This window comes from Lycium barbarum, chromosome 3 (genome assembly GCF_019175385.1).
Source record: "Lycium barbarum isolate Lr01 chromosome 3, ASM1917538v2, whole genome shotgun sequence".
Classification (NCBI taxonomy): Eukaryota; Viridiplantae; Streptophyta; class Magnoliopsida; order Solanales; family Solanaceae; genus Lycium; species Lycium barbarum.
The window spans coordinates 140,584,259-140,656,347 of record NC_083339.1 but is presented as its reverse complement, the minus strand read 5'-3'; the positions used below and the strand labels follow the sequence as shown (position 1 = coordinate 140,656,347).

The 72,089-nt window shown below is 36.2% G+C and overlaps 3 protein-coding genes and 1 long non-coding RNA gene across 16 annotated transcripts; 2 read left to right on the top strand and 2 right to left on the bottom strand.

The window, feature by feature from the left end:
- Positions 1-54,517: 54,517 nt before the first annotated feature.
- On the top strand, positions 54,518-55,078 carry LOC132631482 (secreted RxLR effector protein 161-like). Its single transcript, XM_060347059.1, has one exon. It carries the CDS (start codon positions 54,518-54,520, stop codon positions 55,076-55,078), a length of 561 nt encoding a protein of 186 aa, XP_060203042.1.
- Positions 55,079-56,261: 1,183 nt separating this feature from the next.
- On the bottom strand, positions 56,262-58,178 carry LOC132634305 (uncharacterized). The gene has a single exon (XM_060350575.1). The coding sequence runs from the start codon at positions 58,073-58,075 to the stop codon at positions 56,396-56,398; it is 1,680 nt and encodes a 559-aa protein (XP_060206558.1). The 5' UTR covers positions 58,076-58,178; the 3' UTR covers positions 56,262-56,395.
- A 3,588-nt stretch (positions 58,179-61,766) lies between these two features.
- On the top strand, positions 61,767-66,478 carry LOC132633049 (uncharacterized). 13 transcript variants are annotated; one of them, XR_009579541.1, is made up of 6 exons: positions 61,767-61,911; positions 62,192-62,273; positions 62,977-63,035; positions 63,299-63,434; positions 63,536-63,604; positions 63,722-66,478. It is a non-coding gene; the product is annotated as an uncharacterized LOC132633049 (long non-coding RNA). The 13 variants fall into 13 exon arrangements; XR_009579542.1 differs by having other exon boundaries at positions 63,299-63,604; positions 63,722-63,781; positions 63,986-66,478; XR_009579533.1 differs by having other exon boundaries at positions 63,536-66,478.
- Positions 66,479-70,068: 3,590 nt separating this feature from the next.
- LOC132631481 (uncharacterized) lies at positions 70,069-71,820 on the bottom strand. The gene has a single exon (XM_060347058.1). The coding sequence runs from the start codon at positions 71,818-71,820 to the stop codon at positions 70,069-70,071; it is 1,752 nt and encodes a 583-aa protein (XP_060203041.1).
- Between the last annotated feature and the right edge of the window lie 269 nt (positions 71,821-72,089).

Sequence of the window (72,089 nt, the reverse complement as noted above, 5' to 3'; positions counted from 1 at the left end):
CACATAAATATACATCACCAACTGAAATATACTTGCAACAGTGCACAAGGTCGAATAACACCCAAACCGATGGCGAAATTCATCCGAGACTCACTGATACATATTTGCTAATAAACAGTATCTATTTGCACATTTAGACTACTTACTTATAAGAAATCAGCGAGACAGGGATATTCTTTAACGAGCCTATATTTATCAATATCCAACGACATTTCCAGCAATTTTTGTTCTTGACTAAATGGAGACAAGTTAAACAGATGGGATAGAGTGTTAAAATAGTTGATCAGTTTCATTTTTGCCCACAGCGATCCTATCTAACTGATTCCGAAATTCATTTCAACATCATATCAAGTCTAAAATTCCTAATAACTCTTAAAGGATAAAAATGGCTAAAACATTTAGGTGAAAAACAGAGAAACAAATAGGATGTGAACTGTAAACATGCCCAGAGATGAAAGAAAATGCTTATGCCAGGCAGGATAGCAGGAAATGAAGATATATCAATATCAACATATAGGAAGTTGATCAGAACAGTGTAGGTATAATGCAAATGGTGATATACATAGAGATCATGGTGATATACACACTTTGAGTTTTGATTTTTTTCAAAAAAAACTGAACCTCCATTCAACCAACAAAAATGCAAATGGTGATATACACACTTTGAGTTTGATTTCTTCAAACTGAAGCTCCATTCAACCAACCAAAATGCAACCAAACATATCATATAGGCATCCTCTGACAACTTTCATCACAAAAAAAGTCTATGGACACAACTGGTGTAGCTAAATCAAGTTCATCATCATTTGAACAAAACAAACAATCATGCAATATGTGTAAGGCATTTGTCCTTTTCTAAAAAAAATCACAGATAATGCAAAACTGTGCTAACAGAGAGTGATCATTTAGACTAGATCATCTCACGTAATCGACCATTTGATAAAGCTGCTGGTTGATTAGAAGACTATGACCAAGAGATTATATAAATATCCGAGAGTCATCACAATTAGCACACATTTTACTATTGTTTTAGCTCACAAAAAATGCAAAATCAACTATGTTTAACACATCACAAAGAAGCTATCATGGTACTCCTGTCGATATTAAGCTGAGCAAACATATGCTAGCACGTATTCATTATAATCAGACGACTTCTAAAGCCTACCTAAAACACATACTCGCGATTACATAAGGCTAAGCAGACATAAACATATGATAATATTTATTAACTAGGATCACACTAATCTAACTAATATCAAATTAAACACATGATGACATGTACTTGCTAACGGATATTAAACCCAAAACACACAAATACACACCGACGCAGAAAATTACTCCTACAAACAGAGAATTAAATAAAATTGCTGAAAGAGATAAACAAGAAAAGGAGGAACTACAAACCTTTTTGGGGTGCAGCGAAATGGGATTCGGGCTTCCGATATACCTCGAAACACTTCGAAATTCGAACTCGCGTGTACTCAGATTCAAACGAAAATTCGACAAGGACAGAACAAGATTTTATATTTTCGTGACGATATCGAGAAAATTGAAAACCGATGTTTAAAAAAAAAGAACTGGAAACCATCAAAGATTTGTATTTTAAAGGTGAATCTGGCGAACCAAAGACTTTGATTCTTGGGAGCGTTTTTTACTGATCCGAAAAATCCCCCCTTTTATCGATGAATCAACCCCATTTTATAGGGTTTTGGGTTCAAGACAAAAATGGCGAAAGGAACAGAGGGAGAAGTAACGTGGTGATGTCAGAGCACGTGGGGGTATGGGTGTGGTGGAGATGATGGTCACGTGGTGTCAGAGGTATGGGTGCGGGATGGGGGTCACGTGGTGAGGATGGAGTGGAACAGAGGGATGGCAGAGGAGCGACACGATGAAGTGGAATGGCAGTGAGGAGTGGAGATGTCGGGCGTGAGTGGAGATGATGGATATGGGTGTGATGATGTCGGAAAAGTAGTGGGGGTAACGTGGGAACAAAAGAGGATGGGGTGGCAGCTAGGGTTTAGGGGTAAAGGGGAGGAAGAGGAGTGGGGCGATGGAGTGTTTGGCTGGATGAGGAGGCGGCGATGGGGAGGTGGAGAGGCGGAGAAGGAGAGAAGGAAAGGAGAGGAGGTGAGAAGGGAGCGGCGGAAGAAAGTGGGGAAAATGAAGGGGAACCCTAAAAGGGTTCCCTTATTCGAATGACAAAATGGATCGGACCCGGTCCACGAGTGGACCGGGTCAATTTTAGACTGGGTATTAAAACAATAGGCTAATAAATTAAAACACGAATTATTCTAAAAATTGAGATAAGAGATATGGACTAGTCCAAAAAAATATTAGGAGTCAATCGGGATTTGATTTGGAGCCCGGTAAGTCAAAATACGGACCGAGTGCAAGAAATAATTTGGTTTCTAAATTTGAATAAGAGACCTATTTAAATAACTTGTGTTAAAATATTGATCGACATAAAGTATGCAAACATTAATGTTCAGATAAAAAATGGCGTAATAGCCGTGCAATAATATTCCGAAAATCCACAGTAAGATAAATACTATTATTTAATTATGCAAAGATAAAATGCGATGTGTGTGCGTAAGCTGGTAAAATACTGAAATGATAAAAAATTATGAATAATAATAATAATAATAATAATAAAATACGATAAATAATAATAATTGATAGAATGATACAATGGCGGTATTGATAAGAGGCTAATAATTATAGTAAACATAATATATATTTTTTATTTTTTCAAAATATTAGAAGCTTAAAATAGGTATTTTGGCAGAGAGACGGGACAAAATTGGGTGTCAACAACTTGTCCCTCTTTGCCCGATAATGATGAAAGAGTTGTCGGGCAAAGACGTTGACTCAGTAGCCTATTTTGTCCCGACTAAAGGAAACTTGAGAGGATTATGACCGGACTCCGGTCTCTGAGTTGCCTACATATCTCGGGCTATACGAGAATCAGGTCGAGTGTAGTTCTGGGACAATTACGACACTTGAACCCCAATTGGCGCAAAACTTGCAAAATATTGTCCCAGTGCTGAATTATGATAACACTGGGTATTGTGATAGAAACTTTAGAATTCTGAAAATTGAATTGCTGGAACGCAAGAGAATACTTGCAATTAGAGATGAGTGTTCGAGGTAGATCTTTGACCCGTGTCGGGAAGTTTGACTATCCTTCCCGACAAATTGCCCCAGTTCGCTGCCGAAGAAATAGTTCCACGATTTGATGTGTGATGCCAACTTTGATATTGCCAAAAGCCATCAGCTAAAAACAAATGTTAGCAATAAAGAAATATATGTAAATAAGGCAGGGTTGGAGAAGTTACACTTGCAACCCCTGCTTCGAAAGTTGAATCCACATTCGGAGGTGGATGCCGGAACTGAAATATAAGATTCCCGCATTCGGAGGTGGGTGCCTGAACTTGAATATAAAATACCCGCATTCGGAGGTGGGTGCCTGAACTGAAATATAAGATACCCGCATTCGGAGGTGGGCGCCTGAACTGAAATATAAAATTCCCGCATTCGGAGGTGGGTGCCTGAACTTGAAATATAAGATACCCGCATTCGGAGGTGGGTGCCTGAACTTGAAATATAAGATACCCGCATTCGGAGGTGGCGCCTGAACTGAAATATAAGATACCCGCATTCGGAGGTGGGTGCCTGAACTTGAAATATAAGATACCCGCATTCGGAGGTGGGTGCCTGAACTGAACATTGAAATACCCGCATTCTAAGGTGGGCGCCTAAATTGAAAATTGGCATACCCGCATTCTAAGGTGGGTGCCTAATTTGAACATTGAAATACCCGCATTCTAAGGTGGGTGCCTGAATTGAACATTGAAATACCCGCATTCTAAGGTGGGTGCCTGAATTGAACATTGAAATACCCGCATTCTAAGGTGGGTGCCTGGATTGAAATTGACATACCCGCATTCTAAGGTGGGTGCCTAAATTGAACATTGAAATACCCGCATTCTAAGGTGGGTGCCTGAATTGAACATTGAAATACCCGCATTCTAAGGTGGGTGCCTGAATTGAAAATTGACATACCCGCATTCTAAGGTGGGTGCCTAAATTAAATTTTGAAATACCCGCATTTTAAGGTGGGTGCCTGAATTGAACATTGAAATACCCGCATTCTACGGTGGGTGCCTGGATTGAAATTGACATACCCGCATTCTAAGGTGGGTGCCTAAATTGAACATTGAAATACCCGCATTCTAAGGTGGGTGCCTGAATTGAACATTGAAACACCCGCATTCTAAGGTGGGTGCCTGAATTGAAAATTGACATATCCGCATTCTAAGGTGGGTGCCTAAATTAAATTTTGAAATACCCGCATTTTAAGGTGGGTGCCTATATCATGTCCACTTCCCATGGTGCAAAAAATGTAAATCCATATCCACTTTCAGGGTGCAGAAAAATAAATCCAAGTCCACTTTCACAGTTCAAAATATAAATCTACGTCCGCATTTCACGGTACAAAATATAAATCCACGTCGACTTTGACGTCCGTATTATACGGTACAACAGTAAATTTACATCTACTTTCACGTCTGCATTATACGGCGCAAAAATAAATTCACTTTTACTTTCGAAAACATAAATCTGTATCCACTTTCTACAATTATATGTATATTTTTTTTGTAATATAATTCTATTTCCACTTCCATGCTCGCATCCACAATGTGAATGTAAATCCACGTCCACTTTAGAAATAGTATTGTAAAAAGATATCCACATCTTAATCCATGTCCCGTTGTGACGGAAGTTAAATCTATAATTAACCCCCACAATTTGATATACGATGCAATATTTCGATCTTGTTATCTTATTAACATACTTCATTCTAAAAGAATTTGATAATGATTTGAACATGTATGAAGTGATGACGAAATTGAGGAATTCTAACCAATAACAGGTGATCAAGGTCAGTGTCCATGATTATATGTATTTGATCCATCGATGAATGTCACGAGCTAAAACAACTGTTAGTGATAAGAATCAATAGCTGGGTCTAAAAGAATTATACTTACAGCCCTTGGTTGAGAAGATGAACTTGTGTCCACTGTTGCAATTGAAATTTCGTGATGAGTGGAACGACGCCCACCGTTCGGCATAAGCTACCTTTGCATCCACGCTGAAGAGTATTTGCATTTTGAAGAAAGTTAACTTTTTGATCACGCCCATAATTTAATACATGCACCGTGTTCATGTTAATTGGACCTGTCTCAACAAAGAAAAATTGTGAGTTTAAAAGAAAATTGGTTGACTTGTGCATGTCGGGGAACTTGGCCCTTAAATTGACTTTTGTCTCGGTCGCGTCCACGTTCTTCGATGTCTCACCACATATCTTGCTTTGCCGGGGAGTTTCAGTTATAAAAAAAATGTATTTTGAAAATAAAAGTAATGAGATTTAGATGACTTTGAAAGGAAATACTTAGTGGCTCTAATATGTAACATGATTAAGAAGACTCGATTTTTGAATTTACTCACATTTTAGAAATATGGATGGACTTTTGTTTAAGACCACTTTTATGCTACTTCTAAAAATTTGTCCCAGTTTCAGTCTTAGAGATGCTTGATTCTGGACAATTGAAAAATAAGAACTTATAATGAAAGTTTTCGAAAGTGATTTGACCGACTTCGAAATTTGTCCCAGTTTCAAGTCCTGGAAACGCTTGGTTCTAAACGATCGAAAAGTGAGAAAATTGTAATGAAAATTTTTTGAAAGTGATTTGACCGATTTCAAAAATTGTCCCAGTTTCAAGATACTAAGACACATGAATTTAAGCGGTGGGAAGACCAAGTCTTGTATAAAAATCCTTATGTATTTTATAGGAACCAAAATGTTTGGACAAACTGAAGATAAAAATTTTAAGATAGAAGGGCCGAACCCGCCTCGGGTTGCCTACGTATCCCAAAGGAATCAGGCCAGACGTAGTTCGTGATAAAAATAAAGACTTTTGAATTTTTGTTGTTGTTTTTTTTAATAAAGGGGGGGCCGAACCCGATATGGGTTGCCTACGTATCCAAAAGGAAATCAGGCCACACGTAGTTCCACCCACAAAACAAAGACGTTGAAATAATTTGAAAAGAGTGGCCGAACCCGATGTGGGCTGCCTACGTATCAACAGGAAGTCAGGCCAAACGTAGTTCGTTACAAACAAAATGACAGAATCTTAATTTAAAATGGCCGTAACAAAACATAGAGGCAACATGACAAAAGGAACTAAATGTTCTAGTTGATGCCTCCGGCCTACTACAAAAGGAAATTTAAACTGAAAATACTGAAACTCCCCAGCAGAGTCGCCAAGCTGTCACACCCCTTTTTAACCCGGGTGGATTTAGGAGTATGACGTATTGGTGATTCCCGTTTATTTTGTTTTGAGGAGTCGCCACCTAATTAATTTAACGGTGAATTAGGACACCTAGAGTTTAACTAAGGCAAAGTTAAGACTAAACCTCAATTAATAGTCTGCTTAACCAGTGTGATTCTAGGTAAGAGCTCTATATTATCCTAAAGGGAAGGGGTTAGGCATCCTTTAGAATCCGTTAACTTACGATTATCCGACCAACTTAGGTTAATTAATTAAGTTAAATAAAAATGCTTAAAATTTAGAAAAAATGATTTTTTGATATTGCTAGAGTTTTAAAAGAAAGTAATGTTAGTAAAAAATAAGATTTACAGAAAATATAATAATCTATATAACAGAGACTTTGAATGCCATTTTTCGAAAATACGATTTATGAATCTTGTTAAGATTTTTAGACGAAAGTATAATGGTAATGTATAAAATAATACTCGTAGAAAAACATAGTAACGTGTGTAAGAGAAGATTTTAAAAATTTAAATAGGACTTGAAAATATTGATGAAGCCTTAAATAAAAGATAATATTTAATAAGATTTATAGGAAATGTGATAATTTGCATGAAATAAAAAAAAAACTTATAAGCATTGTTAGGATAAAGAATGTCATTTAAAGAAGACTTATAAATGTGGCTAAACTTTAAAATAAAATGCTGTTTAATATAAGATTTATATAAAATATGATAATTTGCCCGTAAATAATAGCTGTTGAGAAGAGATTTAGCATTTTGAACTTTGAATAAATCATATTATCTGATCATAGCAATGTAGAAAAATCTAAGTTTATAAATAGGATTCAAAACGAAAAGAGTTTTCTTTATTTATGAAATGCGCTCGAATTTGTATTTTTGCGTATTAATGGTATTTTGAAATTAAGATAACAAGAAGCAAGATATGATTTCTTTTACTAAAAATATATAGTCATGACATTTTCCAAATCAATTATTCCAAACAAATATTAGATTTTTGTAAATAGTTTTAACATGAAAAGAAAAGAATAACTTATAGAATTAATTGTTAGTCCTCTTTAACTGACTACCCATTATACTAAACTAAGCCACTAATTTTACCGAATTCATCTAACTAAAAATAGAACAACAATAAAAAGTTAGTCACATAATACACATCAAATGATAATGAAATAAGAAAGTGCAAATTAAATGGACCCAGCCCATTTTGGGGGGGGGGGGCTGTTGGATCTCTCGGCTGTTGGGCTTCGGCCCAGCAGTCTTTTTGGTATTGCTGTGGATTGGCCTGCTGTAATTTATGGGCTACTGGGCTTCGGCCCAGAACTGCTCTTATCCTTTAGAATGGGCTACGGACAGGGCTGGAACGAAAGGAAAATGTTGTTTCGTTGGGCTTTGGCCCAACATCGAATGCGGAAGACGAATCCGAGTTCGTATGTGAGGTTCATGCATAAAAAGATATGAGAGGAAAAGAGTTAGCATGCAATCAACGAATGAAGTTGAACACGTAAAAAATAAGCTCAAAACAGATCAGAGATTATGTCTATTATTATGTATATTCAGGTATATCTTATGTACACACGTTCACAACTGTCTAAAAGAGGTATATCAATAAGACACATAAATATACATCACCAACTGAAATATACTTGCAACAGTGCACAAGGTCGAATAACACCCAAACCGATGGCGAAATTCATCCGAGACTCACTGATACATATTTGCTAATAAACAGTATCTATTTGCACATTTAGACTACTTACTTATAAGAAATCAGCGAGACAGGGATATTCTTTAACGAGCCTATATTTATCAATATCCAACGACATTTCCAGCAATTTTTGTACTTGACTAAATGGAGACAAGTTAAACAGATGGGCTAGAGTGTTAAAATAGTTGATCAGTTTCATTTTTGCCCACAGCGATCCTATCTAACTGATTCCGAAATTCATTTCAACATCATATCAAGTCTAAAATTCCTAATAACTCTTAAAGGATAAAAATGGCTAAAACATTTAGGTGAAAAACAGAGAAACAAATAGGATGTGAACTGTAAACATGCCCAGAGATGAAAGAAAATGCTTATGCCAGGCAGGATAGCAGGAAATGAAGATATATCAATATCAACATATAGGAAGTTGATCAGAACAGTGTAGGTATAATGCAAATGGTGATATACATAGAGATCATGGTGATATACACACTTTGAGTTTTGATTTTTTTCAAAAAAAACTGAACCTCCATTCAACCAACAAAAATGCAAATGGTGATATACACACTTTGAGTTTGATTTCTTCAAACTGAAGCTCCATTCAACCAACCAAAATGCAACCAAACATATCATATAGGCATCCTCTGACAACTTTCATCACAAAAAAAGTCTATGGACACAACTGGTGTAGCTAAATCAAGTTCATCATCATTTGAACAAAACAAACAATCATGCAATATGTGTAAGGCATTTGTCCTTTTCTAAAAAAAATCACAGATAATGCAAAACTGTGCTAACAGAGAGTGATCATTTAGACTAGATCATCTCACGTAATCGACCATTTGATAAAGCTGCTGGTTGATTAGAAGACTATGACCAAGAGATTATATAAATATCCGAGAGTCATCACAATTAGCACACATTTTACTATTGTTTTAGCTCACAAAAAATGCAAAATCAACTATGTTTAACACATCACAAAGAAGCTATCATGGTACTCCTGTCGATATTAAGCTGAGCAAACATATGCTAGCACGTATTCATTATAATCAGACGACTTCTAAAGCCTACCTAAAACACATACTCGCGATTACATAAGGCTAAGCAGACATAAACATATGATAATATTTATTAACTAGGATCACACTAATCTAACTAATATCAAATTAAACACATGATGACATGTACTTGCTAACGGATATTAAACCCAAAACACACAAATACACACCGACGCAGAAAATTACTCCTACAAACAGAGAATTAAATAAAATTGCTGAAAGAGATAAACAAGAAAAGGAGGAACTACAAACCTTTTTGGGGTGCAGCGAAATGGGATTCGGGCTTCCGATATACCTCGAAACACTTCGAAATTCGAACTCGCGTGTACTCAGATTCAAACGAATATTCGACAAGGACAGAACAAGATTTTATATTTTCGTGACGATATCGAGAAAATTGAAAACCGATGTTTAAAAAAAAAGAACTGGAAACCATCAAAGATTTGTATTTTAAAGGTGAATCTGGCGAACCAAAGACTTTGATTCTTGGGAGCGTTTTTTACTGATCCGAAAAATCCCCCCTTTTATCGATGAATCAACCCCATTTTATAGGGTTTTGGGTTCAAGACAAAAATGGCGAAAGGAACAGAGGGAGAAGCAACGTGGTGATGTCAGAGCACGTGGGGGTATGGGTGTGGTGGAGATGATGGTCACGTGGTGTCAGAGGTATGGGTGCGGGATGGGGGTCACGTGGTGAGGATGGAGTGGAACAGAGGGATGGCAGAGGAGCGACACGATGAAGTGGAATGGCAGTGAGGAGTGGAGATGTCGGGCGTGAGTGGAGATGATGGATATGGGTGTGATGATGTCGGAAAAGTAGTGGGGGTAACGTGGGAACAAAAGAGGATGGGGTGGCAGCTAGGGTTTAGGGGTAAAGGGGAGGAAGAGGAGTGGGGCGATGGAGTGTTTGGCTGGATGAGGAGGCGGCGATGGGGAGGTGGAGAGGCGGAGAAGGAGAGAGGGAAAGGAGAGGAGGTGAGAAGGGAGCGGCGGAAGAAAGTGGGGAAAATGAAGGGGAACCCTAAAAGGGTTCCCTTATTCGAATGACAAAATGGATCGGACCCGGTCCACTTTTAGACTGGGTATTAAAACAATAGGCTAATAAATTAAAACACGAATTATTCTAAAAATTGAGATAAGAGATATGGACTAGTCCAAAAAAATATTAGGAGTCAATCGGGATTTGATTTGGAGCCCGGTAAGTCAAAATACGGACCGAGTGCAAGAAATAATTTGGTTTCTAAATTTGAATAAGAGACCTATTTAAATAACTTGTGTTAAAATATTGATCGACATAAAGTATGCAAACATTAATGTTCAGATAAAAAATAGCGTAATAGCCGTGCAATAATATTCCGAAAATCCACAGTAAGATAAATACTATTATTTAATTATGCAAAGATAAAATGCGATGTGTGTGCGTAAGCTGGTAAAATACTGAAATGATAAAAAATTATGAATAATAATAATAATAATAATAATAAAATACGATAAATAATAATAATTGATAGAATGATACAATGGCGGTATTGATAAGAGGCTAATAATTATAGTAAACATAATATATATTTTTTATTTTTTCAAAATATTAGAAGCTTAAAATAGGTATTTTGGCAGAGAGACGGGACAAAATTGGGTGTCAACAACTTGTCCCTCTTTGCCCGATAATGATGAAAGAGTTGTCGGGCAAAGACGTTGACTCAGTAGCCTATTTTGTCCCGACTAAAGGAAACTTGAGAGGATTATGACCGGACTCCGGTCTCTGAGTTGCCTACATATCTCGGGCTATACGAGAATCAGGTCGAGTGTAGTTCTGGGACAATTACGACACTTGAACCCCAATTGGCGCAAAACTTGCAAAATATTGTCCCAGTGCTGAATTATGATAACACTGGGTATTGTGATAGAAACTTTAGAATTCTGAAAATTGAATTGCTGGAACGCAAGAGAATACTTGCAATTAGAGACGAGTGTTTGAGGTAGATCTTTGACCCGTGTCGGGAAGTTTGACTATCCTTCCCGACAAATTGCCCCAGTTCGCTGCCGAAGAAATAGTTCCACGATTTGATGTGTGATGCCAACTTTGATATTGCCAAAAGCCATCAGCTAAAAACAAATGTTAGCAATAAAGAAATATATGTAAATAAGGCAGGGTTGGAGAAGTTACACTTGCAACCCCTGCTTCGAAAGTTGAATCCACATTCGGAGGTGGATGCCGGAACTGAAATATAAGATTCCCGCATTCGGAGGTGGGTGCCTGAACTTGAATATAAAATACCCGCATTCGGAGGTGGGTGCCTGAACTGAAATATAAGATACCCGCATTCGGAGGTGGGCGCCTGAACTGAAATATAAAATTCCCGCATTCGGAGGTGGGTGCCTGAACTTGAAATATAAGATACCCGCATTCGGAGGTGGGTGCCTGAACTTGAAATATAAGATACCCGCATTCGGAGGTGGCGCCTGAACTGAAATATAAGATACCCGCATTCGGAGGTGGGTGCCTGAACTTGAAATATAAGATACCCGCATTCGGAGGTGGGTGCCTGAACTGAACATTGAAATACCCGCATTCTAAGGTGGGCGCCTAAATTGAAAATTGGCATACCCGCATTCTAAGGTGGGTGCCTAATTTGAACATTGAAATACCCGCATTCTAAGGTGGGTGCCTGAATTGAACATTGAAATACCCGCATTCTAAGGTGGGTGCCTGAATTGAACATTGAAATACCCGCATTCTAAGGTGGGTGCCTGGATTGAAATTGACATACCCGCATTCTAAGGTGGGTGCCTAAATTGAACATTGAAATACCCGCATTCTAAGGTGGGTGCCTGAATTGAACATTGAAATACCCGCATTCTAAGGTGGGTGCCTGAATTGAAAATTGACATACCCGCATTCTAAGGTGGGTGCCTAAATTAAATTTTGAAATACCCGCATTTTAAGGTGGGTGCCTGAATTGAACATTGAAATACACGCATTCTAAGGTGGGTGCCTGAATTGAACATTGAAATACCCGCATTCTAAGGTGGGTGCCTGGATTGAAATTGACATACCCGCATTCTAAGGTGGGTGCCTAAATTGAACATTGAAATACCCGCATTCTAAGGTGGGTGCCTGAATTGAACATTGAAACACCCGCATTCTAAGGTGGGTGCCTGAATTGAAAATTGACATATCCGCATTCTAAGGTGGGTGCCTAAATTAAATTTTGAAATACCCGCATTTTAAGGTGGGTGCCTATATCATGTCCACTTCCCATGGTGCAAAAAATGTAAATCCATATCCACTTTCAGGGTGCAGAAAAATAAATCCAAGTCCACTTTCACAGTTCAAAATATAAATCTACGTCCGCATTTCACGGTACAAAATATAAATCCACGTCGACTTTGACGTCCGTATTATACGGTACAACAGTAAATTTACATCTACTTTCACGTCTGCATTATACGGCGCAAAAATAAATTCACTTTTACTTTCGAAAACATAAATCTGTATCCACTTTCTACAATTATATGTATATTTTTTTTGTAATATAATTCTATTTCCACTTCCATGCTCGCATCCACAATGTGAATGTAAATCCACGTCCACTTTAGAAATAGTATTGTAAAAAGATATCCACATCTTAATCCATGTCCCGTTGTGACGGAAGTTAAATCTATAATTAACCCCCACAATTTGATATACGATGCAATATTTCGATCTTGTTATCTTATTAACATACTTCATTCTAAAAGAATTTGATAATGATTTGAACATGTATGAAGTGATGACGAAATTGAGGAATTCTAACCAATAACAGGTGATCAAGGTCAGTGTCCATGATTATATGTATTTGATCCATCGATGAATGTCACGAGCTAAAACAACTGTTAGTGATAAGAATCAATAGCTGGGTCTAAAAGAATTATACTTACAGCCCTTGGTTGAGAAGATGAACTTGTGTCCACTGTTGCAATTGAAATTTCGTGATGAGTGGAACGACGCCCACCGTTCGGCATAAGCTACCTTTGCATCCACGCTGAAGAGTATTTGCATTTTGAAGAAAGTTAACTTTTTGATCACGCCCATAATTTAATACATGCACCGTGTTCATGTTAATTGGACCTGTCTCAACAAAGAAAAATTGTGAGTTTAAAAGAAAATTGGTTGACTTGTGCATGTCGGGGAACTTGGCCCTTAAATTGACTTTTGTCTCGGTCGCGTCCACGTTCTTCGATGTCTCACCACATATCTTGCTTTGCCGGGGAGTTTCAGTTATAAAAAAAATGTATTTTGAAAATAAAAGTAATGAGATTTAGATGACTTTGAAAGGAAATACTTAGTGGCTCTAATATGTAACATGATTAAGAAGACTCGATTTTTGAATTTACTCACATTTTAGAAATATGGATGGACTTTTGTTTAAGACCACTTTTATGCTACTTCTAAAAATTTGTCCCAGTTTCAGTCTTAGAGATGCTTGATTCTGGACAATTGAAAAATAAGAACTTATAATGAAAGTTTTCGAAAGTGATTTGACCGACTTCGAAATTTGTCCCAGTTTCAAGTCCTGGAAACGCTTGGTTCTAAACGATCGAAAAGTGAGAAAATTGTAATGAAAATTTTTTGAAAGTGATTTGACCGATTTCAAAAATTGTCCCAGTTTCAAGATACTAAGACACATGAATTTAAGCGGTGGGAAGACCAAGTCTTGTATAAAAATCCTTATGTATTTTATAGGAACCAAAATGTTTGGACAAACTGAAGATAAAAATTTTAAGATAGAAGGGCCGAACCCGCCTCGGGTTGCCTACGTATCCCAAAGGAATCAGGCCAGACGTAGTTCGTGATAAAAATAAAGACTTTTGAATTTTTGTTGTTGTTTTTTTTAATAAAGGGGGGGCCGAACCCGATATGGGTTGCCTACGTATCCAAAAGGAAATCAGGCCACACGTAGTTCCACCCACAAAACAAAGACGTTGAAATAATTTGAAAAGAGTGGCCGAACCCGATGTGGGCTGCCTACGTATCCAACAGGAAGTCAGGCCAAACGTAGTTCGTTACAAACAAAATGACAGAATCTTAATTTAAAATGGCCGTAACAAAACATAGAGGCAACATGACAAAAGGAACTAAATGTTCTAGTTGATGCCTCCGGCCTACTACAAAAGGAAATTTAAACTGAAAATACTGAAACTCCCGACGAACCGGGGCTAAGATAGAAGTTCAATTTTGCAACTCAGGTCCTGGCTCAGCAGCCTATAAAGTCAATATTTCAGCAAAGTCTTTGATTATCGCAGCATGATCATCTTCATCTTCCACGAACAGGTTCTTGACTCCCTCCACGATATCATCATAGGCAACTTCAACAATCAGATCTGAAGGTTTTGAGAAAGTTTGATCAATGGTAGGAATAGGTTTTGGCAATGCAATCTCCTTCCTTTTATTCTTTCGTGCTTTCTTCACTTCTTCCTCAGTTGGCTCATATCCCAAACCGAATGTAAACTGTTGCGTAGGGAGAACGATTGGCTCAACCCGCCCACTTAGTGTTTTCCCTAGCCCAAATCCAGGTTGGTACCCATTTCTCACCATTTCTTTTGCAACCATAATTGCGGCGCATGATCTTTTGAACTCTTGAGTTTGACATACTTCACTCTCCTTAGTGACATTCACAACCTCCCAAGCGTGGTAAGCTGCTCCGTCGAAACCTCCTTCTGCCTCGATGAATGGAGTGGATTGCTCTATATAGAAAGACGTGTCTCCTTCTACATGTATACATATTTGTTGTTGATCCCACTCGAATTTGACAGTTTGGTGCAAAGTAGATGGTACAGCCCCAGCCAGATGAATCCACGGCCTACCTAACAGCATATTGTATGACGTGGAAATATCAAGTACTTGAAAGTCCATAATGAATTCAACAGGGCCAATCAACACTTTCAACTCTATTTCCCCAATAGGACGCCTTGGAGCCCCATCAAATGCTCGAATATTCATATCACTGGTCTTGAGCTCGCTAACATTATATCCGATCTTCTTCAGACTTGTTAATGGACAGATGTTGAGTCCAGAACCCCCATCAACTAATACCTTAGCCACAAACATGTTACGACACTTGACAGTTATATGGAGTGCTTTGTTATGCATGCATCCTTCCGGCGGCAGTTCTTCATTATCGAAGCTGATTCGATGGCTGTCAAGTACGCGCTCAATCATCCCAGCTAACGCCTCACTAGTTGTTTCGCTTGGAACATATGCTTCATTCAAAATCCTCAACAGTGCATTTCTGTGCATATCTGAACTCAAAAGCAAAGAGAGAATAGGAATTTGAGCATTGGTCTTTTTCAACTGATCCACAACTGAGTACTCACTAGCTTTAATTTTCCTCAGAAATTCTTCTGCTTCGAATTCAGTCACGACCCTTTTGGGAGGTACGTTGGTTTCCTTAAGTTGCCCCAATCTAACTAGTTCTTCTGGAGAATAGCACCTCCCAAACCTTGTCATTCCTGACGTCTTAACCTTGTCAGTGATCGTGTCCTTTCCTCGACACTCCATCACAGTTTGTTGATAATTCCATGGTACGGCTTTTGTATCGAGCACTGGCAACTGATTTGGTGCTCGAACTACTTCCACAGGTATTGATGAAGCTCCTAATATCTCGACAGGCACACAACCCCTTATCACTACAGCCGGAGAAGCAACGGCTACAAAATCATGATCCTCCACACGATCCACAGGCACTATAAATTCGGCTGGGTCGTCAACATTTTCATCTATTCCAATCATATTTATCGTGGCCCCATCATGGGTCGGGAGTGGATTGTTAACCACATTTGGTGTTGGTGGTTTGACCGTGATCTGTTTTGCTTCAATAAGATCCTCAACCTTATGCTTCAATGCGTAACAACGATCAGTGGAATGGCCTTTTACCCCCGAATGATATGCACATGTTTTAGTGGGATCAAAGCTTCTGGGTAATGGATCTGGAATTCTACCTTCCACAAGATATACTAAGCCTGAAGCTTGCAGCCTTTCAAAAACAACGCTTAGTGGCTCTCCTAATGGTGTGAAATTGCGAAACGGTTTATTTGGGCGAGGTGCGGATGCATTGTTTGGATGATGAGTTTGTGATGGTGGAGCTGGATATGTTGGTGGTCGTGGAGCTCGATATGCTGGTTGTGTGTTGTAAACAGGGTAGGATATTTGTGGTGATTGAGGTTGGTAAGATGACAAAGCTTGGTCGTAGGGATGTGGAGAATATTGGAAATATTGTGAGTGGTGAGCGTTAGGCTGGTATCGCGGGGGTCGTTGATGGTGGTACGAGGTGTTTCCCAAAGCCATTACTGAGGCTGCTTCCTTTTCTTTTTTCTTTCCGCTTCCGAGAGTACCTGTTTGTATAGCCCTACTAGTAGACTGCAAAGCCGCAAGACTCGTTATTCTCCCTGTCTTAATGCCATCTTCGATCATGTCCCCAGCTTTGATCACTTCTGCAAAAGTTTTTCCACTCATTGTCACCAAACGTTCATAGTATTCCGGTTCTAGTGCTTGAATGAAGAAAGTAACCATTTCTGTCTCCTCCATGGGTGGGTGTACCCTAGATGCTTCTTCTCTCCACCGTATAGCATATTCTCGAAATGATTCGATCGCCTTTTTCTGCAACTTTGTAATTGAGATTCTGTCAGGAGCGATCTCAACATGAAACTTGTAGTGATCCACAAAAGCATTTGCCAAGTCATCCCAAGTACGCCATTTGGTTGTATCTTGCTTAGAATACCACTCCAAGGCTTTTCCACTCAAACTCTGATTGAATAGTTTGACTCTTATCCCTTCATTCTTCCCCACACCAATCAACTTTTCACAATAGACCTTCAAATGGAAGAAAGGGTTCCCCGACCCATCAAACTTCTCAAATTTTGGAATCTTGTAACCTGGTGGCAATTCTACCTCAGGAAATGCACATAATTCTTCATATCCTACGCTTTGGTTACTACCAAGTCCACGCAAACTTCTCATGGCATCCTCCAAACTTTTGAGCTTTCTATTTATCATTTCATCATTAATTGACCGTGCCTCATTTTCAACTTCGACATAATGATCAACATCTGTGCGACATTGTCCCTGGATTTGTGTCATGGGTGGAGCTGTGGTATAAGTATACACTGGCGGACCTTGATGTGTATCATGTGCCGGCGGTATGAATTGAGCTTTTGAAGAGGTGGTTGTAAATAAAAAGGGAGCATTTTGAGTGAGGTGTTCGGAGCGAACTGGCTGAGAAGTGGTAAAATAATTTGCTTGGTTAAATTCGTCCAAATTTGGGAATGGAGGTGGCACAGGCAAAGTCTGACGAACTCCTTGGGACGGAGTCATATGTGGCGGTGTTTGAGAAAATGACCGGTTGTGAAGTACCATATGACTTAGTTCGGCAACTCGTCGCTCCAGACGAGCAATGGTCTCCAAATGTGTTTCTGATTCTTTGGAGGATGTGGGATCACTCGTGATCGGTAAACTAAGAGATGGCTCAGATGAAGTGGTTGCATTGATCGAACTTTGCTCCATTTTAGAACGAGTCTTTTTAGTTAACCAGGCGATTAGTGATGAGTCAGAGTCTGATTTCTTGGCTCTAGACCGTGTGAAATATGGATGCTCCGCCAGTTCCCCTTTAGCACAAGTCAACCTTTTATTTTGAAAATAAATTTTAAAAAGAAAAAAGATAAAACAAGAAAAAGAAAAAAGAAAATGAGTCAGTATACGGTAAGGACATATTATTGCATATAAACACATTATTGCACATAATACATCGCGTTTTATAATGCAAGGGACCTCTTTATGCCAGAGGTAGGCCTAACGAATATTTGAAGGACAAACATGTCTTTTATGTATTATTCCACAACTCCTCCTAAAAGTAATTTGCAAGAATAAAAATTATTACATGCCAATAATACATCTCAAAATCAACCTAAGATATCTAATACTTCAACTTCACTAATTTCCTTTGGTTGTCTTCAACCTCCGGCATTAATTAATGCTCCACGACAACCTGCAACAAAATGTCAGTTTCCTTGAAATATTTATCTATAGAGTATTAGGTCCACATATTCCACATATTTGTCCTTCAAATAATGCACATAGATAGTGAGTAGTGTCACTTAGAGTCATAGACTCATTTGGACATTTGGTAAGGTTGACTAATGAACTTAATACACCAAGGGTATTAAGCTTCCTAGGTTTAAAATGATGCATGTCCTTACAAGGTTTTGGTTTTCGCTCTACCTAGGTAGACTAAGAATGGTTTTCCTATGACACAAGGCTCCCCCAAGCGGACAACTTGGAAGTGGAAAGTCCGTGGCCGTCGACTGCACCGCCGATCGACTAAATCCACAAGACAAATCCAACTAAAGGGGTAATTTAGTAGTGCACGGGCGCAAACTGCGAAGCCGCTTTAAGTGTGTGAATATGTGTGAATTTTCCAGGAGTGGAGGAAATATGAACGGAATGCCAATTTAAGGAAAGCAGTAATATACATATTACATAGAACAAAAAAAATGCATATAAGGAATGGAACAATAATACTTGAAATCATATAAAACTACAATACAGGCAAAATAAAATAAAACAAACAAAATATCTCACAAATTATTTATTAACCTAAGTTGTTATGGTTAGAGCCTAAAGTCCCCAGCGGAGTCGCCAAGCTGTCACACCCCATTTTAACCGGGTAGATTTAGGAGTATGACGTATTGGTGATTCCTATTTATTTTATTTGAGGAGTCGCCACCTAATTAATTTAACGGTGAATTAGGACACCTAGAGGTTAACTAAGGGAAAGTTAAAAACTAAACCTCAATTAATAGTCTACTTAACCAGTGTGATTCTAGGTAAGGGCTCTATATTATCCTAAAGGGAAGGGGTTAGGCATCCTTTAAAATCCGTTAACTTACGGTTATCCGATCAAACTTAGGTTAATTAATTGAGGCTAAATATAATGCTTAAAATTTAGAAAATGATTTTGAGATATTGCTAAAGTTTTTAAAAAAATGTTGGTCAAAATAAGATTTACAGAAAATATAATAATTTGTATAAAAAGAGATTTTAAATGCCATTTTTTTGAAAATATGATTTATGAATGTTGTTAAGGTTTTTAGATGAAAATGTAATAGCGTTGTTTAAAATAATACTCGCAGAAACATAATAACGTACGTAAAGAAAATTCTAAAAAATAAGTGAGACTTGAAAATATTGATGAAGCCTCAAATGGAAAATGGTATTTAATAAGATTTGTAGGAAATGTGATAATTTCATGAAATAAAACTTACAAGCATTGTTAAGATAAAATGCTATTTAAAGAAGACTTATAAATATTGCTAAAAGTTTTAAATAAGATGATATTTAGAAATAAAACTCGTAAAAGATATTTTGCATAATAAGAATTTTAGATGCTATTTAAATAGAGCTCAAAATGTCGCTAAGATTTTATATGAAATCAATAAATGCTATTTAAAATAAGACTTGTAGAAAATATAACGTGAACATACCAATGTAAGAAAATCTAAGCTTATAGTAGGATTCAAAAGGAAGTGAGTTTTCTTATTAATTATGCCTAGTAAAAGTATGCATGATTGATTCCAAATTTGACGAGTTGTTTATAAAATATACTTGAGTTTTATTTGCGTATTAGTAACGTTTCGAAACGTTTATGATAAAACGATTTCTTTTTTTTTACTTAGAATATATAGTCATACCATTTTGTAAATTAATCATTTCCAAAAAAATAGAAAAATATTAGACATTTAATATGAAAAAGAAGGGAAATAAACTAATGGAATGATTTGCTAGTCTTTCTTAAACTAAATTAGCCCCTTACTAAACTGAGCCCATTAATACACTAAAACCTATCTAAGTTAAGAGAATAAAATAGGATGAAGGGTTAGTTACATAGATACAAGTTAAATGCACAAGAGAAAACAAAAAAAAAAAAAAATAGAATAAAAGGCCAAACAATATTAAATGGGCCAGCCCATTCGAGATTGTTGCTGCTGTTTTATTTGGGCTTTGGCCCAGAATTTACTTTTGTTTCTTTGGCTGCGGACAGAGCTGGACAGAGGGGGATTTCGTTGGGCTTTTAGCCCAACACCGAATACGAAAGGAGATAAGTCCTTCGGTCTCGTACGCGATGATCATGCAAAAAAAAATGAAAAGAAAGGAATTAGCATGCAATCAACGAATGAAGTTGAACACGTAAAAAATAAGCTCAAAACAGATCAGAGATTATGTCTATTATTATGTATATTCAGGTATATCTTATGTACACACGTTCACAACTGTCTAAAAGAGGTATATCAATAAGACACATAAATATACATCACCAACTGAAATATACTTGCAACAGTGCACAAGGTCGAATAACACCCAAACCGATGGCGAAATTCATCCGAGACTCACTGATACATATTTGCTAATAAACAGTATCTATTTGCACATTTAGACTACTTACTTATAAGAAATCAGCGAGACAGGGATATTCTTTAACGAGCCTATATTTATCAATATCCAACGACATTTCCAGCAATTTTTGTTCTTGACTAAATGGAGACAAGTTAAACAGATGGGCTAGAGTGTTAAAATAGTTGATCAGTTTCATTTTTGCCCACAGCGATCCTATCTAACTGATTCTGAAATTCATTTCAACATCATATCAAGTCTAAAATTCCTAATAACTCTTAAAGGATAAAAATGGCTAAAACATTTAGGTGAAAAACAGAGAAACAAATAGGATGTGAACTGTAAACATGCCCAGAGATGAAAGAAAATGCTTATGCCAGGCAGGATAGCAGGAAATGAAGATATATCAATATCAACATATAGGAAGTTGATCAGAACAGTGTAGGTATAATGCAAATGGTGATATACATAGAGATCATGGTGATATACACACTTTGAGTTTTGATTTTTTTCAAAAAAAACTGAACCTCCATTCAACCAACAAAAATGCAAATGGTGATATACACACTTTGAGTTTGATTTCTTCAAACTGAAGCTCCATTCAACCAACCAAAATGCAACCAAACATATCATATAGGCATCCTCTGACAACTTTCATCACAAAAAAAGTCTATGGACACAACTGGTGTAGCTAAATCAAGTTCATCATCATTTGAACAAAACAAACAATCATGCAATATGTGTAAGGCATTTGTCCTTTTCTAAAAAAAATCACAGATAATGCAAAACTGTGCTAACAGAGAGTGATCATTTAGACTAGATCATCTCACGTAATCGACCATTTGATAAAGCTGCTGGTTGATTAGAAGACTATGACCAAGAGATTATATAAATATCCGAGAGTCATCACAATTAGCACACATTTTACTATTGTTTTAGCTCACAAAAAATGCAAAATCAACTATGTTTAACACATCACAAAGAAGCTATCATGGTACTCCTGTCGATATTAAGCTGAGCAAACATATGCTAGCACGTATTCATTATAATCAGACGACTTCTAAAGCCTACCTAAAACACATACTCGCGATTACATAAGGCTAAGCAGACATAAACATATGATAATATTTATTAACTAGGATCACACTAATCTAACTAATATCAAATTAAACACATGATGACATGTACTTGCTAACGGATATTAAACCCAAAACACACAAATACACACCGACGCAGAAAATTACTCCTACAAACAGAGAATTAAATAAAATTGCTGAAAGAGATAAACAAGAAAAGGAGGAACTACAAACCTTTTGGGGTGCAGCGAAATGGGATTCGGGCTTCCGATATACCTCGAAACACTTCGAAATTCGAACTCGCGTATACTCAGATTCAAACGAAAATTCGACAAGGACAGAACAAGATTTTATATTTTCGTGACGATATCGAGAAAATTGAAAACCGATGTTTAAAAAAAAAGAACTGGAAACCATCAAAGATTTGTATTTTAAAGGTGAATCTGGCGAACCAAAGACTTTGATTCTTGGGAGCGTTTTTTACTGATCCGAAAAATCCCCCCTTTTATCGATGAATCAACCCCATTTTATAGGGTTTTGGGTTCAAGACAAAAATGGCGAAAGGAACAGAGGGAGAAGTAACGTGGTGATGTCAGAGCACGTGGGGGTATGGGTGTGGTGGAGATGATGGTCACGTGGTGTCAGAGGTATGGGTGCGGGATGGGGGTCACGTGGTGAGGATGGAGTGGAACAGAGGGATGGCAGAGGAGCGACACGATGAAGTGGAATGGCAGTGAGGAGTGGAGATGTCGGGCGTGAGTGGAGATGATGGATATGGGTGTGATGATGTCGGAAAAGTAGTGGGGGTAACGTGGGAACAAAAGAGGATGGGGTGGCAGCTAGGGTTTAGGGGTAAAGGGGAGGAAGAGGAGTGGGGCGATGGAGTGTTTGGCTGGATGAGGAGGCGGCGATGGGGAGGTGGAGAGGCGGAGAAGGAGAGAGGGAAAGGAGAGGAGGTGAGAAGGGAGCGGCGGAAGAAAGTGGGGAAAATGAAGGGGAACCCTAAAAGGGTTCCCTTATTCGAATGACAAAATGGATCGGACCCGGTCCACTTTTAGACTGGGTATTAAAACAATAGGCTAATAAATTAAAACACGAATTATTCTAAAAATTGAGATAAGAGATATGGACTAGTCCAAAAAAATATTAGGAGTCAATCGGGATTTGATTTGGAGCCCGGTAAGTCAAAATACGGACCGAGTGCAAGAAATAATTTGGTTTCTAAATTTGAATAAGAGACCTATTTAAATAACTTGTGTTAAAATATTGATCGACATAAAATATGCAAACATTAATGTTCAGATAAAAAATGGCGTAATAGCCGTGCAATAATATTCCGAAAATCCACAGTAAGATAAATACTATTATTTAATTATGCAAAGATAAAATGCGATGTGTGTGCGTAAGCTGGTAAAATACTGAAATGATAAAAAATTATGAATAATAATAATAATAATTGATAGAATGATACAATGGCGGTATTGATAAGAGGCTAATAATTATAGTAAACATAATATATATTTTTTATTTTTTTCAAAATATTAGAAGCATAAAATAGGTATTTTGGCAGAGAGACGGGACAAAATTGGGTGTCAACAAAATTGACAGCCAAATTAACAATCAATCCTAAAAAAGAGATGAAGAACAGAGCCAAGAAGCAGTAGATACAAATGAAGAAAGTGAAGAAAAACTAGAAGATGAAGAAACTAATGATGGAAATGAAGGAGATGAGTAGATCAAGGAAATCTGCTACACCCCAGAAGGTAGTTGCAGAACAAATTATTACTTAAGTTGTGGTATTTGGAGCCAAGGTGTCTATTGAACAATTTCTGTTTATGAACTTATTTATTTTGCTTACTAAATGTTGCAATAGATGCATACAGTTGTTGAAGAAGTTGCAACAAGTTACTAATTTATTTCAACAAGTTACTAATCTGTTTCAACAAGTTACTAATTTTTTTAAACAAATTGCTTAGTTGTTGTAACAAATTACTCACCTTGTTGGAAAAAATAAAAAAAATGCTTAAATTATTGCAAAAACTAAAAAATATGTCGCAACAGATGAGTTAATTGTTGTAACAGATCTTACATTTGTTGAAGAAGTTGCAACAAGTTACTAATCTGTTTCAACAGATGGATCAGATGTTTAAGCAAGTTGCGTAGTTGTTGCAACAACTTACTCACATGTTGCAGCAGGTATCTCATATGCTGCAACAATTTACTCATATGTTGCTGCAGGTATCTCATATGTTGCAACAACTCCTCCATTGTTGCAACATATTCACAATACTGATCACATTGAACTCCTTTGTTTATACTGAATAACATTGAATTCATTTTTTTATCACTAAATATGGTCGAATTAAGTACTTCACATCAAATCACTCTAATGATCACTCGATTTAGGAAGAATACACTTTGAATTTCCCATCTAATCCATGAAATTACTATCTAATCGATTAAGGATGTTAGTAGACATATATATTCATTGCTAAATACCATTTGTTTTCTTTATTTAACACTAAATATGGGTGAATCAAGTAGTTCGCATCAAATCACTCTAATGATCACTCGATTTAGTGGATAGTGACTTAGTAGATCATCTTCTTTCTTTTGCGGCTAATGGAAATTGCCTCGCTTTAGCTAACTTCCAAAAGAGGGGAAGAGGATAGAGGGGATTTAGGATTTAAATTCTAGGGTTCAACATCTTAATTTTTTTAGCACTAAACCATTATATTTCTAAAGTTATAGGTTCATATCTACTATTTATTGTAATTTCAGTAAATTCTTACATAAATTTATACCCCGCATCGAAAGTTTGGGGCTCAATTGAACCACAAGTTATAGTGCTCCATCCGCCTCTGGAAGAGGAGGAAAACATCCAATACATCGGCAACTTCAGAATTTGGTGTTTAGCATTTTGGGTATTAATTAAGTGGTGCATGCCAAGATCTTTTTTTGGAGTTTCTACTTGCTTGGCGCAGGAGAGGCATCGCTACATACATCCTGTTTTCTGCCTAGAACACCATTCTTGATGCTATACTTGAGCTCAATACAAATGTATATTCCTTAGGTTTTGGTGCAACATGGCAGTCGCAAATATGTTAGAACCCGAAGCCATGCTAGACTTAATCTGTTCATTAAAATCTGTGATGCTGTTACTGCTTTGATGTAATCTTTTCTCATCCTTTGGCTGGCAAACATTAATAAACTTACTTCGTACAGAAGAAGATGTCATAGCATTTGCGTTACTATAAAGCTTTTAAAACTTGTGATTTAAAACATGCCATAACATTTGTGTGTTTAAAGTTCCCATTAAGGGTAAAATACAAAGCGTATAGTTAATTGTAAAGCGTGCCTATAAATTAGAACGGAGAGATTATGTTATACTGGTGGCCAGCAAGTGTCTATATTGCTTCGGCAAGTAGCTTCTTTAACAACCCTTGATGGTGTCAGAATGCAGTGAATATTGCCACTTGACCCTAATTTGTTAAGCGCACCTTCTTACATAGGAAATAAAGGAAATGAACATTTTTATTCACCTTCATACTTTTCAAAGAGAACCAAGCTAAACAACCAACAATTTTGGGCATCAAATTAGAAAATCAAGAACAATAATGTACAAGTTAGGAAGACTATAACTAGTGTTAATTCGCAGTTTGCCCTATAGTATATCTGGACGAGACAAACTCTGCACTTCTCCAGTTTTTAGCCTACAACTACCAAGCTCCATTCAAACTTTCCCCATGATCTGTAACTTAATAAATTCACTCTCATAAGAATATAAACAAACAGAAGGGAATAAGGTTTCCAATGGCTCCCGAACAAGGTTTAGTTATCCAAACAAATTTCCATAAAGCTCTCTCCAATCTTGACCAACTTGCCTATCACCCTTGTTGGCTATACACTCACTCTACCAGTGCTCTTCAGTCATTCACAGCCTGATGGCATAGGGGAAGGTGCACGCTAATTGCAAGCACTCACAGGCCTGGTGAGAAATCTATATTTTACCCTGCCAAGTTGTGAAGCAACTGAAACTGTACATGATGAACCAAACCAACCGTCTCCTGTAAAGGGAATATAAGTTAAATTCCCTGCAGCAATGATGACATACAATCTTTAAATTACATTCAAAATTCATAGATTGCAGTAAATGGTAATGTGGTCATAAAAGCATAGTACTTACAATTGTACAAACGAAATTGATGCGATGTCTTCATATCAGCAAAATACAAACACGGATGAAACAGAAACACAGAGCAAAAATACATGCTTAAATTGAACTAATAAGAGACCTGATCCTGATTTAGCCATCTACAGCCTCATTATGGTCATGATTGGCTCAGAAACTATCATTACATATTCACAAGCTTGTTCATACATGTTCTCAGGTCTAAAACACCTTTTTTTTTTTTTTAAGGAAACTGGTAATGTCGTATTCCTCAGCATTAAGGAAATGCGGGCAACTATCAAAAGCAAATAAAGAGAAGAACAAGAAGGAGAATACTTACAGATAGCCTAAGAAATCTACAAGATCTATATCCTCTATATATTTCTCTTTACACCAAAAATAAATTAAAAAAGATCAAGGTCTAAAACACTTAACTGCCACTGTTTTAAGCAAAGACCAACATATTTTGCATGTATGATAAAACTAGTTTCTACGTACGGGTCTCGCACGTAATCCCCAGACATGCAATGAGAAAGACTGGAAATTAACCGTAGATGCAACTAATAGTTTACGTATATATGTGAATATTTATAACCAAAAAATCAAAGCGTTGATTCCATGCCATGTATAAAGATATAAAAGAAATTACTTTTTTAGCTAATTCACACAATATTATCATTATTATGTTTTTATTGGTTATTTTTATGAATAAAAAAGAAAGACTTCATGAGCATAATTAGAAGACTTTGCAGATTGAACCATAAAACTCGCTTCTTGTTATGATTTTGCACTTGCCTTTAGTATATTAGTCAGCTTTACAATTTATTAACACGTATTGTCATCCATTTTTCTAATTAATATCACCACCCTTCTTTTTATGTTATTCTTCCTTCCTAAAAACAACAACAACAACATACCCAATATAGTCTCACCAGGTGGGGTCTGGGGAGGGTAGAGTGTACGCAGACCTTACTCCTACCTTGTAGAGATAGGGAGGCTGTTTTTGAAGACCCTCGGCTCAAGGAAAGATGAAAAAGCAGCAATAATAAAAGGCAACAACGGTAAAAGGCAGTCACAACAACAGGGTAATAAGATAAACAAAATGAAAGAAACAAGCATGTAGCCCTAGAGAACTTATAATAAGTAGATGTTCAAAGCTGCTACTACTCATGGTGCGGGAAAGAGACCGCGTGGCCAAATAATCCTCTACCTTGATACGTGACCTCCACACCCTCCTATCAAGGGTTTTTTCCTCGGTAATATGAAGTAGCGCCATATCCTGCCTTATCACCTCTCCCCAGGACTTCTTAGGCCTACCTCTCCATCTCTTCAGGCCCATCACGACCAACCTCTCACAGCTCCTCACCGGAGCCTCTGTACATTTCCCCTGCACATGTCTGAATTATCGGAACCTGCCTTCATGCAACTTATCCTCCACAGAAGCCACACCTACCTTTTCCCGAATCACTTCATTCCTAATCTTATCTTTCCTTGTATGCCACACATCCATCTCAACATCATCATTTCTGCAACCTTCATCTTCTAGACATGAGCTTTCTTAACTGCCTAGCACTCCGCCCCATACAGTGACGTCAGTCTAACCACCACTCTGTAGAATTGTAATTGAGTCTTGCTGGCACTTTCTTATCACACAAAACCCGGAAGCGAGCCGCTACTTCATCCATCTCACTCCAATACGATGTGTGACATGCTCGTCGATCTCTCCATTACCTTGGATAACTGACCCATGTACTTGAAACTTTCTCTGTTGGGGATGACTTGAGTATCGAGCTTCACATCCTCGTCCGCCTCATGAATCGCGTCACTAAACTTGTACTCCAAGTACTCTGTCTTAGTCTTACTCAACTTGAAATCCTTAGACTCCAGAGTCTGTCTCCAAACCTCCAGCTTTGTGTTAACACCGCTTCTGCTCACGTCTATCAGTACAATGTCATCCGCGAATAACATGCACTATACCTCCCCTTGAATGTGATGAATTAGTGTGTCCATTGCCAAGGCAAAAAGAAATGGGCTAAGAGCAGATCTATGGTGCAGACCCATCACTATGGGGAAATAGTGAAAGCCTTAAATCACTAATTGAAAAGTAGTTAGGCAAATTTTACCCAACGTATAATGAAACTTTTCTAATTTTAATTTTTCTTTGTTGACGTACAAATTTTCTCCACAAGAGTGGAGTCCATTGGGCCAGTTTATTTTGGCACCGAGTTATTTCATTGAAAACAATGAATCAAAGTTTCAAATATCCAAATGGGGAAATATATTCAAGTCCAGACAAACAGCTCAAATCAAAACCCTAGGGTTAGGCTCGTCTGAATCTTCACCATTACTCCTCCACCCAAGGCAAATCAGAGCTCCAATCCTCATCCGATCAAGCTAGACATTGTCACTGCATATAGTCTTGAATTTCAAATTTTTAAAAAGTTTATAAATCTGAAATTGTGTTGCTTCACTTGTAACTGAAACTGAGAAGATATGCTAATTAACTGCAGTTATGTCCTGATAGAAACAGTATAGCACTATAAGGGAACTGAAAAGCTAACCACAACTAGTGCGTGCACCAAATTAAGAAATTTAACTTTTAGCGGTCATTTGGTTTAAAGACAAGTTATGTTTTTTTTTAAAAAAAAAAATGTTTTTATTACATAGGAGGGAAGGGAAGGGGAAATGGGAAAGGGGATTACAATGTGGAGATTGAAACCCTCACCAACAAGGTGAAAGTTCAGGTAACTAACCAACCGAGCTACTAGATCCCTACATTATATTATTTTTTATTGATTATTTGGTTTGTTGTATTAAGCATAATATGCATTGCATAATTTCTTAGCAGAAATTGTTGTTTACAAAAATATCCTCCATCTTTTTTAGTAGAAAAAGGGTTTGAGAGATGACCTCAGGGGTTATTTTTGTCATTTTAATTGTTTTATCCTGGAATAGTCCTGATACTTGTCACACCCCATTTTAACACGGAGTCAAAATTAGGTTTAGGAGTATGACGTATTGGTGATTTCCGTTTATTTTATTTTAAGGAGGAGTCGCCACCTAATTAATTTAATGGTGAATTAGGACACCTAAATATTAACTAAGGCAAAGTTAAAACTGAACCTCAATTAATAGTCTGCTTAACCAATGTGATTCTAGGTAAGGGCTCTATATTATCCTAAAGGGAAGGGGTTAGGCATCCTTTAGAATCCGTTAACTTACGGTTATCCGACCAACTTAGGTTAATTAATTAAATTAAATGCGGATATAATATTTGAGAAAATAATTTTTGTAAATTATTACTAAGGTTTAAAAAGGATAAAAATATAGTAATGCTATTTAAAATAATGCTTATAGATATTACTAAGGTTTTAAATGAGAAATATTAGCTAGAATAAGACGAATAGAAAATATGATAATTTATATAGAAAAGGAAATTTCAAATGCCGTTTAGCAAAAAGGGTTTGAAATGCTAAGTAACACTTAAAGGTATGTTGATATGATTTTAAATGCTAATACTATTTTGAAATAAAACTTGTAAAAAATAACTTGCATATGAGTAATAGTTTTAATAGAAGATTTCGCAAATTTGAACTTTGAATAAAATAGTGTGATATAAATATGACTATGTAGAAAAATCTAGACTATTCTTTAAATGGAGAGCAGAAAAAAGTGAGTTTTCTTTTAATTATCTTTTATTGACTATGTTTAATTAAATGCATGATTGATTCGAACTTGGAGGGTTATCTATAGATTATACTTATAATTGCGTACTAGTGGCGTTTTGAAACGTTTTATGATAGAATGCGATTCCTTTTATTTAAAATATATAGTCATGTCATTTTGCAAATTGATTATTTCAAATAAAATAAAGCATGGAAAGGAGAGAATAATTTATGAAATCAATTGTTAGTTTTCTTTTAAGTTAACTACCCATAACTAAGACTAATCCACTAAATTTGCTAAGGTTCACCTAAATTAAGAAAATAAAACAAAATATAAAGTTAGTCACATAATACAAATCAATGATAATGAAATAAGAAAGTGCAAATTAAATGGACCCAGCCCTAAACGGGTTGTTGGATCTCTCTGCTGTTGGGCTTCGGCCCAACAGTCTTTTTTATTGCTGTGGACTGGACTGCTGCTGCTACTGTTCCTGTGTAGTGGGCTTTGGCCCAGAATTTTGTTTTCTATTTTTTTTTTTTTTTGCGAGTTGGCTGGATGCGGAAAAGATTTCGTTGGGCTTTTAGCCCAACACCGGATATGGAGGAAGAACGAGTCCCTCGGACTCGTATGCGATGGTCATGCGTAAAAAATGAAAAGAAAAGGATTAGCATATGATCAGCGAAATGAGGATAAACATATAAACATTAATCTCAAAACAAATCAACAGATTATGCATATCATTTTGTATATTTAAATATTTCTTATGTATATACATTCACAAGGATGTATTCATGAATATACTTTGAGTATATATAGGTATAGAATTCTACTGTCTCAACAACATTAAAGTGTTTAGAACATATTAAGGCATGCAATTTGCATAGTAATGGCAATGGATATCACAAAGGAAATCAATAACACCACACAGCGAACAGATCTACATAGCAATGACAACACATTCGAAGGACTAGTTGCGTCATATACTAAGGCACAGAAAATGAACATAGAAAAGACAGTGAGAAATAATACACAACATATTACAACAAAATAGCCTCTGTCCAGCAAAGGCAGTGCACGACATTGACCACAAACATGCTTAAGCGACAACAGTTGTAGGCAGCAATACTGTACTTCATAAAATTTGTACAGCCATGGCAATAACAAGGGTCCGCATATTACGAAAGACTCAAGAACTATATAATAACGCACAGGAGCATGCGATAGCAGACCCGCAACACAGGATTCTCAATCTTTTTTTTTTTTAATAGCCAATCGCACAAAATTAAGCAAAGATGAATATGTTAAGTTCATATGTGATGGAACCAGCAAATTGACATTTCGAGCAGCCATAATCAATACAAGCAACTTCGATATATCTAAATAACTGCCAGTCGCATATAGCCTATGAAAATACCTAAATCAGTATTTCAGTTCATTGCTTCAGGGGTAAACAAATAGACCACAAGCGTTTTATACCATAAATATAGAGACAACAGTTACGGATGGCCTAGGTTCCTAATTCAGATCAGATTTAGTTAATCTATGCTTGGTAAAATAATACACAGAGCTGAGAGATAGTTATGTTTCACCCGATAGATCTAAATTAAGATAGAGGGGCAGAAGTGCTCTAAACATTGCTGGGCAAAATAAAATCAGCGAAAGAAGATCAGAATCCAAAGAACATGAGGATTACTTAGCCCGTATATGGCATCCATGAAACTAGCAATTAAATAAACTGCATCGAAATGACAGTGAGTAAAACAAGACAATCCCTGGGGCCTTTGAAGGTGTTTCCATGAATACAACAATGAATCTTTAAGACTCATGCTTATGATCACAATATCTATTTCAAGAGGTTAAGCAAACCAAACCAGATTTTACCCTTTTTAAGATAACAACAAACCAAATTTCAATCATCCTTACCACAGATTATTATTCTTATCATAATGCAAGACTGGATATACTTAACAAGTTAGAACCAAATATATGTATATCATCGAAGCTGCCATTTCAAAGTAGATGAGCATAGGAGTTACAAACACAGATTAATACAAACAAGAGAGGAGAAAGGCATAACTAGTTATTTCAAATCTATTTTTTAACACATAGAGAACCTAAAGACTAGATGAGATTAATGTCTAATTCCATTTGGATCACGCTTAACAAATGAACCAACAGAAGTCCAAACCTTTATACTTAGAATATGCTTACATAGACACAAGGTTTTTAACAGCAAGTTCCAAACTAGGCAAAGTTAGAGTTCAAATACCTATATAGCTAGTTAAAATTCCAGTTTAAATCTTCAACATGATCATGTCAAGCTATTTAATGAATGTCAGACACCAAATAAAACACAATAGGAGTGCTGCCAGCTCCAAAATAGCCTAGAACAAGGTAGTAACATGAGCAGACATTTGGAAAGAATAAACAGGTCATTTTTTTTATGGTAATATCATCTGTAAGCTAATATGGAAAAAACAGAGATGGCATATCAAAACTTGACATTACCAGTTTAAGATTTTCTCTTTCAACCTCTCAAGAGAAATGCTGAAAATGATTCAAGGTTTCTAAACTTTCTTCCAGAAAACAGCATTCGAAATTCAAAGAAAAAAAAAGGAACAAGTTGGAGTTCTTATTTTGGAAGAACAAATATAAATTAGTTTTAGATTAAAGCAGCCTCATACCAAACTTGCACATAACTTATTATCAAGGTTTAATATACAACAAATTTAAACTCCTTAAGAATTAACATCATATGGTATAATCATTCTATATTGACCTGCAACCAGACATATACATGCTTAACTATGACTTTATGCTACCAAATACCAAACAACTATTTAGGAAACAGGTAAATCATCAAAACAGGCTACATAAGTATTTTCGACAATCCTGATCAAACCAGATCTCAAGCTAACACAATATAATCAAACCAGTCATTTACACAAGTAAACAAATTCCTAATGGACAGGGTGATGAATGCAGGAGCAGAAACAGCATACACTTCTATACTTTATGTGAGTTCACACAATTCCAACAAAGCCATACACAAATTGACTCTAACTCTTAACTTAACTAACATGCAGATTCAAGTGATTCAAGACCAAACTTATACTTAATAAAATTTAAAACTGATAACATCTAACCCACGTCACATAACAATTTAACTAAAAAAAAAACTTAAACCATACTTAACCATAAAACATATTAATCTAACAAAGAAAAACCAAACTACTAATGACGAAAGAAATCGAATGATAAAAAATGTAGAATAAATGAAAGGGGTTTACTGACCTTTCGCAGGTGCAGCGAAATGGAGGTTCGAATCTCCGATATGCCTCGAAACTCGCTAAATTGGAATTTGCAAGGTTCAGATTCAAAACACGACCAATGCAAACGAAGACAAAATGACCGGATTTCGACTCGACGTTCAGAAATAAAACCAACGAACTAATATTGCTTAGGTGATTTTGCTACTAAAAAAAAACTTGTTATTTCTTAGAGAATTTCGGGGTTTTACATCTGTTCTTGTAAAGGGGGATTCTGGCGATTTTTTTAGAGCCTGTTCTTTTTGGGGATTTTGAATCTCCCAAAAATCCCTCCTTCTTGATTTGGACCGCGATTATATATAGGGCAAATTAAGGTTTTTGTTCGACGAAGAGAGAGAGAGGAGCGGGGGGGACAGAGGTGAGTGGGGAGGCGGGGAACAGGGCGTAGTGGGAGCGGAGAAGAAGGAGGAAAGAAAGGAAAGAGAGGGAGAGAGGCGAAGGCGGAGAGGGAGCGAGAAAGGGGCGAGGGGAGAAAGCGGCGGAGGAAAAGGGAGGAAACGAAGGGGAAACCCTAAAAAGGGTTTCCCTTATTTGGATGAAAAACGGATCGGACCCGGTCCATTTGTGGACCGGGTCAAATTTTAGACTGGGTATTAAAAGGATGGACTAGTGAATTAAAACATGGACTGATCTAAAAATTGAGATAAAGAATATGGTCTAGTCCAAGAAGTATTAGGAGTTAATCGGACTTTGATTTAGGGTCCGGTAAGTCAAAATACGGACCGAGTGCAAGAAATAGTTTGGCTTTTAAATTTGAATAAGAGATCCATTTTGATTAACGATGTACTGAGAGTGACAGAATAACACCTAATACCAAAATGTGTAATTATTAGAAACTCGGGTAATAAAATTATATGGTGTTACAATAGCCGTGCAATAATATTTTTTGAAAATCCACAGTAAAAATAAATACCATTATTTAATTATGCAAAGATAAATACGATGCGTTGTGCGTAAGCTGGTAAAATACCGAAATGATATGAATTATAATAATAGTAATAAATAATAATAATAATAATAATAATAATAATAATAATAATAATAATAATAATAATAATGATGATGATAGTAACTGTAATAGAATAATGAAGTGTCGGTATTGATAAGAGGCTAATGATTTAGTAAAAAATAAATATATATATTTTTTAACTTTTTCTAAAAAATATTAGAAGCGTAAAATAGGTATTTTGAAATAGAGGCGGGACAAAATTGGGTGTCAACAACTTGTCCCTCTTTGCCCGGTAATGATGAAAGAATTGTCGGGCAAAGACGTTGACTCAATAGCCTATTTTGTCCCGGCTAAAGGAAACTTGAGAGGATTATGACCGAACTCCGGTCTCTGAGTTGCCTACATATCTCGGGCTGTACGAGAATCAGGTCGAGTGTAGTTCTGGGACAATTATGACATCTGAATGACTAATGAACCCCGATTGGCGCGAAACTTACGAAATATTGTCCCAGTGTTGAATTATGATAACACCGGGTATTATGATAGAAACTTGAGAATTCTTGAAAATTGAATTGCTAGAATGCAAAAGAATACTTGTAATTAAAGACGAGTGTTCGAGGTAGATCTTTGACCCGTGTCGGGAAGTCTGATTATCCTTTCCGACAAAATGCCCCAGTTCGCTGCCGAAGAAAAAGTTCCACGATTTGATGTGTGATGCCAATTCCGATATTTGTTTAGAGCCACCAGCTAAAAACAATGGTTAGCAATAAAGAAATAATATGTGTAAATAAGACAGGGTTGGAGAAGTTACACTTGTAACCCATGTTTCGAAAGTTGAATCCACATTCGAAGGTGGGTGCATGAACTAAAATATAAAATACCCGCATTCGGAGGTGGGTGCCTGAAATGAAATATAAGATACCCGCATTCGGAGGTGGGTGCCTGAAATAAATATAAAATACCCGCATTCGAAGGTGGGTGCCTGAACTGAAATATAAAATACCCGCATTCGGAGGTGGGTGCCTGAACTTAAATATAAAATACCCGCATTAGGAGGTGGGTGCCTGAACTGAAATATAAAATACCCGCATTCGAAGGTGGGTGCCTGAACTGAAATATAAGATACCCGCATTCGGAGGTGGGTGCCTGAAATGAAATATAAGATACCCGCATTCGGAGGTGGGTGCCTGAACTGAAATATAAAATACCCGCATTCGGAGGTGGGTGCCTGAAATGAAATATAAGATACCCGCATTCGGAGGTGAGTGTCTGAACTGAAATATAAAATACCCGCATTCGAAGGTGGGTGCCTGAACTGAAATATAAGATACCCGTATTCGGAGGTGGGTGCCTGAACTTAAATATAAAATACCCGCATTCGGAGGTGGGCGCCTGAACTTGAATATAAAATATCCGCATTCAGAGGTGGGTGCCTGAACTGAAATATAAAATACCCGCATTCGAAGGTGGGTGCCTGAAATGAAATATAAGATACCCGCATTCGGAGGTGGGTGCCTGAACTGAAATATAAAATACCCGCATTCGGAGGTGGGTGCCTGAACTGAAATATAAGATACCCGCATTCGGAGGTGGGTGCCTGAACTTAAATATAAAATACCCGCATTCGGAGGTGGGTGCCTGAACTGAAATATAAAATACCCGCATTCGGAGGTGGGTGCCTGAACTGAAATATAAGATACCCGCATTCGGAGGTGGGTGCCTGAACTTAAATATAAAATACCCGCATTCGGAGGTGGGTGCCTGAACTGAAATATAAAATACCCGCATTGGGAGGTGGGTGCCTGAACTGAAATACAAGATACCCGCATTCGGAGGTGGGTGCCTGAACTCAAATATAAAATACCCGCATTCGGAGGTGGGCGCCTGAAATGAAATATAAAATACCCATCCACTTCCACAATATAAAAAATGTGAATCCACATCCACTTCCACGTCCGTATTATACGGTGTAAAGATAAATCCACTTCTACTTTCGAAAAATAAATCTGCATCCACTTTCCATAATTATATGTGTATTTTTCTTTTGTAATATAAATCTACTTCCGCATCCACGCTCACATCCACAAGGTAAATGTAAATCCACGTCCACTTAACAAAATAGTATTGTAGAAAGGTATCCACATTTATATCCACAACCTAGTCCATGTCCCGTTGTGACGGAAGTTAAGTCTATAATTATCCCCACAATTTGATATACGACGCAAGATTTCGATCTTGTTATCTTATTAAAATACCACATTCTAAAAAGAAATTTGTTAGCGATTTGAATATGTATAAAGTGATGACAAAATTAAGGAATTCTAACCAATAACCCGTGACCAAGGTCAGTATCCACTTTGGAGAAGGTTAAATCCACGATAATGTGTACTTTATCCATCGAGAAGTGCCACGAGCTAAAACAACTGTTAGTGATAAGAATATGTAAATAGCTGGGTTTGAAAGAATTATGCTTACAGTCCTTGGTTGAGAACATGAATTTGTGTCCACTGCTGTGATCGAAATTTCACGACGAGTGGAACGACGTCCACCGTTCAGCACAAGCTACCTTTGCATCCACATTGAAGAATATTTGCATTTTGAAGGAAGCTAACTCTTTGATCATGTCCATAATTTAAATTTTAAGATGAGTCAAACATGCACCACATTCATGTTAATTGAACCTGTCTCATCAAAGAAAAATTGTGAGTTTAAAAGAAAATTGATTGACTTGTGCATGTCGGGGAACTTGGCCCTTGAATTGATTTTTGTCTCGGTCGCGTCCCTCGTTCTTCGATGTCTGACCATGTATTTTGCTTTGCCGGGGAGTTTCAGTCATAAAAAGTGTATTTTGAAAAAGCAATGAGATTTGAATGACCTTGAAAGGAAATACTTAGTGGCTCTAATCTGTAAAATGATTAGGAAGACTTGATTTTGGAATTTATTTGCATTTTAGAAATATGGATGGACTCTTATTTAAAATGGTTAAACATTTAAGACCACTTTTATGCTACTTCTAAAAATTTGTCCCAGTTTCAGTCCTGGAGATGCTTGATTCTGGACAATTGAAAACTAAGAACTTATAATGAAAGTTTTTGAAAGTGATTTGACCGACCTCAAAATTTTGTCCCAGTTTCAAGATACTAAGACACATGAATTTAAACGGTGGGAAGACTAAAATCTTGTATAAAAATCCTTATGTATTTTATAGGAACCAAAATGTTTGGAAAAAATGAAGATATTAAAAAATTTAAAATAGAAGGGCCGAACCCGCCTCGGGTTGCCTACGTATCCCAAAGGAATCAGGCCAGACGTAGTTCGTGATAAAAATAAAGACTTTTGAGTTTGTTTTTTTTGATAAAAAAGGGGGCCGAGCCCTATGTGGGTTGCCTACGTATCCAAAAGGAAATCAGGCCACACGTAGTTCCACCCATACAACAAAACACTGAAATATTTTGAAAAAGTGGCCGAACCCGATGTGGGCTGCCTACGTATCCAACAGGAAGTCAGGCCAAACGTAGTTCGTTACAAACAAAATGACAGAATCTTAATTTAAAAAGGCCGTAAAAAAAACATAGAGGCAACATGACAAAAGGAACTAAATGTTCTAGTTGATGCCTCCGGCCTACTACAAAAGGAAATTTAAACTGAAAATACTGAAACTCCCGACGAACCGGGGCTAAGATAGAAGTTCAATTTTGTAACTCAGGTCCTGGCTCAGCAGCCTATAAAGTCAATATTTTAGCAAAGTCTTTGATTATCGCAGCATGATCATCTTCATCTTCCACGAACAGGTTCTTGACTCCCTCCACGATATCATCATAGGCAACTTCAACAATCAGATCTGAAGGTTTTGAGAAAGTTTGATCAATGGTAGGAATAGGTTTTGGCAATGCAATCTCCTTCCTTTTATTCTTTCGTGCTTTCTTCACTTCTTCCTCAGTTGGCTCATATCCCAAACCGAATGTAAACTGTTGCGTAGGGAGAACGACTGGCTCAATCCGCCCATTTAATGTCTTACCCAACCCGAATCCAGGTTGGTACCCATTTCTTAGCATTTCTTTTGCAACCATAATTGCGGCGCATGATCTTTTGAACTCTTGAGTTTGACACACTTCACTCTCTTTAGTGACATTCACAACCTCCCAAGCGTGGTAAGCTGCTCCGTCGAACCCTCCTTCTGCCTCGATGAATGGGGTGGATTGCTCTAGATAGAAAGACGTGTCCCCTTCTCCATGTATACATATTTGTTGCTGATCCCACTCGAATTTGACAGTTTGGTGTAAAGTAGATGGTACAGCCCCAGCCAGATGGATCCACGGTCTACCTAACAGCATGTTGTATGTCGTGGAAATATCAAGTACTTGAAAATCCATAATGAATTCAACAGGGCCAATCAACACTTTCAACTCTATTTCCCCAATAGGGCGCCTTTGAACCCCATCAAATGCTCGAATATTCACATCACTGGTCTTGAGCTCACTAACATTATATCCGATCTTCTTCAGACTTGTTAATGGACAGATGTTGAGTCCAGAACCCCCATCAATTAATACCTTAGCCACAAACATGTTACGACACTTGACAGTTATATAAAGTGCTTTGTTATGCATGCATCCTTCTGGCGGCAGTTCTTCATTATCGGAGCTGATTCGATGACTGTCAAGCACGCGCTCAATCATCCCAGCTAACGCCTCACTAGTTGTTTCGCTTGGAACATATGCTTCATTCAAAATTCTCAGTAGTGCATTTATGTGCATATCCGAACTCAAAAGCAAAGAGAGAATAGAAATTTGAGCATTGGTCTTTTTCAACTGATCCACAACTGAGTACTCACTAGCCTTGATCTTCCTAAAAAATTCTTCTGCTTCGAATTCAGTCACGACCCTTTTCGGAGGTACGTTGGTTTCCTTAACTTGCCCCAATCTAACTAGCTCTTCTGGAGAATAGCATCTTCCAGACCTTGTCATTCCTGATGTCTTAACCTTGTCAGTGATCGTGTCCTTTCTTCGACACTCCATCACAGTTTGTTGATAATTCCATGGTACGGCTTTTGTATCGAGCACTGGTAGCTGATTTGGTGCTCGAACTACTTCCACAGGTGTTGACGAAGCTCCTAATATCTCAACCGGTACACAACCTCTTATCACTACAGCCGGAGAAGCGACGGCTACAAGATCATGAATTTGGCTGGATTGTCATCATTTTCATCTATTCCAATCATATTTATCGTGGCCCTATCATGGGTCGGGAGTGGATTGTTAACCACATTTGGTGTTGGTGGTTTGACCGTGATCTGTTTTGCTTCAATAAGATCCTCAACCTTATGCTTCAATGCGTAACAACGATCAGTGGAATGGCCTTTTACCCCCGAATGATATGCACATGTTTTAGTGGGATCAAAGCTTCTGGGTAATGGATCTGGAATTCTACCTTCCACAGGATATACTAAGCCTGAAGCCTGCAGTCTTTCGAAAACAACGCTCAGTGGTTCTCCCAATGTGTGAAATTGCGAAACGGTTTATTTGGGTGAGGTGCGGATGCATTGTTTAGATGATGAGGTTGTGATGGTGGAGCTGGATATGTTGGTGGTCGTAGAAAAAATGCACATGAGGAATGGAATACAAACATTTAAAAGCATATAAAGCAACAATATAGGAAAAATAAAGCAAAACAAACAAAATGTCCCACAGATTATTTATTAACCTATGTTGTTATGGTTAGAGCCTAAAGTCCCCAGCGGAGTCGCCAAGCTGTCACACCCCATTTTAACCCGGAGTCAAAATTAGGTTTAGGAGTATGACGTATTGGTGATTCCCGTTTATTTTATTTTAAGGAGGAGTCGCCACCTAATTAATTTAATGGTGAATTAGGACACCTAAATATTAACTAAGGCAAAGTTAAAACTGAACCTCAATTAATAGTCTGCTTAACCAATGTGATTCTAGGTAAGGGCTCTATATTATCCTAAAGGGAAGGGGTTAGGCATCCTTTAGAATCCGTTAACTTACGGTTATCCGACCAACTTAGGTTAATTAATTAAATTAAATGCGGATATAATATTTGAGAAAATAATTTTTGTAAATTATTACTAAGGTTTTAAAAGGATAAAAATATAGTAATGCTATTTAAAATAATGCTTATAGATATTACTAAGGTTTTAAATGAGAAATATTAGCTAGAATAAGACGAATAGAAAATATGATAATTTATATAGAAAAGGAAATTTCAAATGCCGTTTAGCAAAAAGGGTTTGAAATGCTAAGTAACACTTAAAGGTATGTTGATATGATTTTAAATGCTAATACTATTTTGAAATAAAACTTGTAAAAAATAACTTGCATATGAGTAATAGTTTTAATAGAAGATTTCGCAAATTTGAACTTTGAATAAAATAGTGTGATATAAATATGACTATGTAGAAAAATCTAGACTATTCTTTAAATGGAGAGCAGAAAGAAGTGAGTTTTCTTTTAATTATCTTTTATTGACTATGTTTAATTAAATGCATGATCGATTCGAACTTGGAGGGTTATCTATAGATTATACTTATAATTGCGTACTAGTGGCGTTTTGAAACGTTTTATGATAGAATGCGATTCCTTTTATTTAAAATATATAGTCATGTCATTTTGCAAATTGATTATTTCAAATAAAATAAAGCATGGAAAGGAGAGAATAATTTATGAAATCAATTGTTAGTTTTCTTTTAAGTTAACTACCCATAACTAAGACTAATCCACTAAATTTGCTAAGGTTCACCTAAATTAAGAAAATAAAAAAAAATATAAAGTTAGTCACATAATACAAATCAATGATAATGAAATAAGAAAGTGCAAATTAAATGGACCCAGTCCTAAACGGGCTGTTGGATCTCTCTGCTGTTGGGCTTCGGCCCAGCAGTCTTTTTTATTGCTGTGGACTGGACTGCTGCTGCTACTGTTCCTGTGTAGTGGGCTTTGGCCCAGAATTTTGTTTTCTATTTTTTTTTTTTTTTGCGAGTTGGCTGGATGCGGAAAAGATTTCGTTGGGCTTTTAGCCCAACACCGGATATGGAGGAAGAACGAGTCCCTCGGACTCGTATGCGATGGTCATGCGTAAAAAAATGAAAAGAAAAGGATTAGCATATGATCAGCGAAATGAGGATAAACATATAAACATTAATCTCAAAACAAATCAACAGATTATGCATATCATTTTGTATATTTAAATATTTCTTATGTATATACATTCACAAGGATGTATTCATGAATATACTTTGAGTATATATAGGTATAGAATTCTACTGTCTCAACAACATTAAAGTGTTTAGAACATATTAAGGCATGCAATTTGCATAGTAATGGCAATGGATATCACAAAGGAAATCAATAACACCACACAGCGAACAGATCTACATAGCAATGACAACACATTCGAAGGACTAGTTGCGTCATATACTAAGGCACAGAAAATGAACATAGAAAAGACAGTGAGAAAGAATACACAACATATTACAACAAAATAGCCTCTGTCCAGCAAAGGCAGTGCACGACATTGACCACAAACATACTTAAGCGACAACAGTTGTAGGCAGCAATACTGTACTTCATAAAATTTGTACAGCCATTGCAATAAAAAGGGTCCGCAGATTACGAAAGACTCAAGAACTATATAATAACGCACAGGAGCATGCGATAGCAGACCCGCAACACAGGATTCTCAATCTTTTTTTTTTAAATAGCCAATCGCACAAAATTAAGCAAAGATGAATATGTTAAGTTCATATGTGATGGAACCAGTAAATTGACATTTCGAGCAGCCTTAATCAATACAAGTAACTTCGATATATCTAAATAACTGCCAGTCGCATATAGCCTATGAAAATACCTAAATCAGTATTTCAGTTCATTGCTTCAGGGGCAAACAAATAGACCACAAGCGTTTTATACCATAAATATAGAGACAACAGTTACGGATGGCCTAGGTTCCTAATTCAGATCAGATTTAGTTAATCTATGCTTGGTAAAATAATACACAGAGCTGAGAGATAGTTATGTTTCACCCGATAGATCTAAATTAAGATAGAGGGGCAGAAGTGCTCTAAACATTGCTGGGCAAAATAAAATCAGCGAAAGAAGATCAGAATCCAAAGAGCATGAGGATTACTTAGCCTGTATATGGCATCCATGAAACTAGCAATTAAACAAACTGCATCGAAATGACAGTGAGTAAAAGAAGACAATCCCTGGGGCCTTTGAAGGTGTTTCCATGAATACAACAATGAATCTTTAAGACTCATGCTTATGATCACAATATCTATTTCAAGAGGTTAAGCAAACCAAACCAGATTTTACCCTTTTTAAGATAACAACAAACCAAATTTCAATCATCCTTACCACAGATTATTATTCTTATCATAATGCAAGACTGGATATACTTAACAAGTTAGAACCAAATATATGTATATCATCGAAGCTGCCATTTCAAAGTAGATGAGCATAGGAGTTACAAACACAGATTAATACAAACAAGAGAGGAGAAAGGCATAACTAGTTATTTCAAATCTATTTTTTAACACATAGAGAACCTAAAGACTAGATGAGATTAATGTCTAATTCCATTTGGATCACGCTTAACAAATGAACCAACAGAAGTCCAAACCTTTATACTTAGAATATGCTTACATAGACACAAGGTTTTTAACAGCAAGTTCCAAACTAGGCAAAGTTAGAGTTCAAATACCTATATAGCTAGTTAAAATTCCAGTTTAAATCTTCAACATGATCATGTCAAGCTATTTAATGAATGTCAGACACCAAATAAAACACAATAGGAGTGCTGCCAGCTCCAAAATAGCCTAGAACAAGGTAGTAACATGAGCAGACATTTGGAAAGAATAAACAGGTCATTTTTTTATGGTAATATCATCTGTAAGCTAATATGGAAAAAACAGAGATGGCATATCAAAACTTGACATTACCAGTTTAAGATTTTCTCTTTCAACCTCTCAAGAGAAATGCTGAAAATGATTCAAGGTTTCTAAACTTTCTTCCAGAAAACAGCATTCGAAATTCAAAGAAAAAAAAAGGAACAAGTTGGAGTTCTTATTTTGGAAGAACAAATATAAATTAGTTTTAGATTAAAGCAGCCTCATACCAAACTTGCACATAACTTATTATCAAGGTTTAATATACAACAAATTTAAACTCCTTAAGAATTAACATCATATGGTATAATCATTCTATATTGACCTGCAACCAGACATATACATGCTTAACTATGACTTTATGCTACCAAATACCAAACAACTATTTAGGAAACAGGTAAATCATCAAAACAGGCTACATAAGTATTTTCGACAATCCTGATCAAACCAGATCTCAAGCTAACACAATATAATCAAACCAGTCATTTACACAAGTAAACAAATTCCTAATGGACAGGGTGATGAATGCAGGAGCAGAAACAGCATACACTTCTATACTTTATGTGAGTTCACACAATTCCAACAAAGCCATACACAAATTGACTCTAACTCTTAACTTAACTAACATGCAGATTCAAGTGATTCAAGACCAAACTTATACTTAATAAAATTTAAAACTGATAACATCTAACCCACGTCACATAACAATTTAACTAAAAAAAAAACTTAAACCATACTTAACCATAAAACATATTAATCTAACAAAGAAAAACCAAACTACTAATGACGAAAGAAATCGAATGATAAAAAATGTAGAATAAATGAAAGGGGTTTACTGACCTTTCGCAGGTGCAGCGAAATGGAGGTTCGAATCTCCGATATGCCTCGAAACTCGCTAAATTGGAATTTGCAAGGTTCAGATTCAAAACACGACCAATGCAAACGAAGACAAAATGACCGGATTTCGACTTGACGTTCAGAAATAAAACCAACGAACTAATATTTCTTAGGTGATTTTGCTACTAAAAAAAAACTTGTTATTTCTTAGAGAATTTCGGGGTTTTACATCTGTTCTTGTAAAGGGGGATTCTGGCGATTTTTTTAGAGCCTGTTCTTTTTGGGGATTTTGAATCTCCCAAAAATCCCTCCTTCTTGATTTGGACCGCGATTATATATAGGGAAAATTAAGGTTTTTGTTCGACGAAGAGAGAGAGAGGAGCGGGGGGGGACAGAGGTGAGTGGGGAGGCGGGGAACAGGGCGTAGTGGGAGCGGAGAAGAAGGAGGAAAGGAAGGAAAGAGAGGGAGAGAGGCGAAGGCGGAGAGGGAGCGGGAAAGGGGCGAGGGGAGAAAGCGGCGGAGGAAAAGGGAGGAAACGAAGGGGAAACCCTAAAAAGGGTTTCCCTTATTTGGATGAAAAACGGATCGGACCCGGTCCATTTGTGGACCGGGTCAAATTTTAGACTGGGTATTAAAAGGATGGACTAGTGAATTAAAACATGGACTGATCTAAAAATTGAGATAAAGAATATGGTCTAGTCCAAGAAGTATTAGGAGTTAATCGGACTTTGATTTAAGGTCCGGTAAGTCAAAATACGGACCGAGTGCAAGAAATAGTTTGGCTTTTAAATTTGAATAAGAGATCCATTTTGATTAACGATGTACTGAGAGTGACAGAATAACACCTAATACCAAAATGTGTAATTATTAGAAACTCGGGTAATAAAATTATATGGTGTTACAATAGCCGTGCAATAATATTTTTTGAAAATCCACAGTAAAAATAAATACCATTATTTAATTATGCAAAGATAAATACGATGCGTTGTGCGTAAGCTGGTAAAATACCGAAATGATATGAATTATAATAATAGTAATAAATAATAATAATAATAATAATAATAATAATAATAATAATAATAATAATAATAATAATAATAATAATAATAATAATAATAATGATGATGATGATAGTAACTGTAATAGAATAATGAAGTGTCGGTATTGATAAGAGGCTAATGATTTAGTAAAAAATAAATATATATATTTTTTAACTTTTTCTAAAAAATATTAGAAGCGTAAAATAGGTATTTTGGAAGAGAGGCGGGACAAAATTGGGTGTCAACAATACTATTATTCCACCATATGGCAGGGATAACTTATCCCGATCCAAGTCTAAATGCTGTAAATTCAACAATGATAAATTCTGCAAATACCACAAGAAAACAAACCACGTAGTTGGTGATTGTCATAAATTGAAGAATAAACTAGAGAGAGAAGAAAATACAAAATGCTGCAGAAACCGCTGAAGCAGGAGTTCTTGAAAGTGATTCTGAAGGTGATGTTTTGCTGGCTGTCTCTATTGATAAGAAAAATTCTTCTGAATGGGTTTTTTTATTTTGGATGTACATATCACGTGTGTCCTCATAAGGACTGGTTTTTAACATATGAGAAAGCTTGTGGTGTTGTCCCAATGGTGCATGATGCCCCAAGCAACGTTAGGGATTGGTACTGTAAAAATTAGGACCCATGATGGTGTTATCAGGACCTTAACCAACGTTCGTCATGTTCCTCATTTGAAATGAAACCTTATTTCTATGAGTACTCTTGAATCTCTTGGATGTAAATATTTAGTTGAAGGTGGAGTTCTCAAGGGTTCAAAAGGTGCTCTGGTCTTGATGAAAGGAACAAGACGTGGGACTCTCGATTACCTGCAGGGTTCAATTGTGACGGTGTTTGTAGCGTTTTCTACTTCATTATCTGACGATGATCTCACCCGCTTATGGCATATGCGTCTGAGCCATATGAGTGAGAAATGTATGACCATTCTGAGCAAAAGAAGTCTTCTTGGTAAAACTGATATGGGTAAACTTGACTTTTGTGATCATTGCATTTTTGGAAACAGAAGAGAGTTATTTTCTCCATAGCAAAACACCGTACACAGGGAATTCTTGATTATATTCATTCGGATTTATTGGGTTCCTCCAAAGTTCCTTCCCTTAGAGGAAAACGCTACATGTTGACTTTTATTGATGATTTTTCTCGTACGGTCTAGGTTTATTTCCTAAGACAGAAAAATGAAGCGTTACCTTATTTCAACAAATTCAAAGCCCTTGTTGAGAACCAAACTGGCTGAAAAATTAAGAAGCTCAGGACTGATAATGGTTTGGAGTTCTGCAGTAATGAGTTTGTTACACCTCGGCAATTTCATGTTGTTGCGTCGCGAATAGACTGACGAATATTTAGTAAGGTCTTTAGGACGAGTTATAACGTCCGTTAGATCATTAAGGATGCATTATACAAGTACCAAGAAGGTTCCATAAGGATTCGAGGTCAAACGAAGCGATGAGAGCGAATCCGGAAAAGTATGGATTATACGGCCATACATACGGACCGTATAATTTGTACGGCCGTATGTCTGCCCGTAGAATCCCTCCAGGAAGGGGTAAGTTTCTAAAATAAATATACGGTCCAATATACGGACCGTATAAATTATACGGTCCGTATAGTGGACCGTATATTTCGGGTCGGGTCCGAATTTTATTTTTATATATGTATGATTCCTCTTTTGTTTCCTCATTTCTCATCTATCCAACAACCTTTAAACCTCTAGAACTTTCTCCATATTACACTAACACATAGTCAAGAGAGAAATCAAGGATCAAACATCAAAAATTGGTAGAATCAAGGGTGTGAATCCTTCCTAAGGGTTGATAGAAGATGAGAACCTCTTTGGTATTGAAGTGGAGTTCTTCTCAAGTGGAGTATTCTCATCCAAAGATCATCTCTACATAACCAAAGGTGAGTTTTACGATTATTTCATGTTAATGATGTTGAGGAAGTATTATGTGAATGATGAGCACGATGTTGTATTATAGTTGTGATTGTGGAGGATCTTGGGGATGAATTTGGAAATTGAATAACATCTAGCCAAGGGAATTTATGTGTTATGATATTATGGGCGTTGCTATGATGTTTGGGAGCTGTTTTATTATTTGAGGGAAGGTTGTTGAAACAAATGAAATGCTGCCCGATTTTCGTTAGCCTTATTCGCTTTAGTTCAAGCCTAAGTATACCTTCAAAAATCTAACCTTCGTGCGAACCCTTTTGTATGTAGAATTGTAAGCCGGAAGGTAGTTGACATCGTTAAGAAGATACAAAGGTATGTAAGGCTATCCCCTTTCCTTCAAAGGCATGACTCGTGTTTCATAATTTCTTCCCTATACTTCCATGACCTTCTTACATCCCTAAAGATGAAGTTTGAAGAACTTTGAGGACTTCTTACGAGATACGTTCCATAACGATAAAGATGACTTTGTGATGCAGATATTTCTATGCTTATGGTTTCATCGATACTATTTTTCCTTGTTGCCTCACCTCAAAATACTAGTTCCTTCAAGGTGAGACGTAACAGTGAGGATGACGCCATAATGTAATCGGAGGTTCACGACCTTACGTCACTCCGATAAAGTGCACTTTTGTTTGGGCTCTCATGCATGCTACGTATATTATATGTATATATGATATGTATATGTATATAGGGGATATGGGGAAAAGGTGAGGCGCTATAGACGCATAGCCACCTAATCAGCTGGTATCTTATGATATCATCCCGGACGCGGGATACCCAGGCGCGGGATATATAGGTAATGGATCGGGCCGTTCGTTCCTCGGCAATATATTGATACATGATGATACATGGATCGGGCTGCACGTTCCGCAGCAATATATGATATGGTGATATTTTTACGAGCATGCATGCATGACTCCGCCTTAAGAGGCAAGCAGTCACCGGTTATCTTCTCATCTTTATTTTATCTTCCTGTTCCCTTGTTATTTTATGATGCATGCCTTACATACTCGGTACATTGTTCGTACTGACGTACCTTTCCTTCTTGGACGCTGTGTTCATGCCCACAGGTAGACAGGGAGACGACTCAGCTTCCTAGGAGCCAGACCAGCTTGCACAGGAGCACTTCCATACTCCGGAGGTGAAGTTTTTGATGTATCCTTTTGTGTTCATATTTGGATATGGTGGGGTCTTGTCCCGTCTTCATGACTTCAGAGTTTCAGTTAGAGGCTCGCAGATACTAATGTGTGGGTAGTGGATGTTATGTGACACTCATTGTATATTCTGTATATTATTCTTCTGCCGCCGCGAGGGCTTATGTATATATTATATATGTGCACAGGTTAAGACGATAGTAGTATGATGCGTGGTGCTCGGTAATCAGCTCCGGGTGCCCGTCATGGCCCATTAGGCGGGTCGGGACAAAAGTGGTATCAGAGCAGTTTCGTCCTAGGGTGTGTCTACAAGCCGTGTCCAATAGAGTCTTGTTTATGGGTGTGAAGCGCGCCACACTTATAAACAAGAGGCTGCGGGGCATTTAGTAATAATGACCGTCTTTCTTTTCATAGATCGTGCGATAGAGCCGTAATGTCAGGTTTCCTTTATTCTAATTGTGCGTTATGATTTCAGCGATGCCGCCAAGAAAGAAGCGTGGTACCCGTTAAGACGATAGTAGTATGATGCATGGTGCTCGGTAGTCAGCTCCGGGTGCTCGTCATGGCCCACTAGGCGGGTTGTGACAGAGTTCTGCGCTATTTATGATATTGGTAGACATAAGACTCTCGTTCATAAGCCTCATCAGAGCGGAGTTGTAGAACGTATAGACAGAACATTACTTGAGAGAGCCCGTTGTATGCTCTCAAATGCTGATTTATGTCACCGCCGTGATTTCTGGGCCGAAGCCATTTCTACGGCTTGTTACCTAATCAATTTGTCTCCATATTCATCTATTGACTTTAAAATTCCCAAAAAAGTTTGGTCTGGTAATGCTGTTGACTACTCTATTCTTAAAGCTTCTGAATGCACTGTTTTTGCTCATGTTAATGATGGGAAGCTAGCTCCCAGGGTTGTTAAGTGCATGTTTCTTGGTTATGCTTCTGAGTCTAAAGGATATCGTTTATGGTGTCCTAGCTCCAAGAAAATTATTCAGAGTCAAGATGTAACTTTTAATGAGGTCGTTATGTTATCTTCTGGGAAAGAGTCTGTTGTTTCCTTTACGGGTAATGATGATATGAAAGATGCTAGTGAGAAGGTGGAGGTAGAAGTGAGCCATGAAGCTCACGAAGTTGGCCCTATTTCTTCTACAGTTCCTCAGGTTAGCGAGGAGGCTCCTGCTAATGAGCCAAGTACTAGTAGCACACGTCCCGTCGAGCCACAGGTGGAGGATGATCATGTTATTACTCGTGGCATACCGAGACGAGTTATAAAGAAGCCCGCTCGATATGCTGACATTGATGATAATGGGCTTATTGCTTATGCTCTTGCAGTTTCACAAGAAATTCCCGAAGGAGTTGAACCTTCTACTTACTTTAAGGCAATTTATTGTCCTAATTCCTCAAATTGGTTAGTGACTATGCAAGAAGAGATGTCGAGCTTGCACAAAAATAATACATAGGAGTTATGTGACCTGCCCAAAGGCGTACATTGACTGCAAAAATGGATCTACAAACTAAATATGGTATTCTCAGGTTTGAAGAAGCGAGATGGAAAGCTCGTTTAGTGGTTCGTGGTTGCCACCAAAAGGAAGGTATTGACTTTAATGAAGTTTTCTCTCCTGTTGTTCATCATACCTCCATTAGAGTGTTACTTGTTATTATTGCTTTTTTTGACTTGGAGTTGGAGCAACTTGATGTTAAAACTGCGTTTCTTCATGGAGAGTCAAAAGAAGAAATGTATGTGAGGCAACCCGAGGGTTTTGTTGTTCCTGACAAGGAGCAATTGTTTGTCGGTTGAAAAGATCTCTTTATGGCCTTAAACAAGCTCCAAGACAGTGGTACAAAAGGTTTGATTCCTTTATGATTGGTCAAGACTACACACGTAGTAAGTGTCATACCCCTTTTTAACCGGGATTAGAAGTACGACATATTGGAGATTCCTGTTTTGTTTGTTGTTAAGGAGTCGCCACCTAATTATTTATGGTGAATTAGGACACCTAAAGTTTATTAAAGTTATGTTTAAAGTTAACTTTGTTTAAGGTCTGCGAAACTTAAGATTCTAGGTAAGGGTTCAATTAGTCTAAAGGGAAGGTATTAGGCATCCTTTAAGACCCATTAACAATGGTTAACCGACCGGACTAAAATTTAATTAGGCTAGGTGTAAATATAGTATTATAGAAAAAGAAAGTAGATTTGTAAGTATGGCTAAAGTTATAGATAAATATGTAAGAATGCTATTTAAAATAGAACTTGTAAGAATAATAATAATTTGTAAAAAAAAAAGTACTTTTAATGCTATTTTGAAATACGACCTATAAATGTTGTTGAAATTTTAAACGATAGTATAATAATAATGTTTAAAAATATACTTGTAGAAAATGTAGTGATTTAATAAGAGTTTAATTATAAATAAACCGAAAGAAATGGGATGAGTGATGTTTCATATGTATTCCGAATATGAATTACGCTAACTAACAAATTAAAATGTATTTGTAGAGTTATTGCAAGATTTATATTGATGTTTCAGCAAATGCGTATTTCAAGTGTTTGAAATGAACTAAAGTAAAAGAGTTATCCGTTAAAACTAATTTGCTTTTTATTTCTTAGAATAAGCTAACGTTAGTGTAAGATTTGTGACGCTTTAAACTTCTAAGATAATAAACATAAATTATGATTCCCTTAGCAAAAAGATGTAGTCATGCTAGTTTGAAAATCACTTACTCAAATAAATGTTATAAATACTATAAATAGTTTTAAAAAATAGAAGTGAATGTAATTTGTGGAATTAACTACCCATTACTAAACTAAAACCTTAATGTTACTAAAGTTTATCTTAATTAACAAGCACAAATATTAGTCATACAATACATGTTAAATGCACACAGAAAATAAAAAATAGAGGAATAGGTATGATGTAAATGAGCTCAGCCCATTTTGTGACTGCTGGAATTATGCTGCTGCTGGGACTGATAGAGAGTAGTTCACGTTGGGGCTTTTTAGCCCAACACCAAATGCGGGAGAAGACGAGTCCAAGGGACTCGCGCTCGATAATCATGCAAAAAAAAAAACGAAAGAAAAGGATTAGTGTGGTGAGAATTTATGACACCTATACTTCAAATATATATATAAGAAGAAAAGCAACAACCAACACTTAGATAAAAGAAAGCATCACATAAATAATGGCAGCCTAGATAATTTTAAATGACTAACGGAATAAATCCCAGCCCAATAACAGAATATAGAAAGAGGCAAGCCATATATGATGTAAAATTTAAAGCAGGCCAGTGGTTTGTGTATGCAGGGTCAGAACGCAAAAAGAAAACAAAAACCAGAAACTGAAATATGTTCTGCCCGTATCCTTTTTAAGGGGCTGTTGATTCGTAAAAGGGAGAATCATAGGCAAAGCAGCATCAGCCAAGTCGTAGCCATGATTGCCTTTAAGCCTCCATATGGCAGCAGTTGGCTCAAAACGTATAACAACCATTCAAGAACTTATATCAAATCTGAATTTCCATTCGAACCCTTAAAGATAGCAACTACACAGCTTGAACATGCAACAGTAAATATAACAAAATGCAACAGCAGTTTCAGTCCAAAATATGATAACAAAAGATTAGGAATGAGGAAAAAACTAAGGGGTCATCACCATCCTATTTCCTTCTATTGCCTTAGTTTATGTTCAGAAGTAGCACAAGAAATAGCAACACAAGTTCCATTTATAGTAGTAACAAAAAAAAACAACACAGAATCACTTCACCGGTAATTTCTTTTCACTCGCAAGATCAACCAACATCTTATTCTTTACCTAAATGAGCTACTTGGTCCCTTTAACTCTAAAGTCATATAAAACTGATCATTTCCTCAAAATCTCTATTGTTTTCCAACCGGTTTCTTATTATTATCTTCTAGACATGCATCATAATTTAAGCTAGTTTACAGCTAGCATATCATTCTGGCCCTAAATGATTTTCAAAGAAAAGTACAAGTTGTTCAAGGATTTTCTCAACATTATAACCTCTTTTAGACTTTGTTTTAGACAAATGAATATTCTGGCCTTATTAACATTTTCAAACGTTAATATGGAGTGCAAAGTGGTCATGGTTCCATTAACATGAAGTGCAAAGTGGACATAGTTCCTATGTGATGAACTAACACAGATTTCCTATCATTTTCAATTTCATAAGTCCAGTAACCATATACTCAGACTAAGACACAAGTATTTCAATTCAAAATAAACAAAATCTTAGAGCAGAGTCATTATCAAATCCTACAAGAACATGACAACACACAGACCAATCCGAATGGCTTGAACAAGTCAGTGATAGATTCAGGAATACAAGGGGACATTACGTAGCTATACAGACCAACACTAACAAACACATTGACATTTGCAAGGCTAGACAGGCCCTTATATTCATACTAAGATTAAGTGAGTTGAGATAAATAAAGAGGATGCTGATCAGGAAATTATGATAAAGGCATATTGATTCAACACAAAACTATTAAGCTATACTCAACCAAGTAGTATAAGCCATACCCCAAACGACTACACTGACATTTTTTTTTATGCCATTTTGATCTGACCTCCAGATACTAAACTCATGCTTGAACATTAATTCGACTATGTCTACTAACAGAACCAACAAATGATGAACCATATAAGCATTTAAGTGGACCAGATGTTAGATAGATTCTTAAGCATCCGAGCTACGATAGACATCTTTCAAATTCGATTAACGATTAATATCCTATCCTAACAGCCCCAAACATCAAACCAATAACGCGACGACAAAGAAACTTCATAACCACTAAGCATATAGCAGAATAAGCTAAAATCTTAAACAAGCAGAAATTAAAGATTACGAGTGACAAATATATCGAAGTTTACCTGTTTTGCGCGCAATGAACTGGGATGTCGAAGCCTCGAATCTACTCTCGAACTCGAACGAACCCAAAAACAGAATGGAATTTAAACAAAAATCCCAGATTTAGAGTAGGTAAAGTAGAAATGTTGAGGGTAGTAAAGTATCCCTTCTTTGATGAATCAAGCCAGATATTTAAAAAAAAAAAAGAGTAGGGATTCCTTTTCTTCGAAAACGTTCAGTCCTCCCAAAAAATCCCCCCAATCGATTCAACTTCGGATCCCATTTATAGGGTCTTGTTTGTATTAAAATAAAGAGAGGAGCGTGGGAGAGAGACGAAGGAGCGGGGGACAGAGGGAATATGGAGATGGCAGAGAGCGTGGGGGACAAGGGGAAGTGGAGAGGAGCGGGGTTGAAGAAAGAGAGAGGGGAGGAAGAGAGCGTGAGAGTAGAGAGAGAGAGGGGAGGCGGCGGGTGAAGGGGAGAAAGAAAGAGGGGAAAGAGGATGAGGGAGAAGGAACCAGAAAGAGAAGTGCAAAGATGTTTAATCATTTGACTTTTTTTTTCATTCCCTCTTATTCCAAGTTCACCGCACCATTCTTCTTATTTCTCTCTTTACTTTCCTTTTTTTTTTTTGGGTGGATAACATTATCAGGAATTTGCCCCTTGTAAAATAATATTTTGACAAAATAGAAATTATAACGCGTCGTTTTAAAATATGAGCTTCAAAATAAGTCCAATATTGATATACTTCTAAGCAATATAAAAATATAAAAAATTGCGTTCAAAATGAACCGTAATTCACACGTCATTTTAATTAATAATTTTTCCGAGTTAGACGTGGCAGGACACATATCTTCCTTTTTTTTCAAATCACGTTTGTAAAAGTAAATAACTCGTTGTTTCTTGTAATTGTTAATTTTTTATGAAAAAATAATAATTAAACATCATTTTTTGCAATTTTCTCATGACTTTAATTTTTAATTTGTTAGGAGCATCCCTACTCCGTCTTGGATTCGAAAAGAAAAAAAAAAATTAAAAGACGCAATTTATGAGGTGAAAATTATATGTCTAACACATATCAAATTAAGTTAAAAACTAGTGCTTTTAAAAACGAACCGCAAATAAAAAAGGGCATATAATGAAACTAGAAACTATGAGACCTTTATCTGTTTGAAATAAAGAGAATTAAATATTTCTCGAAATCTCACAGAATTTAGAATTTGGCACACATCATTATTCAAAGAGACATAGGGACCAAAAGTCCATTGAGTACTTTGACTATGGGAAAAAAAATGTAACTTTTTCTTGACGTGATTTTCATGATTAAAGCGTGTAAGAAAAGGAGGGTGTGATTAAAAAAAAAAAGAAACACGCAGACAGAAAGAGAGGAAGCAGGTATTGCTCAAAAAGACAAATAAAACGTTAACAGATCAAAATGAAGCTAGGATCGTTGAACCCATCATAAGGGTGTCTGGGCCGGGTCAGATAGTGAACTAGATTGTTTTGGGCTCAAATATTGGTCCGAAAATATGGGTTCTTCTTTGGGGCTTCTAATTTACAACTAGTACAATATATACTATGTAAAGACAATTAATTAATTAATATGTAAAAAGATAAGGTTTTAACAAAGTGTTGTCTTATAATTAATTTAACGAATCCAAACCCAAAAATGAAACGATGACGAACCATTTAAAATTTGTGATAAAGTAATACTTGTAATGTTGAAAAAAGAAGGTAGTGATATTAATAGTAGTAGCAATAAAAAATAAAATAGTAAAAATAAAGTGTTTAACTCGTCAATAAAAATTTAGACGCCCGAGTGAATAAAATTAAATAAAGGAGGGACAAAATTGGGTGTCAACAGTAAGTATGATAATTGTGTGTATTTTCGATAGTTTTCTGGTATTTCCTTCGTTTACTTGTTGTTATATGTTGATGATATGTTGATTGCTTCTAAAGACAAGTCTTTGATCACTAAGTTAAAAAATCTCGACTTAATTCTGAGTTTGAGATGAAAGACCTTGGTGCAGCTAAGAAGATTCTAGTTATGGAGATTCATACGGATCAAAAAATTGGGAAGCTTTACCTGTCTCAGAGGAAGTATTTTGAGAAAGTCCTCGATAGGTTTAAATGTTTGATTGTAAACCTGTTTCTACTCCGTTTGTTGCTCATTTTAAACTGTCTGCTGACTCTTGTCCTAAGTCCGAAGAGGACATTGAGAGGATGTCTATTATCCCGTATGCAGTGCTGGTATGTTATGGTTTGCACTAGACCTGATTTAGCTTTTGCGGTAAGCATGGTGAGCCGATACATGCATAATCCTAGAAAAGATCATTGGAATGCCGTGAAGTGGATTCTTCGTTGTGTGAAAGGGTCTATTGATATTGGTTTGGTATTTGATAGAGCCAAGGCATCGTCTTATGATGTTGTTAGGTTCCTTGATTCTAATTATGGTGGTGATCTCGATCGTAGGAGATCTATTTCTGGTTACATTTTTTCACTGTGCTCTGGTGCTATCTCTTGGAAAGCACAATTACGGTCTATTGCAGCCCTTTCTACTACTGAAGCTTAGTATATCGCTGCAACTGAAGGTGTTAAAAAAGCTACATGATTGCGAGGTCTTCTTATTGATCTTGGTGTTCAATAGGGTACTACCGTTGTATTTTCTGATAGCCAGAGTGCTATTCATCTTACCAAGGCCGATTCTCATCGCTCGAAGACCAAGTATATTAACGTTAAATACCACTTTATCAGAGATACTATTGTTGCAGGGGAGATTGTGGTAAAGAAAGTTCACACGTCAGAGAATCCCGCAGATATGTTAACCAAACCGCTTGCCATTACTAGGTTTAAGCATTGCTTAGACTTAGTTGGTGTTCTTCATGCTTAAATTGCCCTTCGGGGCTTTATGGGGTGATGAGTGTTGATGTGATGTATTTGGTCCAAGGTGGAGATTGTTAGAATATGTCCCAAAAGGGTTTATAGAAATTGTCCCATTCCAACTGGGATTCGACTGGCTTGTCCCATTCCAACTGGGATTTTGAACGTCTTCAACCCCTATTTAAAGGAGATCTTCGGCTAGGACATTAAGAAAAAAAGAACAACTATCAAGACTACACACAAGACTATATTCCACACTTAGATTAGAGAGAGTTTTCATTGAGAGATTGTAATCTTTCGTTTCCTTTGATCTCGTTGTGCTTCGACACCCTATTGAGATCGTTTTGTACTCCTCACCTTATAGTTGATTTCTCTGCGCTTCGCGCCCGATGGTTTTTCCCATATTAGGTTTCCACGTAAATCTTGCATTCGTTACGTTTATTGCTTTCTTGCATTATTGTTCTTGTGTTGGTGCATCCTAAGTGGTTCCGCTACATCGCTCGTTTAATTCTTAACATATGTCAAGAGAGGGTCTTGGATACAATATGTATAGCAGCTCCCCAATCGCAATGTCGCTCAAATTTCTGCAATTTATTATAGTATTCAAGCTAGGGAATTCATTATTTTTACTCTGTGTTCCATCTAGTAGGCTTGTAATATCCAGTCACTCCAAGTTTGGTCTGAAGCTTGGTGGAACTTGAAAAACAAAATAAAATGCTAGCGATTTTATCTCTATATTCTGTTTTCCAACAGCTAAACAGCTGCTCACATACGCACCCAAGTGGAGAGCAGGCGGGTTTTGATCGCATTATGATACTGTAAAAAATGTGTATGGACACTGGCATACTGCATATTCTATGTAATCGTATTGGCATTTCAATCTTGATCCAATGTAACAAAAATAAATCTGGAATTGTTATATTACACGACAGACAAAAAAGAAAGGAGAAGATGGAAAATGGTTGAAATCAAAGGAACAACATTCAAAGTATCTGCTGCCCCAACAAAATTAGCTTGATGAAACTAGACATCCATTGTGCAAGGAAAATCCCCTCAAGCTATCATGAGAACCATCAGAACTGGGTGGGAAAACTCTCCTCAATGATGAAGACGAAGACACTAAACTATTTAGAGAACTGGCACTGACTTGACGACACTTCTTCAAGTTTATCTCTCTCAATGATGTACAATTTTTTACTATTGCCTGTATGCCCTCTGCTGTTACTCCTTTACAGTTCTCCAAGTTTAACTTCAATAGGCGAGAGCATCTGCTCCCAATCATGGCCAGGCCTTCATCGCTTAATGCTGAACCAGCTGCATTGATTACCTCAAGATTAGGCAGTTCAGCGCCTTTTCCGATACGTTTAATAGATGGACATTTATCAAACTCCAAGTTCCTGATATGATTGCACACCTCAAGAGCAGAAGCAATACCTGCCTCTGTAAGACTTTTACACAAGCACACATCAAGACTCTCCATGTTGGGGCACAATAAAGCAACTTTTGTGAGAGAGTCATCTTTCAGGTGCGAGTTATTTGCCAAATAAACAGACCTGATTCTTGGGTTCTTCACACCATTATGAACATAATCTTTCACCCCAAAACCAGTATTCTCCATGTTAACATCTTCCAGTGAAGGGCAATTTCTAGCAAGCGTGAAGAACGTAGAAATGGTCAATTTCACACAACCCCTGAGATCAACGGTAACAAGACTTTGTAGATATTGGGATAAATCATTCATAGATTCATCAGTCAAGAAACTTACATCGACTAGGGACAAACACTTAAGTGACTGATATGCACACAGAAGTGAAGAGATACCAGATAATGTGAAATTTGTACACTTACTAAGTGAAAGCCTAGATAACGGGAGAGAAGCCCTGGCCATCAAGAAGAGGAATTCATCCGTAACAATCGAGTCAGAAACTTCAAGTGTTTGTAAAGATCGGCTGGAAGTAGCCAAACCTAAACCATTGTGAATCTTGGACACTGAAATCCAACTCAAAGAAGCACAAGCACGCTGTATAGAAAGGATCCCTTCCAAAGTTACCGAAGTTCCCTTCACCTCAATGGCTTGTAAATTCAAACAATTAATAGAAAGAGCAACAAGGGACCTATCAGTAATACCATAATTCCCAGAAATATTGATCTTACGTAAATTCCTCAAATTACCGGATGAAGCCTCAATCCCAGAATCAGTCACGGAAAAGGGACCGCCCAACCTTGGATAGCTAATATCAAGTTCTTCCAAAAACGGAAACGATTCTGCTATAGTATTCAAATAAGAGTCATTTATAATGGCAAGTTTTCCACACTTCAGGACCCTCAAACCCTTAAATTCACGCCCCAATTCCTTCAACCCCTCAATGGGTAATCTAATCTGTCCAGAGAAGTCAAGTTGTCGTAGATTGGGTATATAGGAGACACAATTGGCAAGCTCAAAGAGAACAAGATCATCATCACCAAGGAAGTCACTAAGATCAATGGAATTAAGATTCGGAAATCGGAGAATGATTTTAGATAGGGTATCATTATTGTGTATTAAAGACAAACGGAGGCGCATGCGATTGGTGAGAGCAAGAAACTGTTTGCATACTAAAGAAACTGATTCCAAGTCAGATTGGCGATGAATACGATTGAATATTTGTTCCCAACATTCTTCTGGAAAATATTTGCATTCTTTCGCCATTGTTTAGGGCGAAATTTATGTATGAATGAATATGGAATGAGTGATTCTGTAGTCTATCTGTGAAAGTAGATTCAGAGTGAGAGAAAATGAAAAAGATTGTCCATTTTCTTGATTCTTGGCAGTACGTAAAAACAGTCTTCTTAAGTATTTATTTGTTAAGTATTATCTCTAAGTTTGTCAAAATTGAACACTTTTTGTATGTCTTTTATTTAATAAACTCTAATTGTTAAATATAATTGCTATTGTGAAAAGAAAAAAAAAATTAACCAGAAACATAAGAAAATTCTGTCAAAATCCGATTAACCACAACATAAAAAGCTGCAGCAGACACGAAAGCTGCAGCGAACACAAAAAATAGACAAAAATTATAGAAATTGTACCTCAAAAATTTACATTAAACATTAAAAATAGACCAATAATAACATCAACTGTAAAAGTTATAATTCCAAATGTGAGTTCCCATTATGTTTTGTTGTCTTCATAAATTTAACAATCCGAATTTGGTAAGGTTCAAACATAGATTAAAAATGTTCAATTCGACAAACTAAAAGGACCGAAACTTCTCAAATGATACTTAAAGAGACTTATTGGTAAGGTTCAAACATAGATTAAAAATGTTCAATTCGACAAACTAAAAGGATCGGAACTTCTCAAATGATACTTAAGAGACTTATTTTAAGGGGAAATTTTAGAAATGTACAGTCAGTGACTTACATTGCAAAAAAATATAGCCTAAAAACACTTTTAAACAATGTTATACACTTATATACAAAAGACAGGTGCATTCTGTAAATAAGTGTATAAAAGTGTATAGTGTATAGGTATATACATTAAAAGATATTATACAATATCATACACGAAAATATGCACTTATACACATTTATATAATATTGTATAAGTGGGTATAAACATAGATCTGGATTGTTTTGAATAAGAATTGCACTTTTATACAAGACAGATACATTATGTATATAAGAGTATAAAAATGTATATTAGTGTAAAGAGGGGTGTATACACCCATATACACTATTATACACTCACTACCCTGCACCTACCAGTTTCTCCACCTTCGGCAACTTCCCCACCACTGATAACCAGAGGCGGAGCCAGGAGCCGAACCTTGTGGGTTCGGGGTTCTAATTCTTTAAAGTTATTGGGTTCTTAATTAATTATTTGTACATATTTGACAAAAATTATGATACAAATATATGGCTCAAACAAAAGCTATTGGGTTCGGCCGAACCCACACCCAAAGGGCTGGCTCCGCCCCTGCCAATAACTTCATCTCCACCACCGCCAATACGGAGCTTTCTTCCATCACAATAACTGAAAGTGCAGACATTTGACTTGTCTCTAAGTCGGATCTCCATGAAGGAACTCGCCGACGCGACTCGAGATTTCTCGCCAGAACTCATCATCAGCAACGAAAGTTTCAGGACGGTGTATAAAGTGAAGCTCAACTCCGGCGTCTCGTTGCCGTTTAAAGCTCTTTGCCGATGCTTTCCAAGAATTTTCGAGCCGAGATGGAAACCCTAACGCGGCAGAGAGAGAGAGAGAGCGCGAGGGAGAAAGGAGGCTAAGTCATTTTTTGTAAGACCTAAAATGGTGGGACAATTTTGATAGCATTATTACCCTAATTAAAATACAACGTAATTAAGTCTTCTTTTAATCTACTACTATCAAAGATAAGGACCATTTTTATGATCTCGGAGTTCCTTTAACAATGAAAATTGCACCAGGTAGCAACTTTTTGGATTGTTGATTCAATTTTATCTTGCAAAGAGCTTGATTTTTAGTCACAATTTAAAAACGTGAAGATATTGGTCGTTCTTATTCTCCGCTTTTTCAAATATTAGGGCAATGTGTGGTGAGTTCAGTTCTAAATTTTATGATACATTAGTTTTTTCAGTTCAAAACATCAAAGACGCTATGTCATTAGTTTAATTTTTTCACTTCAAAACTTCAGGATAATGTGTCTTATGTTCAAATTTTTAGTTCAAACTTCATAACATTGTGTCCTTAAATTTAATTTTTTTCAATTCAAATCTTAGGATTTCAACTTTATTGTTGTGAAATTATCAATTCAAATTTCGAAGACTTTGTATCTTGAAATTTTAATTTTGTAATGCCATTTTTGTAGTTTCAACTTCAAGCTATCGGGGAAGAAGAAAAAATGAGCAGCAATAGTGACTATAGCCTATAGGTGTGTTCAGTAAGGAAATGTTTTCCAAATTTGTAAAAAAAAATTGAAAATATTTTCGTTGGGAAAACAAGTTTCTTAAAAATGAGGAAAAATAACTTCCCCACAGAAAGTAGGGGAGACAAGTCCCACAGGTGGCATTTCACAACCATCCCACCACCAACTCACCCCCCAACCACCCACCTCATCAAACCCAAGGGCGGATTTAGAGGGTGCCGAGGGTGTTCACCCGAACACCCTCTACAAAAAATTACAGTGTATATATCGGTAGATTTTTATATTTATATACATATATTTTCTTTTGAATACCTTGAACAAACGCAAAATGTTAGCTCAAGCGGTCCAGGGTGTTCAAAATTGTCTCTAGCGTCCTAGATTCAATTCTCATCAATAACATTATTTTTATATTTAGCTTTTGTTATTTTTTTCTAACCTCTGAATGAAAATTCTGGATCTCCCACTAATCAAACCCCAACCACTCCCACTCCTCCACCACCCCAACTCAACCCCCCCCCCCCCCCCCCCAAAAAAAACCCCTCAAAAAAATAATTAAAAAGTATTAAATTTGTTCTTTTTTCGGTTTTCTACAGAACCCAGCCCCTGCGACCCCACCCACTAACCCTCCAGAATTTTATTTTTTTTACAGAAATTTTTTTACCCTCCCCCCCCCCCCCCCCCAGTTACACCCTGGATTTTCATACGTTAAAGTCGTATCATGAGTTAGCCGACGCAAGTTCAAAAAAAATTATCTTGAGATTAAAAGGGATTGAGCTTATTAATATATATATAGTTATAAGAGTCTATAAATAATATTAGTAAGTGGCGGAAGGTTTGGAGGGTGAATGAATCAAAGAAGGATGAGTTTCGTCAAAAGTCGGCTAGTTGGGAATACAATAGCTTGTACTTTTGGGTGAGATTAGGAGTGCTTCACATGCTAAGCAAGTAATGATATGAAGTATTTGAATCGTATAATGGTTGCTTGTTAAGGTTACTTTAACAGTGGAAATAGCACCAGGTAGCAACTTTTTGGATCGTTGTTTAAGCCCCCTGTTTGGCCATAAGAATTATTCACTTTATTCCGGAAATTTTTTTCACTTTTTTCTAGAATCAGCGTTTGGCCATGAGAATTCCACTTGAAGTTGTATTCCGGAATACCAAAAACTCAAAAAACTTATTTTTCAAAAAAATTCACTTTTTTACAACTACATTTCACCAAAAACTACAATTTCAAAAACTATGGTCAAACACAACTCCAACTCCAAAATTCCAAAAAAAAAAAAAGTAAATTTTTTTTTTGATATTTATGGACAAATGGGGCCTAAGTATTATCTTGCAAAATATTCAATGTTTAGATATTTCTATTTCTACTATTAATAAGTGAAAGTTCCTTGGACGACGAAGGGTAAAACAGTCATTTGGCTCAAAATTCATTCTGATGTCTTTATTTGGATTTTCAATGACACGTGTTTCTAACTTGGTTATTTGTGGGACGTCTCGCTTGCTTGTCATTTGTCTTTGACTTTACTGTATTTCTGAAGGAACATGTATACACTCCTGCTTTGGGATTTCACAACTTTCTCTTCGGATTTAAGTATATGCCCCATCTTTTCTTGTGGTTTCTTCATCTCTCTTTTTGGTGAGTTTTATGTTCTTCTTATTTCCCTTGCTTATGGTTTTCTGATTTATTTATTTTAATCTTTAATGTTTTGGGTCTTTCGAAGGTGGAGATTATTTCTAATTAGTTACATACATAAACAAACCAAAAAGAACAAATTAAGAAATATTCCTGAGATGTTGACTGTTGGTTCAGATAATTTGTGTCAACAACTATTATTAATTTTTATGCTCTCTTCATCGAATTCTGAACAGATTTCTATTCTCATTTCTGGTGGTCTTTCTTCATGTTCTCTTTTCAGATTCTGCACATGCATGTGAATAGAACAACTATGCAAGAGTACAGATAGTGTTGTACCCACGGTGTTTGATGATATGCCTCAAGTAAATTAACAATTATTTATTTGCTGCTCTTTTATCTTTTACATGTATTTAATGATGTATTTTCTTGTTAGAAGGATTTGTTTTTGAATTGGTACCTTTAGTTGTAAAATTACATTGTTTAATCATCTAATATAATCTTCCTTGAATCTTCCTCTGTTTTCACATCTTAAGCTTTTGGGTAGTTTTTTGTTGAATTTCTGCATGCATATAGAAAATTTTGTCTGATCTACTCAGGCATGTTTTATGTTCCTACAATCAACCAATTTTATTTAAATCGAGACAGTATTCTTGATATACATTTTTTTGTAACTATTTTGAGCTGAATTTTTTCAGGGAAGATTAATCAGATTTTTCTTTGAGAGATGAATGTGAGTTGATTTCTTGAAAAGTGTGTCCCTGGAGTAGTATTATTCCTAGAAAATTTGCTTAAAACAATTATTTGGATGAAATATTATTTTACTGAAAAAGGTAAAAGCTTTTTTCCTGCTACTACATGATTATAATCCTTTTCTAGTTATTTAGTTTCATCGGGCCATGACAGTTTTGCAACTGAATTGCTCTTTGAATTTGGGTCAACTTGTTTACATCTTTTTCACTACTCATATTCTATGAATTTAATTTCTCAATACATGACATTGTGAACATTTGTGATCCATTAGTTAGAATACAGTGGTCAGTTGGTCACACAATTTTGATTTCACAGGCTTTTGAAGTGAAAGTCGCTCAAGGTGGGCAAAAACGGAACTGCTTTGACTATAAAAGGTACTCTCTCTACTTTTTTGTTCTAACATTACAAAAAGAATTGTGCTTTATATTTCAGGTTATACTATATGGAGTGTCTACTTTAGGAATAAATTAAATGTTTAAAATACAAAATGTAGACGTTAAAATAGAAACTTTTTGAAATGTTTGAACAACATATCTCTCATAGTAAAAAAAGATGGATGAAGCATTAATCCTTCCTTTTTTCTGTTTCTATTAGTTGTAAGTTGTCAATAGTATGATATAACATTTCTGTTTTCCAGGTTTTAAGTCTCAAAAGAACGACATTCACACTCAATGTTAGGTTTGAAAACATTGACAAGAAGCTTATTTCTTTTGCCAGTCGGATATGTGCTCTCAATCGTAATTTTTCACTTTGTAATGGTTATTGATTTGTTGGTGAGGTTAAATACTCTTCCCATCATTTTTTTTTATTGTTTCTTATACTGAGATTTTAATTGATGAGAAGTGTCCTTTTATAATTCTTCTGGGCTTTGCAGCTTAAAGATGTGGAGATCTTTTCAGTGAGAAATTCCATTGGTATTACAGCTGCGAGTAGTATTCCTTTCGTAAGGTTCTTTCATTATGGAGTTTATACCACTTGGGGGTTGATGCTCCACATTATTAGTATGAGATAAATTTTAAAATATCCATATTTATCATAGTAAAGACTATTCTATCTGAAGGTATTCCAGCTATTCATTCCACCCTTTGGAGAAATTTGTCGAGGGTAGTCAATTCCTGAGGTATTACATTTAATACAAATTATATCTGATAATTAACGGAGATTCTATTGCAGCTTATTTGTCTAACTTTCTGTTGACAAGAAAATTGGATAAAAATGTAGCTTTTCGGAAATCAGTAGATATTTCCCTTGTGATATCTTTTTAATTTAGTACTAATTCTTTCAACAAAATCTTGATAAATTTTCGTATGTCTCCTACTTCCAGGTGATTTAGTTTCTTTTGTGAGATCTTTCAACTTGCATATGATTTGAAAGATGTAGAATTCTTTGATGCTACTGTTAAATTTGCAATAAAGATAAAGGCTATTGAAACTCAAGGATTCGGGGGCTGTAGGCCAACTTGTAACTGGTCAAATAGAGAAAGGAATGTTGATATGAACACAGTCAGACAAACCTTATGATGAAGTAAGATCCTTTTTCCCTTGAACCTTTTGCCGCTTCTAGGCTTCAAAATTGTGATATGTATCACCCATATAATATTAGCTACCCCTTAACTAAGATCTGATCTAATTATTCTGTTGGGAAGTTCCTGCAAGTAATTGTTTCTTTATTCTTCTATGTCATTGTACCAGGATGAACAAGATGTGTGTGTCCGACTCTGCTTGAGTTATATATTGTCTTTTGTGATTGGGAGCTTGAACATGGTTCAAATATATTTTGTATTTGCTCTTTATTTCCAGAACTTTGAAGAAAAAGAGGTAAAGTAATAAGGATAAGTTAAAAGTAAATTTATAAAATTTAGCCAATTGTTTTTTAGCATTATAACAAGGATAATTCAAAGAATAAGTTGCATGTACTTTAACTATTTGAAGTAGAAGTAATAAGTTACTATCTGAAACATTCAAAACAATTTGAAACAGATGTTATTTGTTGAAATTCATTTAAATTATGCTTATAATCCTTCTTTGCATATGGCATCTTTTTGGTGGTGCTTATTTTTTATGGACTTCTAAGTTAATGTTTATATTCAGAGTACATGGTTATCAATAAGACTTGAGCTATGTGATTATGGCTCCGAAAGTATGATCGTTTGCTTATTCACGTTACCACGAGAAGTATTTTTCCTTCTCTTTTTTTTTTTTTATCTATTTTCATCATAGATTCAACTATTTCTGTCAGATTCATCAATTAAAAGCATTTTGATGATCCAAGCTTATTAGATATGTCTACAATTTGACAGTACTTTCAAAGTTATTGTATTGAAGATGCATCATGAACTTCAACCTTAATTCAACAAATAGCACCTGTTTGATGAAATCTCTTATTCAAAATAGCAACCGGAAGTCTCAAATTGTGCAACACTATCCAGCCTAACATTTGTTGTTGAAGATGACATATTCATGAACTGGTGTATCACAAGAACAAATGGAGAATCACAAATATATAAGTTCTCTTAGGTTCATAGATGTGCTCAAATTTGTGAAATTGCTGGTCCTAATGCTTCTTTAGTTACTTGCTAAGCTGTTGTTTGTTAATCTATGTTTCAATTGACACTAATAAACTGCAATAGGCTGGTTATGGGATGAATGCAAAGGTTTTCTTTGTGGAGAAGAGTTAAGTCGAAAGTGTTTATAATACATAAGTGATAGAGTGACTTTTCTATGTGTTGTTCGCTTTAAGTTTCACATATTCATAATTATTTTACTTTTTTCATTTTGTACGGCTTACTTTCTTGATTGCGTGATTATACCGGACAATTGAACAAACTTGAAGACACTTTATGGAACTATATTACTATGCTTTCTACCTGTGCCAAATTCAAGGATGCCATATTCTTTTTGAGAAATAAAGATCGAAAATATAGTAACCATGTGCATTTAATTTTGAAAATCGCAATTTGCTTATTTATAGTCCTTTTGAGTACGCTATAAGTGGTTATATTTTGTTATAGGCTCTCTGTAAAAGACTTTATACCAAAGGAGGAGCCATGACTGAAAATTATTAGCAGAGTATCAGAATTGTTCCTAGGGCTTATCCGTAGTCTCTAAGGAGGTAATTGTACCACTATGTACTAAGGAGTTAGTTACCTGCGAACCTAAGCAGTGGTAAACTTCTATTCATTTCTTTATTCAATGCATGTTCTCAATGTGTCCATATATATACATACAATGCGCACACCTAGATTATGGTTTAATAACTTTGTGTGTGATTTATGCATAGGAAAAATATGTATAGTAACTTTGTGTTTTGCCTTCACTGCTAATGGATGGTTCCAATGTTATGAATCTCAACGTGTTAAGCCAGCTATCATCAATGGGAAGTAAGCCGTCTGAAACCAATGACCGTCTTTCGGTCCTCAACAGCTCAAAGCAAGACCAATGGGTTGTCAGCTGCTTCAGAATCGCTAGACATATCCCCTTTTCTCATCTTCTTGTTTTACCTTGGAACTTATTTTAACTGTACATGCCTGTAGTGAGCTTATCCTTGTGGCCTCCCAGATCCACACTCATACCTGCTACTCCAACTTCAATAATTTTATTTAGTGTTGCCCAAGTTCTATAATTGTAGGTTCTAACACTTGTATCGAATACTACTACTATAAAAGAAGGCCCATCACAAGTTCACAACAAAGGTTTGTGGAGTGATCAACTCTAGAAAAGGATGCACCTTCTTTTGTTCAATATGCAAATAGGTTTTGTCATGAAACATGAACAAGCTGAAGAATGTATTAAGCAAGCTTTACATTGTTGGGAGTGCATATCATAATCTTTTTGATATCATGTACAATTTTGTTCCTCAATATACGTATCAGTGTTTTAAAAGGCGTTTTCGAGGCGAGCCTCGGGGCGGGGAGTATCAAAAATGCCCCAGGGCAATGGTTCGAGGCGAAAGTCTCAAAAGGCGTACGCCCAGCAATTCGGGGCGTACGTCTGGGCGTTTGGGGCGAGTTTTTTTTGTTGAGGCGTGTTAGGGCGTAAGTCCAGAAAACTTCTTCAAATTAAAACGAAATTTGTTAAATAAGTCCTCAATAAAATGCCTAAATTCTCAAAAGTCAACTAGTAATTACTCAAATATTTTAAAAAGGAACCAAGACATTAAATTTAAAAGTCACGATCTTTTTTTATTGCTAGAATGCCTAATATATGTTCTTTTCTAATTATTTATCTTGTCTTCTACTATCTCAAAAAAGTAACGAGCAGTCATTTGTCCTTGTAAGTAGCGTATAATAGATTGTTCTGATTAGTTTTTTTGTGGGGATGGAGCATATATTTATAGTTTTCTTCAAATTTTTATGCTATTTTACCTATTTAAAAGTATTTATTATAATTATATCCTTTTATGAAATATTAAAAATTAAAGTCCCATGAGGCTTACGCCCCATGCCTCGGGGCTTACGCCTCGATGAGGCAGACGTAAAACGCCTCGCTTTACGCCCCCGCTTTTTAAAACACTGATATGTATATAGAATGGAGTGTTGATATTGTGAATGTTCTATCAGGTGGATAATATTGCTTCCTTTTTAAGTAATAATCCTTACTTATTAAAACAAATATGAAATTATATTTTTATTGTTGAAAATTTTTGGTTATGTTGAAGATGTAAAAGTAAGACACAAGAAGTTCGAGCAGATGCCCAGGCATAGCACGGGCACATGCCATCTAGTAATTTTAAAAGCGGGAAGATATTCCATGTTCTTCTTCTCGCTTCTTTAAATATTAGGCCAACTAATGTTAATTGGTCCGTGCTAAGCCCGGGCTCAAATCGTTATTAAAAATTTAATTTGTAGATACTTTTTAAATTTTTTCTGCTCTTGGTTTTTTATTCTTGTAACACCAGTTTGACATTTTCGAAAGACTTCTAAAATATTAAAGTCTAAAAATGTATGCTAAAGGAAAATATTTTTTCTAGTTTATATATTAGATTTGTTTTGGAAAAAACGATAACTGAAAGCTCTTCTAATTTAATTTTTTGAGATTAAGTCCCGAATTATCCAAATTGAGTTTTTGATTTGAGTTCTTTGAATTGAACTCATATTGGCTAGATTATTTTTTACCAAAACATATTTTGCAAAATAACGGATAATTAATATGTTATATAATTTAAGACAATAGTTAAGTTCAATATGAAAAATATTATTACTTCTAAATTATATAACATATATTGTCCCTTTCTTTACAAAATATTTTAATAGTAAAAAATATAATATTTGCAATTGTCTAGCATTATTACTGTATCGAGATCAAATTATATTTTTCTATATACAATGTTTTTCAATCATTTTTTGATATCTTATAGTTCCTCTTTTAATATAGTAATTTATTAGCTAATTCTATGTTAAAAGAGCGTTCACGTAAAATTTGATTAATTAGCTACCATACTTGGGAATTCATTTTTCGATTGAGGCAGAAGGGAATAATTTACATTTTTGATAAATTTTAAAAGTATTTAACAATGATATATTGAAACAAGTTTAATAATATTTTTACATAAAAGGCTCAAATATGTATGAGTATGCTTTGTGGGGGCCACTATAACATTTTTCATGACATCATCTTTTTTAGTGACATAAAAAAAGCCCTAAGAGTTCTTAAAATTTATCAAAATGTGTGTACAATTTATTAAGCCATAAAATTTTTAAGTAGGGGTAAAAAGGGATAAAAAATTCATGTGAGAACTACAAAAAATAGGGATTCTCCCAAGTAGTAATGTGTCGCGAGTACAATTTTTCAGTTCAAAATTCTTTGACGCTCAAGTTTTTTCAGTTCAAAACATCAAGATACTATGTTCTTGGTCAACTTTTCAGTTCAAAACTTCAGTGCAATGTGTCATAAGTTCAATCTATGTTTTTAAGTTCGAATTTTTAGTTCAAAACTTTAAGACATTGTGTTCTCAAGTTTAGTTTTTTCAATTCAAATTTCGAGGACATTGTATCCTGAAGTTCGAATTCTGTAATGCAATTGTTATACTTCCAACTTCAAGCTATTGGAAAAGAAGAAAAAATGAGCAGCAATGGTAGTGACTATTTTGATACACTCTTCTTACAATTTGGTGATTAAAACAACAAATTTGTATGTTAAATAAGCAAATTTTAAAAATCTGCTTATTTTGAAAAATATTTTCCGTAAAAAGTGCTTTCAAAGAGGTACATTTGAAGAGTAGTAGTTTGTATTTTGACTAATCAATTTAGAAAACACTTTTATCAATATTAGAACATCAATTTGTGTTTGACCGAAGTTCAAAATATACTTTTGGGGTAAAGCTACTTTTTCAGCTTCTCGCAGTACTCAATTTTTTTTTTCTAAAAGATTAGGCGAACATATCAAATTTATGAAATTAGCAATATTTTTTTACTTGGCCAGACAAGTTATAACTTAGATTTTTTAAGGGAAGGTAAATGTTGGCACAACGGATAAGGTTATATAATTGTATTGGACTGTAAATGGCAAAATCAATGATCAGGAAGTGAGGAACATCACAAAATAGTTCAACAAGACAACAACAATCTATGAGAAGTACTGTGTCAGAAGAGGAGTATAGAAACAATGGATTGTTTGGTTAATTCTTACCATATCATCTAAAAGTTTAAACCATTTAACGAGCGCATAATTCACATGACTCTTTTTTTTTTTTTAACTTCTTATTAATCCAAGACAACCTGATAGAGTTAGAAGAAACAATCTGAACAACGTGCGTTATTTGCATTTCTAAAGTACCTATTCTGCACATGCTTAGATAAAATCATATCTAATCCAGCAATATTCTAAAGAACCAAAACTTAATCTTAAAAGTATACTATTATCAAAATCATAGTCATAGCAGGTTCCTCCTCTATTTCCATTTATAGTGGATCCACTTTCAACAAATACAGCAGAAATCATCATCTGGTTAACAAGAGCGAGAAAAACTTGTAAACGCAGGATGAATCGGATGCCTTAAGGATTTACAGTTTAACTAAATCTTAAAGCCCTCTTTGTGTCATTGTTCTGTTGAAGAGCAAAAATCCTTGAATAAAACGAGACAGTGAAGCCATAAACAAACCTGCAAATGGACCTATTAAAGAACATTTGTCCAGTTTTCCTTTTTCTTATGATTTTCATTTTTAACCTTTGGCACCCTGCTGAAGAGCGGAGCAAGTTTGATTGCAGTGTGCAGTTATAAAACAAATGTGTACAAATACAGGCATACTGCACATTCTATGTAAAACAATCACATTAGCATTTCAATTCATCAAAAAAAAAAAAAAATGGATTACTTATATGACACGATTGACACAAGAAAGAAGAAAATGGGAAATGTTTGAAGACGAAGGGACACAGGGTATAGTATGTGCTATATACCAAGCAAAAACTAGCCTGAGGACACTCGACATCCGTGGTGCAAGTAAAATCCCCTCAAGCCATCACTAAAAGCAGAGCAACAGGGTGGAATAACTCTCCTTAGTGATGGAGACGAAAACACCAAACTACTTAGAGAATTGATACTAACTTGAGGACACTTTTTCAAGTTTATCTCTCTCAATGATCTACACTGTTTCACCATTGCCTGTATGCCTTCTGCTGTCACTTCTTTACAGTTCTCCAAGTTTAATTTCACCAGGCGAGAACATCTGCTCCCAATCATGGCCAGGCCTTCATCATTTAATGCTGAACCAGCTGCACTAATAGCCTCAAGATTAGGCAATTCTGCACCTTTTCCGATACGTATAGTCAATGGACAGTCATCAAATTGCAACTTCCTTATCTGACTGCACATCGCAAGAGCAGAAGCAATACCAGCCTCAGTAAGACTAGTACACGATGACACATCAAGAATCTCCATGTTGGGGCACATTGAAGCAACTTTTGTGAGAGCGTCGTCATCCAGGGACAAGTTATCTGCCAAATTAACAGCCCTTATTCTCGGGTTCTTCACACCATTAGGAAAACAATCCTTCTTCATCCCAATACTAGTATTTTCCATGTTAACTTCTTCTAGTGAAGGGCAATTTCTTGCAAGTGTGAAGAACGTCAAGATGGTCAATCTCACACAACGGCTGAGATCAATGGTATCAAGGCATTGTAGATATTGGGATAAATCATTCATAGACTCATCAGTCAAAAAATCTACTTCAATCAGAGATAAGCACTTAAGCGTCCGATACGCACAGCACAACGAAGATATACCAGATAATGTGAAATACGTACACCAACTAAGTGAAAGCCTATATAACGGGAGAGAAGCCTTAGCCACCAAGAAGAGGAATTCATCCGTAATAAAAGAGTTGGAAACCTCAAGTGTCTGTAAAGATCGGCTAGAAGTAGCCAAACATTCAAAATCAGAACTTGATCGAGCAACATGAATCTCGGACATTGAAATCCATCTCAAAGCAGCACAAGTACGCAGTAACGAAAGGATCCCTTTTAGCGTAACCAAAGCGCAATCCTCCACCTCAACGCCTTCTAAATTCAAGCAATTCATAGAAAGTGCAACAAGGGACCTATCACTAATCAAATGATTCCCAGAAACATTGATTTTACGCAAACTACTCAAATTCACCGATAAAACCTCAACCCCAGAATCAGTCACAGTCCAATTGCTAACATCGTGGGCACTATATCTCGAACCGGAATCCAAATCCATACCTGGATAGCTAATATCAAGCTCTTCCAAAAACGGAAACAACTCAGCTATAACATACAAATCAGTGTCACGTAAAACAATGAGATTACTACATTTCAAAACCCTCAAACCCTTTAATTTTAACCCCAATTCCTTCAACCCCTTAACGGGTAATTTCTTGTGACCCGAGATATCAAGTTGTTCAAGATTGGATGTATAGGACACAGAATTGGCAAGATCAATAAGAACAGGATCAAGATCACCTTTGAAATTACTAAGATCAATAGAATTAAGATTCAAAAATCTGTGAATGAGTTTAGATATGGTACCATGGATGAGCAAAGTTGAGTCAATTACAGATAAATGGACACGTAGACGATTTGTGAGAGAAAGAAACTGTTTGCATACCAAAGAAAATGATTCCAAGTCAGATTGGTGATGGAGACGATTGAATATTAGTTCCCAACATTCTTCAGGCAAATTTTTGCACCCATTAGCCATTGATTTCAGCTAATTTTAGGGCTAAAAATTGAGTTGAGTAAAGAGAGATGATTTGGAATTCGGTTAGTATTATTTTTTTTTCGAATTTGGAATTCAGTATTGGTGGAAGGGAATCTTGGATTGAAGCTATTTTAACACATTGTTGAAGTGGGGACTATAGTTTCTTGTTATTGGTGGATCAGTCCGGAACTAGCAGATTGTGTTTGGTTTAGTCCATTTCAATTTTCAAATTTGAATTTGAGACCCGGCAACTAATATATCCTCCTTAT

Coding starts and splice junctions, on each gene's coding strand:
- LOC132631482 (XM_060347059.1), top strand. CDS start 54,518: ATGAAAGACCTTGGTGCAGCTAAGAAGATTCTAGTTATGGAGATTCAT.
- LOC132634305 (XM_060350575.1), bottom strand. CDS start 58,075: ATGGCGAAAGAATGCAAATATTTTCCAGAAGAATGTTGGGAACAAATA.
- LOC132631481 (XM_060347058.1), bottom strand. CDS start 71,820: ATGGCTAATGGGTGCAAAAATTTGCCTGAAGAATGTTGGGAACTAATA.